The sequence below is a fragment of the Clupea harengus genome, chromosome 9, assembly GCF_900700415.2.
Source record: "Clupea harengus chromosome 9, Ch_v2.0.2, whole genome shotgun sequence".
Taxonomy (NCBI): Eukaryota; Metazoa; Chordata; class Actinopteri; order Clupeiformes; family Clupeidae; genus Clupea; species Clupea harengus.
In genome coordinates, this window is record NC_045160.1 from 23,186,050 (window position 1) to 23,258,138 (window position 72,089).

Consider the following 72,089-nt stretch of genomic DNA (forward strand, 5'->3'; position numbering starts at 1 on the left):
GTATTACATGTGTTTAGATTTGTTTGGTTTATGTAATTTTGTCTTACACTAGCATCTGTAGTGTTTACCTATCAACAAGTGGTCCATGGAAAGCATCACAGGATTGAGAGAACTAAGCAGCAATGGCAGCATATGTGACAGAGAGAAATAAAAAAATTAGTGGCAGAGGTTGTATTAGACAACAGATGCCTGTACTCATGACTGATTACAACACCAGAGTATTTAATTGAAAGATGCTAAGCTAATTATACACATTGTGCAATCCATTCATCACTTAGAAATGTGAATTTCACAAGTGAGTTAAATGGGTGCTGAGATAACAGCCTCTTGATTGGGTCTGGTGTAGAGTTGACAACTATCTGGATAATCTCTTCATCAGTGAGGGTCAACCTCACAGTTAAATGTTACACTCTTAAGTGGCTACTGATTGGAGGTATGTTGGCCCAAAGGTGCCAATCCAAGAGGCTCTCAACTGAACAATAACAAAAGCTACGATTATGATTTCAGTCACTGAACCTCAATTTCACATCAGTCTGTCATTATTGTTGAGATTATTTTTTAAAGGGACAATTTCCCTGGCCAGAGCAACAGTTAGCCCAGTGTACTATGCTTACTCCAGTGTCTGTAGCAGAAAGTGTGATGAAGTATAGTCACAGTGTCAGAGACAAAACCATGGGGGGGAAATAGACTAAATTAATTGTTTATCGAAAGAAAAATAACTGCCCGGATACCCGGAGAGGGCATCACCAGGTGGCCCCCAGCGGTGCCCCTCCGAGCCTGCTGTGTTCGTGACACTTTGACACCTCACCCACCTCACCCACAGCATGCCAGATAGTCAGTTCGGTGAGTAAACAACCAATTAGCCATCGGGTGAGCGAGGACAAACGAGGCCAAAAAATAAATACAAATTCTCAACTACGCTGAATACATGCATGGATGTGTCACACGCTAGGGGCTCCATGATGACAGATACTACAGTTTGAACAAACATAGGAGAACAAAAGAAAAATAAAATACTAAACGATTGCAAACATAGATGCGTTCTGGACCAGTAACCCAGTAATGACACACACACACACACACACACACACACACACACACACACACACACACACACACACACACACACAGTGAAAGAGTTAAGGAAGAGGTTACTCAGGTCCAGGCAGTGTGCTCAGCCCACTTTAAGTAAACATGGCACTATGACAAAGGTGACACTAGGCACTATGACTGGCTGGCTCTTACATAAAGAAACAACTTATCTAATGTACTCCAAGTCAATAACAGACTTGCTTCTCTGTCCCATTCCATTATAGGCATTCGGAGTATGAAATCACTTGCTTGGTGACCTTTCAAGGTGAGTTGCCAGCGTTTCTATGAATTTAAAGTGCCCACACAACAGTGGGTTGCTTTCTATATAGCACTTCAACATTTTACTTCTTCTGGCTGTGCTTTAACAGCTCATATCAATTGTAAACATTAACTTTTTCCCACACAGGCAGATTCATGATCACAATTTTATAATTTTGTACACATTTACATTTGTGTGGCATTATTACTGTAACATCAATTAAAGCTGCAGTTAGTAATATATTGTGCACTATAGCTTAACTGTCAACTACTGACAACTTCTGTGAAGATGGATGCTCTGTTAAAGACACATATCTGGCACTCTCTTGAGATTTTGCAATCTATGGCAGAAATCCACTGGTATTCCACAAAATAAACCAGTGAGGAAACCTTCAAAGAGATTAGCACCCTTGCCTACCAATTATGATAGTGGATCAGTTCCTTTAGAAGCCTAAGACAGTCAGGAAACCGCAAACATTCCCCAGCGTCCCTCCCTAAAACGACAGGAAGAAATTCCTACGTCCATCTCGTGAGGCTGTAATGATTTGCAAGAACAGATATGACGAGTGGATTTGACTTGATGGGAAGGAGTCTTCAAGACTCTACCCTTCAATGATAAAAACATCCCAACATGTTTTGTAAATACTCATGTTAATAAGTGTGTACATACAGAGTGATAAAGGGAAGTTAGGGAGGAAGGCCAGCCTCTTGAGGACTTAAGAAAGAGATGCAGCAACTCAATACCATACCACATCATATGTCTATCTTATGTCTATTTTTATGTGGATCACTGTGCATGTCATTTCTCTCAACGTAATTTCTTTGCAGTAAAGCACTTTGAGCTGCATTGTTTTGTATGAAAGGTGCTATACAAATAAAGTTTATTATTATTATTATATGAATCTATACTTCATCATGTTTCCAGAGGCAAGCAAGGCATCATCCTTTTCCCCACCTTAAAGGACTAATATGTAATAAATGTACTACATTAAATCATAAAATTACCATGATCTATCATCAAGGAAACATGCTGAATTGCTATACTGGCTTCTCTGACAACAATGCTACAGCCAGTATATTCTCCCTTGAAATGTATGTTCAGGAGCGGGATGTCTGTTTGTGTTTTGGCCTGTGTGATCCCGCCCACTAGAAGTTTTAGGCTACTAGTCAACGGATTTTCAATACTTAATATCACTGAACAACTTCTTACCTCGAGGTGAACCAGACCTGTTTAAGAAATGCCTTGCAAATGTAACAACATTTGCACATGTTATAATGTGTGTGTGTATGTGTGGGCGGTTATGATGGCTCATGGATTTTTACAGATTTCAACCAACCGACCTCTCAGATTTCAGTCATGTTAATTTGACAGGTATGCAGGACTCTTCTCGCTGTTGCTCTTCTGCTCTAATCTAGTGTAGGACTCTTCGTTGCTTGCCATTGTCAAATTTTAATGTAGAGCTTGTCTTGCGCTGGTTTGTGTAGGTTCAGTATCCTTGACCTGGCAACCTATGTGAGCTTCGAGTCGGGGGAGGAGAGGGAGGGGGGACACAATGCTCACCAATATTTAAAATTGCAGTGCCAATTTTAAATGATACATTTGCCCCTTTAAATGTTGCAACTATCGGTTGTCCATTTCACAGTCGTGGCTGAAAAGAATGGTGTTCACCTGACTGCTGGACAAGTGAGTATGCAATCATTCATAAATACCCCAAGTAGCCAAAAGCCATCTGTTATAGGAAACAATTTGAGTCATTTTAAAGGATATGGAGTGTCATTTTTGCCCCTTTAAATGTTGCAAGTATCGGTTGTCCATTTCACAGTCGTGGCTGAAAATAATGGTGTTGGCCTGACTGCTGGACAAGTGAGTATGCAATCACTCATAAATACCCCAAGTACCCAAAAGCCATTTGTTGTAGGAAGCAATTTGAGTCATTTTAAAGGATATGGAGTGTGTCATTTTTGCTCTTAAACTTAGTGGTATTGGTGTGAATTAAGGGCAACTGTCACGCTTTGTGTGACCCCGGTGACTTTACAGAATGTCCATAGTACGGTGCCGACATTGACTATATCACAAACACTTACAGCTACCACATTGTTTGTCAGCGAGAAGCCAATCATACTTGCCCATGTGTGTTTAAGCGCGTGTGAGTGTGTCTTTAAGAAAAGAGCGCTGCATTCGCTGCGTTCCAGGTGACCCGCAGTTGTACACTCATTTCTGCGAGTGTGTGTGCGTGCAGCGGAGGGTAGGCGCTGTTGGTGATGGAATACCATTGACTGCCCGTTTCTCCCCCGGGTGCCTAGAAACTTCAGTTGCACCGACCGAGCGTTCCACCGCGTGCAAAGCCGTCGAGACCGCAAAGCTTTCAGTGCACCTGCAAAAGCCCTCGTTTTATTGAATTACAAAGTTGCCATTGATGGCTTGGAGTGGTAAATATCGCTTTGACTGACAGGACTCAAGTCACATGAAGCATTTGGATGGAAAATTGGTCTCCATTCAGTACTCTCCATTCAAGGTATTGCGGGACTTTTTAATTACAGAATCTTTGTTTGTAATTTTAGAAATTTTCCGGATATTAATTCACCCGGATTAATCAGATATATCAATTATTCTAACACGTATCTGTATTTATATCATATAATAACCTTACAATGTCCTTTGTAAACGACTGCATAAACATAACATTTGTCAGGAATTCTAGACATTGCTATCTAAAGTGTGGCGTTACTCAAAGGAGTCTCATTGTGTCATTTAGGTGCAGAGAAGTCAGTCGCCTTGAAGTTTTTAGAAGGATGGACAAGTATTGATATTTCTTCAGACGTTACATTTCTAAAACGTGGCTGTGAATTAATACAATTTCTAACTTACATGACAAGTATCTAACGCCGTATTGTTGCATAATAATTATCCCACAAAAATGTTTATAAGGGGGTGGGTGTGTGGTTGTAAGAACATTAAGAAGCATAAATATTGTGATGATATCGATATGAATTTGAGAACAAGCCCCTTGTGAAATACCCTTCAACTGGATTCGTTCTTGGTTTGACACTGTAACAAGATGTATAGACTACTTAAGCAAAGACTCCTTTAAGTGTTGTTAAGCTACCTCTTTAGACTAATACGATTTGCGAAACAGAATCACGGAAATCCGATTTTGATTTTTTTTTCGAAAGCGTTTTAATTGTACAAGAAAGTGGAAAAAACAATTAGAGGTCGTGGTAAACGACTTAAGTGCACCATTACAGAACTTGCTCTATTTTTGTCATGTTTTGGCTAGATGTATGTTCTACTGAATGAGAGAAGCAGAATAATGATCAGTAGGTAAACGATTTTGATGTCTTACTCATTTTCTCGTGTGGGCTATACATGTTTCGGTGCAAAACGAAAATAGTTTTGTTTTCATTAGCGTGTGCCCTCTTTTGAAGTAGTTATATTATATGTAATGACTTTAAACACAAACCGAATCATGTAATTCATTTTTATTGAATACAATGACTGATGATTTTCATATTTAGTAAGAATCTTAATGTGTGGGCATTTAGCGTGTAAGGAAGAAGCGAGAGACAGACATCTCAATTTAGAAGCAAATCCGGTACTTTATACACCGCATAGTCCGCGAACTGCCGTCTAAGGGCTGTATCTCTTTCTCTCACTCAAACCCCCTGAACGACAGATACGGAAAGTCTTACTTTACATTGACACTTACACTGACGGTTGACAGAATCACTAACTAACACAATTAACTAATATGGACTTAAATCATTGTAACACACAAACAAAATGATACACGCTATCAGACACAACATGGATACACAAGGGTTTCCCAACCTAACCATTACAGCACAAACAACACAACAACACAACAACACAACATCCGGTGCATGCTCTGAGAATAGGCAACAGTTCCTCACCCAGAACATTTGGCAATGGCGAAAGCTTGTGGAACAGTGGAGGGCAGATAAACAGATTCTCCAGAGATGGCTCTGAGGTGTTGGGGAGACTGGGCCACTGGTCTACCAGGGCCCCCTAGGGTTGAGCATCAAGCTGGCAGTTCAGATACAGTCTTTAAGTATGACCCAGAGTTATCTGCCTCGGAGGGAGTCTTACTGGAGTGTCGGCCCCCTCACTGCCATTCCGCCGTCGTTTCCCTCTGGTTGAGGTGGCTCTGGCTGTGGCGAGTCAATCGCAGGCTATGTGACCAGGCTCGTCACAGAGGTTGCAGCGGTCGGTTGCCAGGGGTGGATGTAATTTGGATGGTGAAGGCCATCGCTGAGACCACTGTGACGGAGGCCAAACTTGACAGACCTCTTCTGTCTCCTCCTCCTCCTCCTCCTCCTCCTCATCGTAGCCCGTCACCCTGATGCGTGGTTGGGGAGCGGAAGCCTTCTGCTGGGCAGGCCATGTGGAGAGCACCATCTCAACCTGTTCAGCCTGGCTGAGGGACCTTGGGCATGGTGAGGTGAACATGCTGGCGCAGCAGTTCCTGCGTGAGCCCCTGCATGGAGGGCCAGCTCATCCTGGGCTGCTGTTATGGAACTGCAGGGAACCATGTTGGGCGTGCAGCTGCACATCTGCAGTGAGGGTGCCCAGGCTCCGTCCTTCTTGGAGATGGCGGCCGCAACCGCTCAAATCGATTCTCCCTGCGTCCTGGTCAGGGCCTGGAGGGCCAGGTCATGGAGCACCTGCAGCGCTTTTCCCTCCAGGGCCAGCACAAATGACAGTGTGCTTGGAAGGCCTGGCACAGCAGAAGCCTGAGGCTGCTAGTCATGGAGGTTTTCCGGACCACCCTGAAGCCTCCAGCGCTCCACAGCCTTGTCGCGGCCTAGAGACCAAAGGATCTGCCGCCATTGCCATAGTGTCTGAATTGAGTGCGATAGAGAGAAGGCTGAGAAACGTCGATGCTCGAATGGACGGTTATAGATTTGATCTATCTGCCTTGATTGATTCCTTCGCACTTCACAGCAGTTGTAAGTAGAGTGACACGTTCCAAACAGGCCTGCCACAACACTCTCGCCTCTGGAAATGTCCTTCCTGCAATTCCTCCGCGACCAAAAAGTATTTCACTGGCGCCGAGCTCATGATTTTGTTAAGCGTGAAATCAGTTTACGATGGGAGAGAGTGAGACACCTGCCTGAGTAACGCACGATGGCACAGAGACTAATCCTGTCTATCTGGAAGACACAGGCTTCAGGAGACCAGTGGTCATAATAAGAGTCCAGTGGTCATAATAGAAATGTTTGTCCTTAGCAGATAATCAGTAATTCAGGTGGCAAAAAAAAAGAATTCTCCTAGAGTCGTTTACATGGTTATATACCACAACAAAATGAAATCATCCATGATATAACACTAACCTGGTTTTGAAACCTCAGGCCTAATCTACTTTAACCCTGCATCAATTCACGGCACATTAGCCTATGTCACGCCACATTAGCCTGTCACGAGACAAATTTACCAGTGGAGCAGGAGGCTGAGAGGTTGTCCGGCAACCAGAGGGGCTTCTGGTTTGACACTAAGCCTACCCTCAGATCAATAGTTTCAGTGTGATGATCACAGAGATAATCTCTTTTGGTTCAGCAGCTGAAGTACTTCCACAGCTCTCACCTTGCCCTTTGCCCTTTGCCCTTTGCCCTGCTGCTGTCAGCTGTAAGGATTCCTCTGACCCATAACATCCTAGAGGTCAGAGCATGAAAGCGAAAGACACACTTTTAAGGACACTTACTGGTGAGGGGAAGTCAGCTTTGCTTTTATGGTATTGACTCTTTTTTGATGGCTTTGTTTAATGTTCAAATAGGAACTAAACAGCATGTAATACTAGGAAGGGGTATGGGTAGGGTTTGTGTATAAAGACACATGGTTATTAATTACTCCGGTATTGTTATTAATTCGCTCATGATTGTACTTAAGTAATGTAATTCCAAGAAAATTCCAAGAAAATTCCAAGAAAAGAGCACTGTGTTTCCTCTGACTGAGCCAGTGTTGCCACGACAAGAAGCCCAGGTGTTGTAACCAGTCTGAATAGTGGGAGAGTAATGATGCCATATAGGGAATGGTTTCGGTAGATCCACAGTAGCAGAGGAGAAAGCCACACACTTTGTTTGCTTGGATCAGAGGGTTTCTGAAATGGTCTAGATTAAAGGCGCAGTCCACGATTCTGGTGAAAGGTTGTTGATATTGGAGCTCTACAGCCAATCAAATTACATCCTTCCTTTCTGTGCTCCTGGAGCAACGTGTTGATTGGCTGGAATTGTTCATGGCTCAGTCCGAGCCACTATGTTTGTTTCCCATTTACGGAGGCAGGACTGTGTACAAGCACCGGAAATTTATTTAGTTTAGAATGGACGACTAGTGGACCGTGAGGAGCAATTAGCTGAATTAGAATCACAGACACCACCTTTAACCGGTGCCCTCCCAGTTTTGAAGTTAATGTTGTGTGATTTAAGACGTAATGGATGAGGGTGAATCCTGAGTTCATTTCTTCAGTGACTTCATTTGTAATCATTTGTCTCTCTCTGAACTGGCTTTGCCTCACGTTGGGAGAGGCCTGGATATTGTCATTACCGTGGAGGGTTGATGTGTGTGGAGACCGTGTTTGATTTTTAAACTCCCATCCCTGTGACCTTTGACCCAAGCTTGACCAGGTTTCCTAGCATAGGGTTTTTACCCCAACACAACTCCTAAGCTTTTGAAATTGAACAGGTGTTTTTTTGGCACATTTCGGGCACAGAGCACATTTGGAGAAATATCTAAAATTACAATCTGTATCTCTGCTTTTTGCTTAATTGGGGTTATGTGCATGAAACTTGCTCTGCTTCACTGTAAACATTGGTATATTTTTCCCACATACTAGCCACCACTGAAAATGTTGGGCTTTGTTGCAGATTCCAAATCCACTACTTTCTGGACACTGACAGAGTTTATTACCAGATATTACATTCCCATTGCTTAGGTTTATGACATGAGCTTGACCTGGTTACAAGCTGCAGGCTTAGACTAGAGGGACTAGAGGTATTTATAACTCTATAGTCAGAGATTTGATTCACAGCTTTGCACCATGTTTCAGAGTAAACACTCATGGTATTGAGTCATTCTCTTTCTCTCTCTCTCTCTCTCTGGCTCTCTCTGTCTCTCTCTGGCTCTCTCTCTCTTTCTCTCTCTCTCTCTCTCTCTGGCTCTCTCTCTATCTGTGTATGTGTGTGTGTTTAGGGAGTGCCTTGTATTGAGTCTATTTAAAGTCATGCACGAGATGAGTTTTATGGAAAGGGACAGGAAAGAGCTTAGACAACCGGTTTGCATTTGGGCTCCTTGTGTCTGTGCGCTCTTGTGTTTGTGTGCTCTTGTGTCTGTGCGCTGTTGTGTCTGTGTGCTGTTGTGTTTGTGTGCTGTTGTGTTTGTGTGCTGTTGTGTCTGTGCGCTCTTGTGTCTGTGCGCTGTTGTGTCTGTGTGCTCTTGTGTTTGTGTGCTGTTGTGTTTGTGTGCTGTTGTGTCTGTGCGCTCTTGTGTTTGTGTGCTGTTGTGTTTGTGTGCTGTTGTGTCTGTGCGCTCTTGTGTTTGTGTGCTGTTGTGTTTGTGTGCTCTTTTCTTGTGTTTCACTCATTCTCTGTGAGAGGGGGTTGTAGCTCCAACTGGTAAGTCTTGTGAGCTCTGGCACCTTGTACTCAGCACTGGTTGGTACCACTAGGTGGAGCTTCAGGGACTGGTACGTACTCAGGGGCGGACTGGGAGAAGAAAGTGGCCCGGGAGCTGTGGCGTAACTTTTTTTTCACGTTTGTAACCGCCGCCACGCCCCCTCCCCCTGCGCACATATTCTGATAACACTTCAAACTGTGAAATTGTCAAGGTGGATCACTAACCGCCACGCCCTCTCACCCCGCGCGCATATTCTGCCTATAACACTTGAAACTGTGAAATTGTCAAGGTGGATCACTAACCGCCACGCCCTCTCACCCCGCGCGCATATTCTGCCTATAACACTTGAAACTGTGAAATTGTCAAGGTGGATCACTAACCGCCACGCCCTCTCACCCCGCGCGCATATTCTGCCTTCAGACTATTTCGATTGACGTGAATATATTGAACCGGCCCAAACCCCGTCGGCCCACCAGGGATTTCCCCGGTATCCCCGATGGCCAGTCCGCCCCTGTACGTACTGGCCAGTGCCTCTGGCACCTTGCACTGACTGGGGGTTAGTATCACTAGGTAACCTGTCCCTAGCTCCCCCTAGTGGCACTGGCCGGAGGCACTGACTCATGTCCTTATGTGTGCTTTGGGCAAGGTGACAGAGGCACTGCCCATAATGAATCAATCCCTGGAGCTCGCCATGGTGCAAATTATATCTATGTGAAGTCTGTGATAGGTGATATTCTCTACAGGGGCGGGACGAACTAAAAAAATCTGGCCAAGATGGCGGCTACATCTAGAATAAAAACATATGATTCAAAAATAGGCAACAATTAGTGTCCACATCAACATTGATTGTTGTTTGTATGTAGATAGATAGATATATAGATACTTTATTAATCCTGAGGAAAATGTAGGTCATGTTGCAAGGACTTGAGTGTTTGAGCTAGCTAACAGGCTAACTGGTTATGTTATCTGACACCAACACTACTACTGTAACTACTACTACTGACTGGTAAGTAATCAGTCACTGGAGCTCCCTCTAGTGGGACTAGCCAGCATTAGCACTAGGTGTTAGAGGCCTCAAGACTGCTTCTGCAAGGCAGTGTTATGAGAGACCTTGAAAGCAGAAGTTTGCCTGAGGTTCTTTTGGCCCATAACCTAGAGCTGTGGATAACAATAATAACAAAATAACGCGCATGTTCTTATTAGATTTGCGCGCTCTACTCATAAAAGTTTTTTCACAAAAAAACTGATGAGCAATAAACACCAGAAGGTATCATGTGTGTATTCACAATTACGCACGCTTTTCCTCCATGCTTTCCCCATCAAAGCAATGAGATTCCATCCCTTATCTTCTATTTTCACTGTAAGTCACCATAACCCTCCTATTTCAGTGAAACCCTCCAAATAAAGCCACACACAGGATCACCTATATTTGGTCTGGCGGTGGGGAATGGGGCACCAATGATTGAAGAAAGGAGGCAAATGTTTTCCTACCAGTGGAGACCTCATCAGCATGGCATGCCAGGCTCCAGGCTGCCCTCATCCTGATGTTTAAACATCTAACAAATATAATCAGACTAGTGAACCACACACACACACACACACACAAACACACACACACAAGCAAGACAGCAGGAAGACAGTCAGTGGATGTGTCTGGGTGTCATGGTTACTTGGGTGACAGAGTTACAGGAACACTCCTGTGTGTCAAACAGCGTCTGTCCTGATTGGTTCTGCTGGTAGCAACAGGTTGGAGGTGTTTGTGTTCCTGTACCTCCACTGATAGGTCAAGGGTGCGAGCATCACTGTGGTCATAGGGTTTGATTCCATAGAGCATGCAAGTCAATTGCTTTACATAACAGCATCTGCAAAATGAAAAAGAATAGAGAGTAGCCTGTAAGAGCAATTGATGATGTAATGCAAAAGTTAGTTGAGGCCGTGTTTATTTTTAATATTTTATTTTTCTAAAGATAGATAAACTCTGAAGATACCCATGATCATGCTGGAGTCCAGTGCACACAAGAGTAAAATAAAGTAGGAAAAAAAGTATTCCTCTGGGGACGACGACACATACTTTACATTTTAACCCGGCAAGGAGAGGAGAACAGTGCGTAACCACTCCAGAATAACCTCCCCTAGAGACGCATACAGTATGCTTCATCAAAATTCACTGCTCCTTCATTATTCACTGAGCGTTGGCCAAAACAGAGGTTCAGAGAGAACCTCATTTTTCTTAAAGGATCGATTTGCATTCAGCCGTCTGTTGTGAACTGCCTTAAGCTGTGTGCAATGGGCAATATTACTGCAATATATCACTATTGGTGGGTCAGGAAAGGGAACAGGAAGTGTATGTACTGTATCTGCACTGATAGCAAACAATGGGGAAATGTTCATCTGTGTAAGGAATAGTCACATATTTTAAAGTATGCGGATAGTTTCCCCCTATCTGGATCCATGGGAAATAAAAAGCTAAACTACCACTTTGTTGTTACATTAACAGTGTATGCACAGATGTAACACAGTGGTCACATTCAGCCGTACCCCCGAATTTACCTTTATGTGTTTGGCTGAATTTGTAAGAGACATCTGATAGGCTGCAGAGAATGTCCTTTTGGAAAAAAATTACATTTGTGAATCAGGCTGCGTCAGGAAAGTTTCAAATACCCACAAATAAATGCAGAGACGCTCACAAATGGGGAGCGGTTTGTAAATGCATGTTCGTTAGTCTGTAATTAAATGTAACAGCATTTACATTAGTGAATCGCGTGACATTTCTATGCGAATCAGGAAACACATTTGCAAATCGTGTGACATTTAGTTGTGAATCACAAAGTACATACAAAGGCTCATAGCTCATTATCCACATAAAGGCTTTCCGAGCATTCAAATGTACATGATATTTCAAAGGGGCATAGTTCATTATCCACATACAGGCTTTCTGATCATTCTGTAAGAACGCCTTCTATTCATTGCATGCCAGACCAGACTTAAGATCCCAGATTAGTCAATGAAAACATATTCCCCTCCTTCCTCCATTCCCCTCCACTCTCCTTCCTCCATTCCCCTCCTCTCTCCTTCCTCCACTCTCCTTCCTCCATTCCCCTCCTCTCTCCTCCCTCCATTCCTCTCCTCTCTCCTTCCTCCATTCTCCTCCACTCTCCTTCCTCCAGTCATGATAGGGGATGGGCTCCTTTCATTCATTTTGGCAAAAAGGGAAGGCATGCTTGAATGCCGATGGGGTCTCCAGCAACAGATTATGGTGGTGAATATGAAATTAACAGGTGAATATGTTTTCACAGTGTTCATATTTAAAGTTACAAAAGGGCAGCCAACAGATTATGGTGGTGAATATTAAATTAACAGGTGAATATGTTTTCAGTTTTCACGGTGTTCATATTTAAGGCAGCTTAGTCAAGTTTCCTTACCTCTAAATGAGCAGCAGGGGTGGCGTGGTCTCGCTGTGATGGCTTCATTATCCCAGGCCACTTAGCAGTGGACTTGCAAGTCTCTTGCCTGTCAGTAGATATGAATATGAATGTGAATTTAATTTATCACACCTGGCTTATGTGCTAACTGCTAATTAGCCTGCTGGAGCCTACAGGCACAGGTTAATTAGGTAGGTAGCTTGCTAGTTTTGGAACAGAACTCCGTATTGCGGCTTTAATGATGTTTTCTTGGTGGATGATGATGTTGGCATAGCATAATGTCCATGACTGGTCACATAGGTGGTCTATGGGTCACCAGATGTACTACACCTGTACTATAATTCGCTTTGGAGGAAAGGTTTCGTTAATGAATATGTATGCTTGAATACTTTCAACCATACCAACCATACATGAAAGCTTTTGTTAATGAATATGTATAGTTGAATGCAAATGCTCCATATGGCACCTGTGAGAGCCTGTGCTCTGTTGAACCATCCCACTGCATGCATCATTCACAGTAAATGCGTTACACTGCACAAGATCTGCATTGAAACTGGGGCAGAGTGGTATGTGGAAGCATCTCCAAATTGAGTTTTGCATCTGCATGTGCGTACTTGCATGTGTATGGGTTTGTATTTATATTTCTGCTAGTGTGTGTGTGTGTGTGTGTGTGTGTGTGTGTGTGTGTGTGTGTGTGTGTGTGTGTGTGTGTGTGTGTGTGTGTGTGTGTGTGTGTGTGTGTGTGTGTGTAGGTGTGTTTGTGTGTGTGTATTTCAATAGCATGCATTGCTTTGGTGTGAGCCCTCAGAGCAGTAAAGCACCCTTTTGATGTCTGTGTATTTGTCTGAGGTTCACACACACACACATACACACACACCCACACACACACACACGCACACACACACACACACACACACACCCATACACAAGAACACCATATTCACACACACATACACACATGAAGCTTTCTTGTGGACACACACACACACACACACAAGTGGACTGAATTTCTTTAAAGGTCACATGTAGGATGCTACCACACCGGTAGTTTTGAAGTTCTTAAAATACCAAATTTGATTAGGTTGCCCTCTTGGTTCAAATTTTTACCAGAGTCACTGTTGCTTTTGATCTAGCCATTTTAATAATCAGACTCACGCACTCTCCATGTCTCAAAAGCACATCGTGCTTGATGATATAACTGCCACGAATCCTTGTTAAGGTGGTGGACCATTGCTCCCTTGTGATCTTTTTAGCTTGCACAATAATGCAGTGTGACACTGAACAACAATATATGCTTATTTTCTGTTTTTCTGCTGATAAACAAGCAAATATTCCTCTGGGTAACGTCCTTATTCATTAGTCATATTGTAGCCATTTTATATTCATATGTTTAAAAAATAGTGTTGCAAATGTCTGTATGGAGAACAGACAATTGATTGCAGGAACATTATGGGATGTTTCATGCAAGTTAGGAAGCACTGATACTCTGTGGCTGGCATGAAAGATCTAACATCATGACAACTGTCTGTCAACAACATCAAGCCTGACAGATAGCGTAAGTGAAGTGCGTTAAAACAGATTCAGATCCAGATCACATCAGCATGAGATTAAAGCATATATTGCACCACTATCCCCATTGTCCTTGAAATAGAGCCGTGACCTTGAGGTTGCTAGCACCCTACTCTGGCAAATTAGTCCATATGGAAAGCAGCTACTACAGGATCAATAACGTGCCCATGAGAGAAAGAAGAAAGTAGACTGAGTAGGTAGATAATGCTCATAAATAACTCAAGAGTAGTTCTGTAAATAGACTGCGGTTCTGCGTCTGCTTTGATTATAGCCAGCTTCAACACAAAGGCCTCTTTTGTCTGAATGAAGTACATTTGATGTTTGCTCGTGTTTTCGAAGGTTTCACAACTAGCCTGAAATGGACTGGACTAGCCATCAGTTACCCAGTGCTGTGACCAGTCAGTTGTGTGTCTGTCTAAATCAGGACAACAGTCGTGTGTCTGTCTAAACCAGGTCAACAAAGTTGATCTTCCGGTCTCACTCATACGTACTGGACATACGTGTTACACGTTTTTTTTTTAGGATAAAAGCATTTGGCTCTTGCTGAATAAGTCCATCTACATTTGTGTGGTCTTGCGTGTGGGAGGACGGCCTGTGAAATGAAACCTTCCCTCGAAGGCTGTTTCACATAATTGGTGGGAGATTTTGTACACACACTCCATTGCCAAGCATAAGATGTCAGGTGTGGAACCAATCATCCTCCAAACACCTCCTAAACTGCTCTCATAAATCCTCTTTGTATTGCTTTGAGGGATTATGCTTTGGAGTCCTTCAGCTGAATGTTCTCTACGTGGTCTGGACAGGGAGAAAAATGCCTCTCTGAAACACCTTGACTCCGGATGGATGGAAATATGGCTAATTACATCCCTTTTGGCTAAATACATCCCCAATGCCTCTTAAACCCCTGTCATAAATGCTCTTTTTATTACTTTCAGCGATTCATTTTGGTACACTGGAAGCTCAAATGTCTTTCATGATCTGACAACTAAAAATAGATGCTAAGAAAGAAAATGCTTCTCTGCTTCTAGTGCTCATACACTTCCGACTAAAGTTTCAATACGATCTGACTAATTTAATACATCAAGAGACAACCAAAGAGACCGGCATCCTTCTCGGCCAATTATCATCCATGAGCAGAGCAGACTGCTTTGAAGGGAGACGACTGTTAAAGTGGAAATATATTGAATTTATATCTCTTCTCAGGTAAAGGGTGATGTGTTCTCAAGCTTTTAGTATGGTGTTTAAATACGCCAGTCTCCAATGTCCAGCAGTCACTAATGGAGCACTTTAAAGAGAGGTCAGCGGTTTGAATTTCACCTCTCTCTCTCTCAGAGATATTGGCTGAGAAGGCATGGGTCAGGCTCTGGGCCAAGACTCCTGGTTTCAGACGCTATTCCTTTGGGTCTAATCGTCTTATTGGCCAAACATTTGAGCTCCCTTGCTCCTGTTAATGCAATGCAGCAGACCCTTAAAAGACCAGATCTTTAACTGGATGCCATGTCTGTTTCTTAATAATTAAGAGACCTTTGTCAGGTTTTTAATGGCACACACGACACACTGGAACACACACGTGCATATATGGAGGTGACACAGGACACACACACACACACACACACGCAGGTAGGCCTGAGGTCGCGGTGAATTTATTTTCTGCTTTTTCCCATCCTAGACCGTCCTTCCTCAAGGACCCCCCAGGAGCAGTGGGCAGCTTGTAGCGCCCGGGGACCAAGTGAAGTGAACTGTCCATGTTTGGTCAGGGATGGACATGTGTTCTGTTATTTTGCATGTTTTTTCTGTTGGGGTCCTTAGTGGAGGAAACCCTTTGTGAACACGGGGAGAACATGCAAACTCCACACAGAAAGGCCCGGGAGATAGCCCACCTGAGCACTGTGCACTCTGGGGAGGACCTGCCCCCCCAGAGCCAACAGCGCCCCATGTGGGAATCAAACCCATGACCTTCTTGCTGTGAGGCGGAAGTGTAAGCAGTGCAAGCAACTGAGCCACCGTGCCACTTTTTTTTTCTTTTTTTTTTTATTATTAAAAAAATATTTTTTTAATTCTACCAAACTTCCACAGCAAACTTAGTAAACGAATATTGATGTAAGTATAGACAGTCTGGGAGGTTGGCACCAAAGTGCATGTTTTCCTCCACAAATACACTCCGGTCTGAAAATAGATTTCTGCTTGATTTGTTGACGTTTCTGAACCCCCTGGGGGTTGTGTTGAAGTCGATAACGTGCCTGAAGGTTCCTGAAGAAAGAGCATGTGGCCTCAAAAGGAAACCTTCATCATCGTCATCATCATCATTCCTGGAAGGGTGCCTATATCTCCAGTTAAGGCTTCATGCCTGATACCATTTCTCACAGACATTCCCACCCACACACACACACACACGCAAAGTCTTTAAAGGTGTTTTCTGCCCCCCTTTGAAGTCAATTTCCACTGCTTCATAGGAGCATGCCGATTCTGTCTGTGCAGGCATCGTTTTCAACTCACTCCCTGCTGAGATCAGAGTTCAATGTCCTGTGCGTTCCAACCCCAAACAGCCAGCATCATGAACACTTTGCACACCGGCTTTGTTAAAGCGTCTCCAAGGTAGTAACCTTACTGAGTGATTGCAGCCTTTCTTTCTACAGAAGCCCAAGTGAAATAAAGTGTTAAGGTTTCAGCTCTGTTCTTTTGTTTTCACTGTTACGCTCTTTGCCCATCCCTAGGCAGACTGTGGGGGCAGTCAATCGTAATGTTTGTCTGTCAAAGTGATGGTTCCGAGCTGCTTGTCTACAGCCAGGAGACAGTCTCCAGGAAGTAAGCAAATAAAGCTAGGGGGGGGGGGGGGGGGCAATTACCGCGCATCATTTCACTGCATTAATAATACAGGATTAGTCCATGCACACAGTGAGGGTGTGGTGTTTGTATTTGCTTGTGGGGACGGATGAAACTCGGTGCCCGTCTACATGCTGCATAGCGACGTGAAGGAGAGTGAGACATGGAGAGGAAGAATAGCGACGTGAAGGAGAGTGAGACATGGAGAGGAAGAATAGCAACGTGAAGGAGAGTGAGACATGGAGAGGAAGAATAGCAACGTGAAGGAGAGTGAGACATGGAGAGCAAAGAATAGCGACGTGAAGGAGAGTGAGACATGGAGAGGAAGAATAGCGACGTGAAGGAGAGTGAGACATGGAGAGGAAGAATAGCGACGTGAAGGAGAGTGAGACATGGAGAGGAAGAATAGCGACGTGAAGGAGAGTGAGACATGGAGAGGAAGAATAGCGACGTGAAGGAGAGTGAGACATGGAGAGGAAGAATAGCGACGTGAAGGAGAGTGAGACATGGAGGGGAAGAATAGCGACGTGAAGGAGAGTGAGACATGGAGAGGAAGAATAGCGACGTGAAGGAGAGTGAGACATGGAGAGGAAGAATAGCGACGTGAAGGAGAGTGAGACATGGAGAGCAAAGAATATCGACGTGAAGGAGAGTGAGACATGGAGAGGAAGAATAGCGACGTGAAGGAGAGTGAGACATGGAGAGGAAGAATAGCGACGTGAAGGAGAGTGAGACATGGAGAGGAAGAATAGCGACGTGAAGGAGAGTGAGACATGGAGAGGAAGAATAGCGACGTGAAGGAGAGTGAGACATGGAGAGGAAGAATAGCAACGTGGAGGAAAGGAGGTCAGCCGAACAGAACGAAAGACAGGATAATGGAGAACACCTCCTCAGGTGTGGTCAATAAAGCTGATTATGCCCATTCACCAGCCAAAGGCTGTTGCCAGTGAGGGTGTAGAGGGGCGTAAACCTGGACAGAACATAATGGAACCACGCGATTGAAGAGTGCCGGACAGCGGAGAGATGCTGGACAGAACATAATGGAACCACATGACTGAATGGTATAGTGATGGTGATTGTATAGTAAGGTGGATTGCAGGGAGTCTTTGGAGACAATAATCTCTCTCTTCTCATCTGCCCAGCAACTTGAAATCAGATCAAGGATCAGTGTCTTTATACATAATTCAAATGCTCACATTCTGACCACAGTGAGTAAAAGAGAGCGTTCAAGGTCATGGCTAATCTTCCCTGCACTGAAATGGTCAGACTCAGTCAATTTAGACACGTCTTCACTACAAAATGCCTTTCTGAAATGGTCACACTGCATACATATGCATGCATCCTCACTTCATATAAAACACCCTTTGATTTGCAGCACACACGCAGAAGTAAAACAGTCATGCGGTTGTACCCTCGAGTCCCACAGTCAAGTACAGACGGAGCAGCTTAGAGAGAGTGTGTTCACAGACTTTACTCGTACGCAAGACCAGCTCTATCTTTAAGTCATTTAAGTCACTTTAAGACATTAAGTCTGCTTACATGTTGACCGAGGCTCAGACATCGACTGCGTTACATAACCTGTCTATTTTAGAGCTTTCCCTTGGCGTTCGGGGCAGAGATGGATCCTTCGTGGTGTGGTGTGGTGTGGTGGGGTGGGGTGTGGGGTGTGGGATGTCTAATGGTGCTGACAGTTGTGTCCACTGCACACATTAGAGAGAAAATATACACTACAATCATCCAAGAAGCTTTTACCAGGCTCAGGCTCAAAGCAAACAAATCCACAAGACACAAAGATAAACAATTGACACATGGTGCAGTACTGAGCTCCGCCAGTAGTGAATGTACTGCTTTGATGTGATCCGATGTGGATGGATACATTGCTGCACATATTTACACCAAACACGGGGTCATGGGTCAGATACTGCAGACACGGGGTCATGGGTCAGATACTGCAGATACGGGGTCATAGGTCAGATACTGGAGATACAGGGTCATAGGTAGGGTTGGGTACCGAGAACCGGTACCAATATGGAACCGGTTCCAATACAACCGGTACCTACCCGGACCGAAATGCAACGCAGATTTCGGTGCTTCATTTCGGTGCCTGAGCCAATTGAACACGGTCGCTAGGCAGATTCCGTGGGGCACATGTAAAACTGCCCCAGCTCCCAATGTAAACTTTGTCTTGTGTCGCTCACGCTCATTGGTGTTTTCATAGCAACAGTCTTATGACAGTGAAGAGCAGGCAAGCACAAACAGAACTAGCCATCAACCTTTTAACAGAGAAAATACCAAAAGGTAAACGGTCAAAAGTGTGGCTGTATTTCGCACAAAAAGATTCAAACATCGCGACGTGCAGCAAATGCAACAAAATAATTGCGTGGAAAGAGGGGAGAGAAGGCAAGAGTCAACGGCAGATCAGCAACCGAAGACTGAAAAATAAACGAGAGATGACAGATAAACTACCAACGGTAGTCTCTTAAAGGGGCAGTACACATTTTCTCGTACTCGGTGTGTTCAAGTAACAAGATTAACTATGAACAAGATAGAAAAGATAGGTATAAACAAATCATAAAATGGTGAAATTTCATGAAATAAATGCAAACAAAATAATACATTTTTGACTCCAAAGGCAAATATGCCCATATTTTTGCAAAAGAAGTTTGAAGCTGTTTTTTGTATTTATTTATATTTATTTAAGTATACTATAAACTGTTGTTTACAGTTAATATAATGTTCATAGTTTGAAGTTAAAAAGTTTGAAGCTGTAGTTGGAAGCCAAGTGTTTTGTATGGTTTTTATATTTATAATATACTTTAAACAGTTAATATATTGTTCAATTTGAAGAAAAAAAATTGCCTTGGCAATAAAAAAAGCCTTTCTTTAATGTTGTCAATCGTCGCTTTGCACTTTAAAATAAAAAAAGTATCGGTTCCGGCACCGTTTAGGCACCGGTATCGTTTTAAAAGTATCGGTTATGTACCGGTATCGGATAAAAACCAAACGATACCCATCCCTAGTCATAGGTCAGATACTGGAGATACGGGGTCATAGGTCAGATACTGCAGATACGGGGTCATAGGTCAGATACTGGAGACACGGGGTCATAGGTCAGATACTGGGTCTTATACTGCAGATATGGGGTCATAGGTCAGATATGGGGTCATGGGTCAGATACTGGAGATACGGGGTCATAGGTCAGATACGGGGTCATGGGTCAGATACTGGAGATACGGGGTCATGGGTCAGATACTGGAGATACGGGGTCATAGGTCAGATACTGCAGACACGGGGTCATAGGTCAGATACTGCAGACACGGGGTCATAGGTCAGATACTGCAGATACGGGGTCATAGGTCAGATACGGGGTCATAGGTCAGATACTGCAGACACTGGGTCATAGGTCAGATACTGGGTCAGATACTGCAGATTCGGGGTCATGGGTCAGATACTGGGTCAGATACTGCAGATACGGGCTCAGATACTACAGATACGGGGTCATAGGTCAGATACTGGAGATACGGGGTCATAGGTCAGATACTGGAGATACGGAGTCATAGGTCAGATACTGCAGATACGGGGTCATAGGTCAGATACTGGAGATACGGGGTCATGGGTCAGATACTGGAGATTCGGGGTCATAGGTCAGATACGCTGGCCTGACTGCCACACACCTCCCCCCAGCCACTGAACATTTGCACTAAAACTGTTCATTTGTTTATATCTATTTGTTTAATATTGTTGTCCATATCCATATTCACCGTATTTATATCTTATCATGTCTCCTACCTCATTTATAACTTCTACTGCCACTTTCACCTGTACTTCACCTGCACTTTACATATATCTATATCACATCTGCACTAATCACCATTATTGCTGCTTACTGTTCATATCACTTATATCCTATACGATACTGTATATATTCTATTTATCTATTTTTATATTACCACTTTGCACATACTCTGCACTCTTCTGATTTTGCACTTCTGGTTAGATGCTAACTACATTTTGTTGCCTCAGTACTTGTACTCTGTGCAATGACAATAAAGTTGAATCTAATCTAATCTAAATACTGCAGATACGGGCTCATGGGTCAGATACTGGAGATACGGGGTCTTAGGTTAGATACTGCAGAAACTCTTTCTCTCTGGCTGAAGGAGAGGAGATGTTACATTCAAGCCCACCACTCTACTCAAGTCCTTCCCTGAGGTGGACCAGGCCATCATTAGCCAATCAGAGAAACCCTAGGCAATGCAAATGCTAATGAACCCTCGCATACACACACACACACACACACACACACACACACACACACACACACACACCAAGTGTCATTAGGACTGTGTGAAGTGCAGCCAAGCGTTCATCAGGCTGAGTGTTTGATGTGTTAATTTGAAGTCTCGATGCAAAGAGGTATCGAGCAACGGCTTAAATTACGCAGGAATTTTCAAGGTAGTGGTGGGCTTGCTAACGCAGAGATGCGATCGACTGAATAAGGGTTATTACACTTTGCCATGAAAACAGATAGGTAAGGATTCAATTTCAACTCTAAATGGAGCCTGTTAATATGTGCATGTGTTTTTTTCCCGTGAATCAAAATTCTAAATGTATCTCTCCGTTGTCAAAGTTAATCAATTTGAGGACAGCAGCTCACTGGCCTTTTGACGTTTACACTCAGAAATATTTTAAAATACGTTTTTGTTCTCTGTTAAAGAACACTTTCATTTATTTTGCTTTCATTGTACGGTGATTGGTCTGCATAATTTATCAGTGGCCACCAAAGCCAATATCATTGCATCACCTCATTTCCATAATCAACCATTTGCTGAAGGCCTTTCTTTGATCAGAGACTTGATATCTGGAGTTTGTTGTTTTTTTGCGGTCAGCCTTTGAGTCAGGATTTCTTTTTGATTGGCTGCTGGATAACAGGATATCCTCTGGATTTCCTGTGTCCGTCTGGGAAGAGGGTTAAAAGAGTGAAGGAATCAATCAGATCATAATCACTTTATCCGCAAAGAGTACAACATACACAGGAATCGGACTTGGTGATAAAGTGCTGTGAAAAAATAGTATAAAGACATGGAGAAGAGTACTATATAAAAAGAGTTAATATATAAAAATATAAACTCACACACCCTCACACTCAGATTCACACACACATAAACACATACACAATCATATCTAAACCCCTGCAGCACTGTCTTCCAGTCTATGTGACACTGCGTGTTGTCATTGATCCTTTTGATTTGATGACTCGTAACGCTCAAATGGAACCCGTGTAGTAATACATCCAGCTCACGTCCCGCACTGCAAATCCACACAGCTATAAGGTTTCGAGTTTGCCTGGGGATCTACTGTAGATTTTCTGTTCTGGTCGGGACTTACGCTCAGGCCACTGTAGGGTTAAGGTGACAGTCCCATGGCTCTCAGCTCATGTCTTTATGAGGCAGGGATGGGATACACACATACCTACACAGAGAAGCTCTATGTCCACTCAGCATCCGTGCAGAAGCATTTAAAGCCACACCGCATTTTTTGTCCAGATGGTTGAGCACATCCCTTTAGAGGAAACCCATATGAATAATAAAACAAGAGCCTTGCCTGGCATGATTTATCAGAGCAGTTGGCCATACGTATTCGCTCTGTATTTGTATTTGGAAGATTCGACGATCAAGGAGGGTGTCTGTTTTTTTTGGCTGGGGTGAATGATTTCTAGATCCGTCAGCGATGTCCCCCGACTTAACCTGTGCCTGAGATTGGAGACTGGAGCTGGAGAACATTCCAACTGATCTAATTAAGCACGATAAGCTCATGTCTGGCTGGTTTAATTCAGCGCGATAAGGTGAAATCTGGCTGGTTTAATTCAGCACGATAAGCTCAAGTCTGGCTGGTTTAATTCAGCACGATAAGCTCAAGTCTGGCTGGTTTAATTCAGCACGATAAGCTCAAGTCTGGCTGGTTTAAATCAGCACGATAAGCTCAAGTCTATAATAGATTTACATTTAGTCATTTAGCAGACGCTTCTATCCAAAGCGACGTACAAAGGACACAACAATCAATACATGAAGGATAATCTAAGCCGTGACTCATGGTGAGTGGGCTCCAGCAACTGAGCGACAGGGCCAAAGCTGTATTAGCATGGCATAGTCAGTGTCGTATGCAACAGCTCCACATGCTCCTCTTCTTTGTTCTCACTTTGGAGAGGACACGGAAAGCAGCCGATTGTCTCACACTGCCATTGTGTTTCTGCTTCTTTTGAAAAGTGCATCATTAATGCTGGTGTATTGGAGTTTTCTCGTATCAGAATAGCACATACAGTTCAAAAACGACAGCAGACTCATCTAATGTCCTCCGCTCGCGCCTCAGCGCTGGCGCTTTAGTGTGCAGTGTGTTGATTGAAGTGATTGATGGGAACTTCTGTGTCTTCAATTGGCATTCCTGTAAGCGCTTTGCCTGTGAGAGACGATTTCTAGGAAGATGAATGTGTACATCCTGGGCTTCTCGTTGGTGTGTAGCCTCTTTTTGTGCCCAGCCTCATACATAGATGATAACATCTGGGTACACAGTGCTGCCTTAACATACAGCTCTCTTATGCATGTTTGACTGGTCGACATGTACAGATGAGACTCAGTTCTTAACCAGTCCTCTCCAGGTTTTTGGTGAAGTCATGTTGGACAGGATGAGATCTTCCCATCTGTAGTCTGGATCAATGATGCGTCACCCAAATAGTTATCGCCGGTGCAGGTGCTGCTCAGCGTTGGTGGAAATTGCAAGTCTCATTTTAATAGTAATTTTACTATTAGCATATTCCGTAGCCACAGGCGGGTCAGCAGCAATCAGTATCCACATGGCATTTTTGTACTGGGATGCTGAGAGGCATTGTAGGCTGAGGCTCTTTTGATTATTTAATTGCAATGCACAATGCCTCCCATTTTGCATTGAAAATGTCTGTTTCTCGGGCATAAGTGTGATCGTGTCATCGATTTGAAATTGGAAGCAGTCGGTGGTCTTGCCTGATGCCTGATGTCGGCGATGTGGAGTTGGATGGTGGGTGGATGTGTCAGGGACATTAAAAACAATTGAAAGGATCTGATATGTAATGGTGTATTCGTAGAATCGTAATTCAACAGTCGATGGCAACTTTCTCTCGTGAATACTGTGTGGATTTCATCTTTTTGCAGAGATGCCTAGTTTATCCAAAACCACCACCGTATACTACTAGCACTTCTGAGAGTAATAGCAACAATCATTACAATAAATCAACAGCAACAACAACAACAACAACAGTCATAATAATAATAATAATAATGATGATGATGATGATGATGATGATGATGGATGACAAAGAAGAGCATGTCGTTGTATCTATGACACATGAATCCTGACTAATGGTCAGCTAACCCTCCCTGAGCATATTGCTCCTGTTATGCGTCATGCTGCTTTGCACTGTGCCACACCGTACGATGATCAGTGTGCCACTCAGCTCATTGCTTGGGCTCTGGCGATCTCCTTCCTCCCCTGCTGCCGAGCCCAGCCTGCAGAGCCCAGCCTGCCGAGCCCAGCCTGCCGAGCCCAGCCTGCCGAGCCCAGCCTGCACGGTGGAACCCCTACAGATGGCCCAGGACGCGGTCCAGAGCGCACTGCAGAACCACCATCTGGTGTTCTTGAACTTGAACTTAGTCACTACAACTCGGCTCAAAAAGTACACAATGTTACTTTATAGTACAAACTTGTTACTTTTCCCTTCTTTGGGAGGGTCAGAGTCTTAGATGGGAGGCGGGGGGGTCAGAGTCTTAGATGGGGGGGGTCAAACCCCCCTGTCAGTCACTCCCAGTGCTACTTGTCTTCCATTGGCACTTATGCTGATAGTCGTCGCTTTCAAAAGCACTCCTGTCAGTTTGAGGGTAATTTAGTCATTTTGTATTGTTGTGCTCAGTCTCGATGGCTTCCCCGTAAATGACTGATTTGCACTGTATTGCCTGCATCGCTTGTTAGTCACTTTGCATAGAAATGTAATTGCATTGAATAAATGTAAACGCTTTGACAATAGTGAATGCAATGGATGTGGTCTGACGGTTCAATATAGGCACATTTCACTGGCTGATTGTAAATTCATGATTCTGAACATCGAGATGCTGAACTGAATGGTTCATTTGATTCAGACTCATTGCCGACACACTGTGCAGTATGTGTATGCTGTACGTAAATGGGAAGGTTGTGCCAACCACACCTGTCGGTTGTGCCACACAGCAGGAGGGGTCTTTGACGAACACGCCCCCAATTATCTCTGATTAGCTCTTTGTCGCTATAGACACACATTCAATGGACTCGCCAGAACCATTGTATATTAATAACTAGAGGCTGAGCCAACAACTCAATCATATCACTAGAAATTATAATAATCACAATAACTAATTATATCCCTTTTTTGTGATCTATTCCATTAGTGGTGGCCTTTTTCAGAGAGATCCTTTTTAAAACTGCTTAATGATGTGGTAATTATGTCAAGCTTTTAAAACTGATTTACATGACTTGAAAACAGATTTTAAAATATAAACTGGGAACTTGTGTTGTTTGATGGTATGCATATGCTCTGATGTGTTTTACTGTTTCTAAAAAAATCCCTAATGTTGTTTTGTACAGTTTTGATGTTGTCTATACCGTGTGTTCTGTGTTCTGTGCTGTTTCTGTGCTGTTTCTGCTGTTTTCATATTGCGCTTGATAATGCCTGATACTGTTTCTGATATTGTTGACAGGGAATTTAATACTATCTCTGACGCTGTATTTATAACTTATCTGATGCTGCCTCCCTACCATTTCTTTGCATTTCAGACAGAAATGCTATGCTATACTGATGCTGTAGTTTGCCTGATATCATGATATCTGTTTCAAATGATGCATTCAGAGTGTATTTGATGCCATTGATGAGTTTGTGATGCTGTGTTTCTCCTCAGCATGATGTGGCCGCTAGTGTGGGCTTCTGAGGGGAGGCCTCTGATTGGCCTGGTAGGGTGACGACCGACTCGAGATGACCAGCCCCACCCCCACCTCAGCACTCGTCTGAGTGATGAAGGTCACGGCTAACACCGTCCTCCTCTTCCTCACTCTGTCCGTACTGTGCAGAATCAAGGTGGGTGCAATCACCAATCACATCACTGACACTGAGGTCAAGAAGTCGTTTAGTAATCAGAAGGTTGCTAGTTCGATTCCCTGTCGAAGTGTCCTTGAGCAAGACACTGAATCCCTAATTGCTCCTGATGTGCAGTGTGCCATCAGTGTAACTGTAAAATGTGTATACATTGTAAGTCGCACATATGTAAGTCGCTTTGGATAAAAGCGTCTGCTAAATGTAAATGTAGAATCTTACATTGTTGATGAACGCATTGTTTAATTAGAATGTTCATATGAGTGCTACTGGTCGGTTTTCTTTTTTATGTTGGCTGTCTGAAAGAGTTTTTCCAAAGGTTATTTGGCTTGTTGGATCACTTCCCCCACTGTTTTGATCACTCACTGAACCACAAACACTGTAATCACCGTTCTTGTAATAGTGTGTGTGTGTGTGTGTGTGTGTGTGTGTGTGTGTGTGTGTGTGTGTGTGTGTGTGTGTGTTTGTGTGTGTGTGTGTGTGTGTGTGTGTGTGTGTGTGCGCGTCGGGGGTATTTTTGCCCTGGTGTAATTGTACTCCTCTGAGTTTATAGATGGTGATTAAACGGTGGCCTAATTTACTGCAGCACCCCGCCAGCCTGATCAGTGTCAGTGTGTTTAATTGCTCCACCGCTGGCTGTGTCCTAGTCTTCCCTCAGAGAGTAGATAACTCTGAAAGCTCTGCATCTGTGGGACACTAGATAGGAGCCAGATGAGATGGGGATCTGTGGCTCTTGTGGTCATGCCCTGTGGTCTGGTGTTTGGCGTCTGTGGGCTTGTGGACATGCTCTGTGGTCTGTGGTTTGCAGTCAGCATGTGGGAAGACTGTGAAGGATACGGTGCAAGAATGGAACCGATACAGGAACGAGTGCCTGCTCAAGATCAGCACAGATCCCAGACCCTCAGGTAATACACAAACGAACACACACACACACACACACACACACACACACACACACACACACACACATATATATATATATACACACCCTCATATGCATGTTAAAATGCCACAATTTATTTGAATTGTAGATGCAAAAAAACAATCAAAATGTAAACCCGCTTTCACGCTCTGTGAAAGTGTTAACTCTGGAGAGAGGAGGTGTTGGCTGGAACCTTTTCCTCATCTTAGGTGATCCAAAGTGATGCAATATGTCTGCCCTAAGCCTGCTCCCAGCCGTGCATATTTCTCCCATCCAGCTCACTAATCCCGCTTTGTTGCCTTATCCCCCCGGGCCCCAGGGTCTTAGTAACACATTAATGAAAATTAATCTCACCACATGAAAGAATGTGACCCTTGTGGAGCGACGCTCTTTGGCCAGGCATCGGTGGAAGGGAAAACTATTGTCTTTACTATTTCCATCTGTGAAAAAAACAATGATATAATTACGTTGTGCAATATATCGTTTTAGAGTTATATCTAGTATCTCATGAATACAAATGAAGTAATTTCTCTCACCATGGATATGGACACCCTCATTTTGCATATCGCATCTATTACACATTTATTTCTCACTTCCTTCCCTTCCCTTTTCTCTCTTTTTCTTCCCCATGTGTCTTCACTCTCTTCTCCCTCTCCCCCCTCTATCCTCTCGTGTGTTTCCATGCTCTGCCAGGTCTGGTGTGTGGTCGCATGTTCGACATGTACGCCTGCTGGACAGATGGCCTGCCCAACACCACCGTCAAAGAGCCCTGTCCCTGGTACCTCCCCTGGCACGACCTAGGTACATCTGTTCGTGGGTAGTGATGGCCAGGAAGCTCACACTGTCACACTAATAAAATGTGTATCTTATCAGTATTATGTAGGTGTGAGCAAGAAAATAATGACGTAGTATGTTAGGCTTCTGAAGGCTACAATAGTAACCATACGTGATCATATATGTTGAGTGTAAAATGAAAATAAGCTCAGCGACTCCACAGAGATACGGGAACATTATGTTGAATGACTTCTTTGCTTTTGATTCTTTGATTATTATTTATCTATATTCTATCCACTGATTTTTTTTATTTCTGCATTTCACTGAAATTATTCCTTGAATCTTCTTCTCTCTCAGTCCGGAATGGCTTTGTGTTGAGGGAGTGTGGTCCAGACGGCCAGTGGGTTACCAATAACACCAGTCGTACCTGGAGGGACCACTCCCAGTGCAATGATGACGGAGGCCAACAGAGGGCGCAGGTACAGAACAGCACTCTGCTTGCATAAAAGAAAAGTGGGTTCTTTCAGGTGGTGCAAAATAGTTTGAAACACACACACACACACACACACACACACACACACACACAATGACCTCACACAAATTGGAGAAGGACAATCCTTGGGATCTGAGAGAATAATTTAAATAAAGATTTGTTTCTTATCAAAGCCAATCTTCTTCAAAGCCATTTTTACTTCTGAAATGTATTTTAAAAAGGGGGCATATCCCAGTTCACTGAATTGGTATGAATGAATGAGAATCCGTGGCTCTTCCTGGTGCATTCTACCTTCTCCAAGAGACAAACCAGCAGATTTACCTCGAAGAGAAACCTGGACAGGAACCTCAGTCAATGTCAGTGGATGGAAGACAGTGATGTGGTATACGTCCTGAAACATCCCAGACACCTTGATTAGTGTCTGTCGTTTCTAATGTCAGATAGTGTCTCATTAGCACAGTAGTTTTGATTGAATCGAGGTTTATAGTAATTTCTTTGTGTTACTTATCTTGTGGCTTTTGATGCATTTTGACACTATAGTTAGGGTGGCAAGATGCAAACAGACCAAATCTGGGATGAGTAGCAAGTTTGTGTGGGACATGTTACCAACGCTATAAAGTGATCCATTACAGACCCATCAAAAGCAGCTGTCCTTAATCAATGGCCATGATGTCGCCTGGTAAATTTGACCTTTTCTGCAAAGTTTGTGTAAGTTTGGTTTTTGTGACGTAGCAGAGGAGTTAATTGACCCCACGTCTGCACAGTTCGATTGACGGCTGTCACAGTCTCTCTATGACCGCCTTCAATGCTCTCTTCTAAGCCATTGGATGAAAGCCAGACTTTTCAAAAATCTTGTCTATGTTTCATTTGTTTGAGCCAGGTTGCTGTTTTTGACATAGTGCTATTAAATAGATAGGAAACTATACGTAACAACGGCATAAGCGGCTCATGTGCCGGGCGGATAAAAGAACACATCCATGTGTTTTTATGTCTGACAATTCAAAACCAACTGACCAATGAAAAGGCAGGACATTATCTCAATATGTGGGATGCGGGACAGAGAGTCAAAAGCTGTGCAGCTGGTCACCCTAGCTATAGTCAATGCTGCACTGTTTATTTCCACCCAGGAGAGGACAAACAATCACTGCCATGCTATATGTTGTCGCTCATGATGTGTCACGTCTGTGCTGAACCGAGCTCCGGCCACGCACCCTTTTTTTTACTTTGGACTCACACACCTCCGCTACAGCTCATTCACACTCCCAGCTGCACTTCAGTCACAATCCCCCCCCACACCCCCCCCACACCCCCGTCGGTTCTCGCATCACGCTCACTTCACTCCTGGACAATCCGTCAGGACGGCTCGAGCTCCGGATCCCCGACCATCCTCTGATCTCTCCAGCACAGAGTCTACAAGTGGGGGGTACACAAGAAAGCATGCCTTGAAGTGTGCAAGGGGAGACATTGTACACTGTTTGAACAACAAAGGGATGTTTGTTCTATTATCAGTCAAATGTATACTATAATGGCATTTCGTCAAGGAAATAGTGGTTCAGTTTCTTACAACCACACAGTCCTCTGGCTATCCCTTTATAGTCAGTCTCCTCCCCCTGTGTTCCGTGCTTTGACTTTGTAAACATTCATGGGTTTGGATCCTCTTAAGCGTCAAGCACTTCAGCAGCATGCCGTACAGTGAATTTGACACTCCAATTTCACATCAATTTCAGCTGTTTCCTGTCCACACGATTTAACATCGTCTTTTTCCTTTGTCTGGAGACAGACTAGCGGCTTATTTGTGACAAAATTGTTGTCTCTTTCACTCACTAAGCCAGGGAGCAGAGATGCACACTGCCATGCCAATATGTAGCACAGTTACCACAAGTGCAAGAGAAAAGAACGTGTCTTTGAAGCCTGTATATAAAATAAGTAAAGCGTAACAAATCACTGGTGACCGGCAATAATGTCAAAATGTGGCACACACCTCTGATGTTTTAAAGGCAGAGGCAGCTGGTGATTCTTTCCAATAACAAATATTGTCCTGGTGTGAAATGTGTGAAATAAGTGTCTCTAAGTGGACTCCCTCTATCTTTGGAATGAATCGGACAAGCTTCACATTCAGGTGACTAGTTTGTGTAGCTTCTCCGGTTGAGGAAGTGCTCTATCTAAGAGTACAGATTACGTCTCAGGATTGTTTTGGATGACAGGAAAACCACAGTCTGTCATTTTGTCCTTGAGGAAGAAGCTTCCATTCAGAGCTTTCCTACTGGGTCAATATCCTATCCTCGAGAATGATTTTGGAAAACGTTTCATATTAAATGTCTTTAAAGCAACAACATGCAGGAATTCAACACTTTTTGTGGTGTGTTTTTAGGCAAATCATTTTGGTACATCTTCAAAGTCATGGGAAGGACAGACAAACACACCTGACCTTCCTACTGGCCAACCAGGCTATGCACAGTATAGGGGTGTGGTCTAGGTCAGAACCCCTCACAAGACCCCACCCAACTATATCACCGTTTCTGCATGCCTTTTAATTAGTTAGCGTGCTAGTTTTAGTTTTACTGTTGAAACATTTCTGAGAGGTAATTTGGTCCTGTCATATTTAGTGACTTATAAGCAAGCAGTAGTGCTTGAAAGTCAATGTGACTTACTGGAAGCCCGTATTCTTTTCAAGAACTCTAGCAGCTGCATTTTGTACTCATCTTGAAACAAAAAAGTCTTAAAGTGAAAGAAACTGTTAAAAACCTTGGTGTCTTAATTGATTGCAATCTCAGTTTTAACAACCATGTTAAAGAAGCTACTAAGTCAGATTTTTACCATCTCAAAAAACAGCCAAACTTAGAGGCTTTATGTCAAAACATGACTTAGAAAAACTCATTCAGGCCAAGCTGAAGCTGTTTGATAGTCTTTTTAGCTAGGCCTGTGAAAAGACGATTGCAGTAGTCAACCCTGCTGGAGATAAAGGTAGCAATCCAGCAGCACTCTGTTATTGGTGGGAGTTAAAGAGACAAGTGAGTACCATCGAGGCCCTCTTGTATGTGGGAATGTGTGTGTGTGTGTGTGTGTGTGTGTGTGTGGGTGGGTGGGTGATATGCGGTTGTGAAGGATTTCGTGAATATAGAAGGAGTCATTACTAACTGCATTTTCAGCTTTGCCGTATAGCTCATGATCATCTGTAAGTGTGTGTGTGTGTTTTAGTCTCATTTTTCATACTGTTCCATTTCCCATCTGCCATTCATCACCCACTCTCACTCTCTCTGTCTCAATCGTTAAGTCTTTCCACCATCTCTTCATCTCCACCCTCTTCCTCATTATCTCTCTGCATATCCACCCTCTTCCTCTATCTCTCTTCATCTCTCGACACCTTCCTCTCAGTCCCGTCTCCCCCTTTTGTATCACTAACTGCCTGACTCTCTCCTCTCTCTCTCTTCTGCTCCCTTTCTTTCCATCCTCTCTCTTCTGCTCCCTTTCTCTCTCCTCTCTCTCTTGTGTTCTCTTTCTCTCCATTCTCTCTTACTTCTGTTCATTTTACTCTCTCCATGATTCTCTCTCCCTTTCTCTCGCATCCTTGCTGTCTCCCTCTCTCCCTCCCTCCAATCTTTCTTTTTCTCTCTCCCTCTTTTTCTCTCTCTACCTCTCTCTTTTTCTCTCTCTACCTCTCTCTTACTCTCTCTCTTTCTCTCTCTACCTCTCTTTTTCTCACTCTCTACCTCTCTCTCTACCTCTCTCTCTACCTCTCTCTTTCTCTCTCTCTCCGTCTCTCTCTTCCCCTCCACATGCTGAGGCACCTCCCTGTGAGCAGAGGCAGTGGTGTGAGTGTGGGTGTAATGGACTCTGTGGAGAAGTCACACACACACACACACACACACACACACACACACACACACACACACACACACCTCGCTCACAATGCCAGAGATAGATGGCCTCCATTTGATCTGAGGTTGGATGTCAAGCTGTTGAGTAATGCAAAGGACAAATGGCACATATCCAGGCCCTTAACAGAGAGTGCAGAGGTGTGAAATACATATAACTACATGATAATCAGCATCAATTTGCAGTCTCCAAAACCCCTGGATCTCTGACGGCTGGAGTGTTGCACTCCTACAGGGATACCCATGCTGAGGGGTGGAAGGGTACGGACCAGACAAAGTGTGATCCTCTGTGCCTCCACACAGGCGGGGGTTGAGCTGAGGGCTGATAACCCGTAAAACATTATGCATAGTGACACAAACCAGAAGCCGAGCAAATCGACCAAATCTAGGGGACGGTGTGACCGGGTGGGACGGGGGCACTAGAAGATCACCATGGGGGTCGGAACCTGGATTTTACAGACATGGTACAGAAGCGGCAACATTGGGCAGGCAGCAAGAGAAATTACCAACACAGGCACTGACATCGTAGGGTCTCGGCGAAACACACACCGGACAGGGCAAGGAAAAAGACCAACTCGCAGAAGGAGAAACCATAATGACCACAATCACAGAGAAGGGGCAGGTGTCAAAAGCCATGGCAACAGCCTTGATGGATTGGACTCCAATCAGTGAGTCAGTGATCATTGAAGCCATTCCCAATAGCACCTGATTGAGCACATCTACACCACCACAGAAGAAGAAGAAGAGGAAGTAAAGAATGAGTCGCACGTGCGACTGGTACAATATGCTATTAATTGCTGGGTTGCAGTTGAAAGACACTCCCACAGCAATCAAGGCACTTTGTCAAGGCAGAAACTGGGAGGACCTTCAGCCGGGTGCAATCAGTGAGCATGCTACTTCCATAGGGCTGTTGCTGAAGCGTCAGCCCTCGTGCTCAGCCCTTTTCGTGTGAAGACCTTTTTGGGTAAAGACGTGCAAGTCTACCTGTACAAGACCTTTTTGGGTAAAGACGTGCAAGTCTACCTGTACAAGACCTTTTTGGGTAAAGACGTGCAAGTCTACCTGTACAAGTCCACCGAAACAAGGTTCACAAACAAGGTAAACTTTTTTTTTTTTCTCATTTTGACTCTGCCATAGCCATGTGTCACATTAGCATCTCTGTTGTCACTGGTTGTCAAAAAAGATCACAGCGCAGCAGGCGGCAGCGCAACCTGGGTAATCTCCGCTCACTTCAACAAACCTCTTCGGCTGTAACCTCTTTCTCTGTTGGCCTGTGGAACTGTCAGTCTGCAGTCAGGAAAGCTGATTTCATCTCAGGTTATGCCAACCACCTCTCCCTAGGGCTCTTAGCTCTCACGGAGACATGGATCACACCTGAAAACAATGCTACCCCGGCAGCACTCTCCACCAACTATGCCTTCTCCCATACTCCCCGGCCATCTGGTCGTGGAGGTGGGACGGGGCTGCTGATTTCAGACAACTGGAAATTCACTCCACTGCTGCCTTCAAACAGGTATGCCTCCTTTGAATATCATGCAATTATGGTAACTGCTCCTGTTAAAACTTATGTGATTGTTATCTACCGTCCACCAGGACAACAGGGTGATTTCGTCCATGAGCTGGACACCCTGCTGTCATCCATCCCTGAGCAGGAGTGTCCAACACTCATCCTTGGCGACATGAACATCCACCTAGACAATCCCAACTCAGCTGACTTTCGAACCCTGGTTCACTCGTTCGACCTACAACAGGTCCCCACTCCTCCAACTCACAAAGCAGGAAAAGAGCTTGACCTCATCCTTGCTCGGAACTGCACCACGGACAACCTAACGGTAACCCCTCTGCATCGCTCGGACCACTTCTTCATTCGCTTCGATGTTCGGCTCATTGAGCAACCCTCTGTCCCCCCTCCGATGGTCTCGTTCCGGCGCAACCTCCGCAACCTCTCTCCCACCCACTTTTCCTCTCTGGTTTCTTCTGCTCTTCCACCTTTATCCACTTTCTCCTCACTAGGTGTCGATGATGCCACAGAATCACTCTGCTCCACTCTGAGCTCATGCTTGGACACTTTGTGTCCACTTTCCACCAGACCTGCTCGTTCTACCCAGTCTCATTCGTGGCTGAGTGATACCCTCCGAACGCAGCGCTCCAATCTCAGAGCGGCTGAGAGAAAGTGGCACAAATCTGCAGCACTGGACGATCTTGCAAGCTACCAGACACTGCTGGCCTCCTTCTCATCCAGCATCACTGCTGCTAAGAAGACTTTTTTTCAACGACAAGATCAACGGTGCAACTGACGCTCGGAGACTATTCTCCACCTTCAAAACTCTGCTCTACCCTCCTCCTCCTCCCCCAGCTACTAACCTCACTGCTGATAACTTTGCTTCCTTTTTCACAGAGAAAGTGGCAGCCATCGGGAAACAGTTCGACCAACTGTCTCCCCCCCCTAAGGGCGCAACCGTCAATGGCTCATCATTTCCTTCTCTCACCCCTCTCAGCAAGAGTGAGGTCTCCAAAATCCTAACAGGTAGCCGTCCAACTACTTGCCCGCTGGACCCCATCCCATCCAATATCCTTCAAGCCATATCGCCTGCCGTCTTACCGGCAATAACACAGGTGATTAATGCTTCATTTAATTCTGGAACATTCCCTTCTTCATTTAAAGTGGCTCGGGTAACACCGCTGCTGAAGAAGCCGTCTCTCGATCCCACTCAGGTGGAAAACTATCGACCGGTCTCACTTCTCACGCTCCTATCAAAAACCATTGAGAGGGCAGCTTCCAAACAGGTCACAGAGTTCCTATCAAGGAACAATCTCCTCGATCCAAACCAGTCTGGATTCAAAAGTGGTCACTCCACCGAAACAGCCCTGTTGTCTGTGACAGAGGCCTTGAAAACAGCTAGAGCAGCAGCTCAATCCTCAGCTCTCGTCCTGCTTGATTTATCAGCTGCGTTTGATACAGTCAACCACCGCATCCTTCTGTCCATACTGTCAAGTATGGGCATTTCTGGCAAGGTGCACTCCTGGTTTGAATCGTACCTCACTGGGCGCTCGTTCAAGGTGTCATGGCAAGGTCAGCTGTCTGTACCTCACCACCTTACCACAGGGGTGCCCCAAGGCTCGGTGATGGGACCACTTCTCTTTGCCATTTACACCACTTCGCTGGGCCCTATCATCCGCTCGCATGGTTTTTCCTATCATTGCTATGCCGATGATACTCAACTGTTTCTGTCTTTCCCTCCTGAGGACACCACTGTCTCGGCGCGGATCTCGGACTGTCTTGCTGATATATCCACATGGATGAAAAACCACCACCTTCAGCTGAACCTGGCCAAAACGGAACTGATGGTCTTTCCAGCCAAGCAGGCCATCCACCACAACATCAGCATCAATATTGACTCCTTGTCTCTTGTTCCATCCAAAACAGCAAGAAACCTCGGGGTCATTATTGATGACCAACTGACTTTCACGGACCACATTGCCTCTGTCTCTAGGTCCTGCCGCTTTGCGCTATTCAACATCCGCAAAATCAGGCCGTACCTAACCCAGTATGCCACCCAGCTGCTGGTGCAAACCTTGGTGAATTCCCGCCTTGATTACTGCAACGCCCTCCTAACGGGCCTGCCGGCTTGCGTGGTGAAACCACTACAAATGATCCAGAACGCGGCGGCGCGTCTGGTGTTCAACCAACCGAAGAGGGCACACGTCACCCCGCTTCTTATTGACCTCCACTGGCTGCCTGTAGCTGCTCGCATTAAGTTCAAGTCACTTATGCTTGCCTACAGAGTGCTTGATGGTTCTGCTCCCACCTACCTAAATGCTCTTGTAAGGGCAAATGTTACACCCAGGATGCTGCGCTCTTCTAGTGAGCGTCGTTTGGCACTGCCGTCTGTGCAAGTACGGCAGTCCAGACTATTCTCATTTGTAGTTCCACGTTGGTGGAATGAACTACCCAGCACTACCAGAGCAGGGGCGTCCCTCTCTACCTTTAAGAAGCTTTTGAAGACCCAACTCTTCAGAGAGCACTTCCCGTCCTAACTGGCACTTCGACTAGTGCGTAACTTGCAATTACAGCAGTTACATTTCTGCACTTCTTTCTTTCTTTTTTATTTCATTTTGTTATATTTCTTATGTAAAGTAGTATTTATTTATTGTTACACCAGGTTCTATTGCTCGTAGCTTGAATATTCTCTCCCTTGTACGTCGCTTTGGACAAAAGCGTCTGCTAAATGACTAAATGTAAATGTAAATGTAAATGTAATATGCAGTAGGAACACACACAGCATGCTAAAGTAGGCGGAGACAGATTATGACAGGGTGATGGGCATGCACGGGCTGGGCAAGAATAACGAAATTTAACACATTTTATTTAACGGAAAATAACGGGGAAGTACTGTGCGAAGTGTACAACATGAATGAACTAGGCATAACAGGAACACTATCCCCATGTAAGAACATACACAATGCAACATGGGTATTTCCGTACTAAGTAGTAAATTATTCAGGATTCAGGATTCAGTGTAAGATACTGGAGTATACAGGTCTGCAGACATGGGAAGTGAGCACTATCTAGGATGCATAACGGTCAAGCTGAGACTGAGAAAGCAGCCAAAGGACAAGAAAAGTATTAGGGTGAAGTACAGAGACACAGAGAGGTGCAGGAGAGATAGGGAGAGGGAGGGGGAGAGAGAAGCGAGAGAACAGAGAGGAGAGAGAAGAGAGAATATGATCAAGCCCAGCTGAAAAATGAAGACATCTTGAAGACATCACCCTGAGAAACATGAAGTATGCTAGATGCTTTGGATTTGGATATCTTTACTTACTCACTTTTTCAACATCTTCATTTCAATCCCATTGATGGATAATTCCCTCACATTGTGTTATATATCTTTTGCTCTTTTTAATCTTCTTTCACATGTTGCAGCTTTAACAAGTGTACTCAAACAAACAAGTAATATATTTCCCACACATGCTGTAAGGACTGTGAAATTCTCTGTTATCATGACAGTGTTGTACATGCATACAGTACATGCCGTACATGCATGTCAGGCTGTCTTTGCAAGCAGTAGGATTATTTCTGCATCAGCGGCCTCATTAGCCTCAGGTGGTTGTTGTTGTTGTTGTTGTTGTTGTTGTTGTTGTTGTTGTTGTTGTTCTCACTAACAGCCTGGCTCTGTCCCTGTGTGAGTGACGCACAGTAGTGGCTTACAATAGGGAAAATAACCCACAAGGTCAAGGAGGGAGGACATGTTTGGAACATGCAGAAGAGGATGTGTATCTGCAAATGACAACAGCAACGATAACGATGCTCACTCTAGTCTAACTAGCCCAACATGTAGGACCGAGCATTTGAATGATGTCAAAGTAAAAGTCCGTCAACAGAAGGAGGCATTTTTAAGATTTTTGAAAATGTATCTGCGGGCCGCACTGAGTGAGGAGGCGGTGCGCATGCTTGATGTAGGTAGTCTGCTACAAACAGTTACAACCACATTACCTGACATTACCATTATGATTTGGATTAGTGATTTGTTCCTTCTCAGATATTTTATACTATATATATTAGAAGGAATATATATTATATTGGGCTTAGTTTAAATGTTTTTGATAGTTTACCAAACCTGTCATATATTTGCTAATTACTGATGTTAGTGGGTTATTGGTTTAGTGTGAGTCTACAGAATACTAGTAACTGCTGTGTTAAGCAAATACGCAACAGATTTGTGTTAAACTGTCGACCACATCTTAACCAAGCCCAATACTGGTATTTTGTTGGCTGTGTAGAACAGGCTGTCTAAATGATGCCTTGACAGTAGATAATTTATTTATACTATATATATACAGTATATATATATTTATTTTTATATATATATTTATATATGTGTACATATTTATTATATACTCTATTATTATTATTATTATTATTATATATTATATTGGGCTTACTTTAATTGTATTTGATGGTTTACTGTTGGCTGTGTCGTCTAAATGATGTGTCTTCCACCCTCTGCTGTGTCCCCCCAGGAGAACCAGATAATTATCCTGGCCTACTTCAGAGTGATGTACACAGTGGGCTACTCGCTCTCGCTGGTCAGCCTCTCCCTCGCCCTCGTCATCCTCCTCATCTTCAGGTGAGCCCCTTCATCGACCGGCCTCCAGTGGGTCCCCCATCACTGTCTTTATGACAGGATTGGACACCTCCAGTGTGTCTCTCATCACTGTCTTTATGACAGGATTGGACACCTCCAGTGTGTCCCCATCACTGTCTTTATGACAGGATTGGACACCTCCAGTGTGTCCCCCATCACTGTCTTTATGACAGGATTGGACACCTCAGGTGTGGTGTGTCCCCCATCACTGTCTTTATGACAGAATTGGACACCTCCAGTGTGTCCCCCCATCACTGTCTTTATGACAGGATTGGACACCTCCAGTGTCTTTATGACAGGATTGGACACCTCCAGTCTGTCCCCCGTCACTGTCTTTATGACAGGATTGGACACCTCCAGTGTCTTTATGACAGGATTGGACAGGCTCCAGCTGAGAGTATAGTTTGGATCCTGGCTAGAAACCTCCAGGTCAAACCCCCTTAAATGTGAATGTATGAACTGCCTATAGACTCTAGTGACTTCCCAGGCATCCAGTAAGAGTGGAGCTAATGGATTTTCCACAGCGCTGCAAACCTGGAGAGCTGAATGCATGTGTGATGATCAGTGCCCCTCTGTGGGTGGGCCTGCCGGGCTTCCTGCTGGAGTTAATAACTTCCCATCGGTTTGGGTGTGACAGTCACACTGTCTGTATCCACAGCGGAGACACACTGTCTGTATCCACAGCGGAGACACACTGTCGCCTGAGAGGAGTCCGTCACTCTCAAGATGCAAAATAGAAAAGACAGTAATAAAAAGAAGCGACCAAGTAAGACTGATGAAGGAAAGATTGGAGAGGAAAGAATTGCGAGGGACGCAGAGTGGAACGGGAATCATTTAGCCGTGAAATGACTGAAACTGCACGGGGAGGGGGGGGGGGGGGAGAGAGAGACTTTTGTGAGGCTTGTGCTTCATCAAAGTGAGAAATGGGGAACTGTCAGCCAGATTAAGCACAGCCTCATCTAGCCAGGGCACACTCTCAGTCGGTCCTATTAGCCGTTCCCTCAATCCACTAAGACTCCGACAAAGAAGTCAAGTGAACACTTGACATTACCATTCTCTTTGATGTGACTAATATCCCTAGGTAACACATTGAAATTCAAATGAAATTCATAAACAAGAACGCAAGAACAATAACTTTTTTTTGTCTTGCCAGATGTCTTTGTTGACCACGAATCATGTGCTTTTACCCCAAAGTGCCTTGCAGTAAAGTATGACCATGTGCTGAAATACTGGCTTGTACTGATTACTGTTACACAACCACAGATATATGTGGGGATGAACTCCTCTAATGGATATATACCCTAATGCAGCCCTTTAAGGCATCTACTTATGCAGCCAGTCTCAAGACAATGATGAGTTTCCAGGAGGCGGTTCCGGTACCATATGTATGCATACCATCCAAGCTGTACAGTACGGTTTCTGTGTCATTAAACTGCCCCAGTGGGAACTAAAAATAGGAATAAAGGTCTCTGAGGTATGAGGTTTCCCGCGACACATGGGCATTATGATCGCGGTGGGGGTTAAGAACAGTATGATGCACAGCAGGAAGTGGTGGTTCCCCCATCCATTATTTTCTATGCTCTGGGACTCCTGGCAGCCAATCAGAATTTAGTACTTTCCATGATCAAAAACAAGCTACGCAAAGATAAAGGGGAAGATAGACAAGTGGCCTAAGACACATAGTGGCCTGCTATGCATATGCCTGCATATGCTATGATGTTCTTCACTCCAGGTGCTTCAAGGCTGAATACAGTTGTAGTTCTTCAGTATATATTGGTAACCCTTGATACAGCTCGTCAAGTAGGCAGCAAGATCATCTGTCCTCTTTGGCTGATGTCAATGAAATAGAGTCAAGTTTTCCATGCTTTTATTTTCAAAATGAAATGTGTACAAATTGCTTTGGATAACAGCTTCAGCTAAATGAATACGTGTAAATGGAAGACTTGAGGGCTGATGTCTCGGATCAAATAGAATCCCAAGTATTTTGTTGTTAATAAAAGGGAAAGGATTTGAGACTTGCAATAATGACATGCAGAATATCATAGGCATAACAGCTGGCAGTTTCTCTGCCTTCTGTGCATAGTGGTACTTTGAGGTGTTTTTTTATGCATGTGCTCTCAATTTAGGAGGGCCTGGAGATATATAGTATATATATATATATAATAAATATATAAATATAATTATAAATAAAAGTGGAAACAGGGAAACAAAGTGTGTTAAGTCGACAGTAGTTGGGGACCACTGTTTATTTATCATGACCTCAGAGTAACAGCATCATTATAAACCCAGAGGCGTTCTCATTTCTTGACAACAAAACCTACGTACTGCTCCTTTAACTGGAGAATGAATGAATCAGTCCCTCCCAAATGGGTCTCCTCCCTGTATGGTGAGATGAGAGATGTGAGTGCCTGTACGGTGAGATGTGTGCGGTGAGATGAGAGCGCCTGTGCGGTGAGATGAGAGATGAGAGCGCCTGTGTTCTTCTCTGTGTTCCAGGAGACTGCGCTGCACACGGAACCTCATCCACACCAACCTGTTTGCCTCCTTCATCTTGAGAGCCGTGTCCATCCTCACACGAGACGCACTGCTCACCAGAGACACGCCCGAGTTCAGGGACAACAGGGACGTGTCCAACGTGCTGAGTGACAAGGTGAGGACACACTCAAACACACACACACACACACACACACACACACACTCAGGGCATACATGCACACACACTCATATGGACACACATATACCCATAATGAGTTCAAGGACAACAAGGACATGTTCAGCATGCTGAGCAACAAGGTGAGGACACTCTCTCACACACACACACAAACACACACACATAGATTTGGACAACAGAGGTGTCCAAAATGCTCAGTGACAAGGACACACACACACAGTGCAAAGACATTAATATGGATACACACACAAACACAGAGTACAGGGACAAGAGCAATATATGCAATGTGCTCAGGAACAATGTGAGGTGACACACACACACACACACATGGCATACACACTAAAATGGACACACACACAAACACACAGACACATAGCCAATATTTGTCAAAAGTGTAACGCACCCTAAAAGGGAGGTTGAGGCTCGGACGCAAAGATCAGAGAAGTGCAACAGAAACCACAACACCGTTATTAATACGAAAATAGATTTATTGCCAAGCTACCCAAGGGAATTAACAATAGATATAAAACATTAAAATGCGCTTCCTAAAAGTACGGCCAGCACTCAAAGTTAAAATGTCTGTCTGGGGTGTCCAGGTAGGTCCGTATGGTTTCAGCGCCGTGCTCGTCAGTCTCGTTCTCCCGGGACACGGCCAAGCCAGCCGCTCTTCTGGTTCTCTGCTTCTCATGCACACACACGACACAGCTTGGACAGGGTCAATGGCCGGCAGTCCTCAAGCAACTCTCATCTGGTCCAACCTTGATACATGGACACAGCGTCAGACAATACTCAATTACAATTACATGAAACCCAGAGAAAGTAGAGAGCCCACACCAAAGAATATCGCGATCACCAACCTTGATACAATGGACACAGCGTCAGACAATACTGCCATTAGCTTGTGGACACGAGTAGGAATATTGTGATGGGAAACACCTAGGGAGGGGAGTGGCATAATTCTAGGCACCTTTGCTTAATTAGTGATCATGCTACACACGTGCGGTAGAAAAGGTTCGTGCTCAGTGCTCATTTAAAGTGTGCCAATCACCACTACAATCATGTGAAACACTACACACCACTCAGAACACACCGTGAATCACTGCAAACAACCCTCAGGCCCAAAACACCATGTTACATCAAGCACCAGGCAATCCCTCCATAAAGCCCTTCCTGTGTCCCACATCAATATACTTGATCCTAGTAGTATTCAGTACGAGCCACTCTACTGTACGACCACGGACAGACCTTTGAAAAACCTAATAATCCTGATCCTCCCAAACCAGCATGATGCTTGTTTTACCAATATCTCACCACGGTCTCACCAATATCTCACCACGGTCGGCAGTCTGCCAGCTGCACTCTCCCAGCTCTCAGGGGTACAAACCGCTCTATTCACTAACTCAGTCTCTGCGTGGGACTCAGGCAGGCTAACCGTGTAGCTTCTATAGCTCACAAACCAGCGCCCGTTCATACAGAATAGCATTTTGTCATGACTGTACTCTGTTGAGGTTAGCACATGGTGCAGAGAGAGGAAGCAGGGTGAAACCTTACCACACATGCCCTCACAGGGAGTGTGTGAACGGTCTAACGTTAACGTGGGTGCTGAAAAGCAACACTTGCTATGTGAAGAATATCAATGTTTTTTTTATTTATTTATTTTATTGTTTCATGACGTTTTGATGTGAAGTGAACGTGAAGAAATACTCTACACCGCGTTCCGCATTATTATGCAAATTACACTTTGCTCAGATTTTCCTAAATAGTAATACACAGTCAGTCAGTATCATTTTCAAGTCATCAACTGTTAGAGTATAATTCAAATTTTATTGAACAAACCTCCTAATGATAAGTATTTTTTTTTCAAAAATAAAAAACTCAAAATGCAGTGTTCCAAATTATTATGCAGAATTTCAGAGTTTCAAGATATTTTATAGGTTGTAAAGAACAAAAAATGTCATTTGTTGAATTTGCAGCATTAGGAGGCCATATTTACTGAAATCAAAAAAAGTTTGAATCAAAAACATCTTAACAGGTCAAGTTACATGTTAACATAGGACCCCTTCTTTGATATCAACTTCACAATTCTTGCATGCATTGAACTTGTGAGTTCTTTGATAGTTTCTGCTTTAATGTCTTTGCAGGATGCCATGATAGCCTCCCAGAGCACCTGCTTGGATGTGAACTGCCTTCCCCCCACATAGATCTTTTGCTTGATGATGCTCCAAAGGTTCTCAATAGGGTTAAGGTCAGGGGAAGATGGGGGCCACACCATGAGTTTCTCTCCTTTTATGCCCATAGCAGCCAATGCCCCAGAGGTATTCTTTGCAGCATGACATGGTGCATTGTCATGCATGAATATGATTTTACTACGGAAGGCACGGTTCTTCTTTTTGTACCACAGAAGAAAGTGGTCAGTAAGAAACTCGACATTATTTGCAGAGGTCATTTTCACACCGTCAGGGACCCTGAAGGGGCCTACCAGCTCTCTCCCCATGATTCCGGCCCAAAACATGACTCCGCCACCTCCTTGTTGACGTCTCAGCCTTGTTGGGACATGGTGGCCATTCACCAACCATCCACTACTCCATCCATCCATCAGGACCATCAAGGGTTGCACGGCACTCATCCATAAACAAAACAGTTTGAAAGTTAGTCTTCATGTAGTCCTGAGCCCACTGCAACCTTTTTTGCTTGTGAGCTTGGTTTAGGGGTGGCCGAATAACAGGTTTAAGGACACTTGCCAACCTCTTGAGCATCCTACATCTTGTTCGCGAGACTCCAGAGGCACCAGCGGCTTCAAACACCTGTTTGCTGCTATTCAATGGCATTTTAGTGGCTGCTCTCTTAACCCTACGCATTTGTTTGGCAGAAATCTTCCTTATTTTGCCTTTGTCTGAACGAACCCGCTTGTGCTGTGAATCGGTGACAAATTTCTTCACCGTCCGATGATCACGCGCAATTCTTTTGGAAATATCCAATGTTGTGATACCTTGACCAAGGTATTGCACTATTTGCCGCTTTTCAGCAGCAGAGAGATCCTTTTTCTTCCCCATTTTGCCTGAAACATGTAGCTTGCTTAATAATGTGGAACATCCTTCTTAAGTAGTTTTCCTTTGATTGGGCTCACCTGGCAAACTAATTATCACAGGTGTCTGGGATTGATTTCAATCATCCAAATAGCCCTGAGACACAATACCATCCATGAGTTTAATTGAAAAACCAAAAAATTAATGTTTATGACCCTTAAATACAATTTGCCTAATAATGTGGAACGCGGTGTACATGAAATGAACGAATGTCAAACATGCCAATCAGGGCGGGGACCAGGGCAAGGGCACACTCAAAAGAGCCTGGCACTAGCAGACACATACTGTTTCCATTAGCACGGGAAGTGTGTGAATGGTCTAACATGGGTGCTGAAAAGCAAGACTTGTCACACATTCTCTCTCTCTCTCACACTCCCTCTCTCTATCTCTCACACATGCCAATCCGAGGCAAAGGGCAAACAGTGCGCTAGCAGACACATTCCATTAGCAACGGTGCATTTGAAGTCAAATCACATTCAGTGCGTTCTGGTTTCAAGGCTTGTACAGCAAATTACAGTGCCCAACACATTCAGATCATGCACCCCACACCAATCCATTTGGCTGGCACGCGCCATGTCAAGGTCAAATCGCATGACGCCATTTCTCGGGACCTGTATGTTTAAAAAAACAACTGATCTCTGTCCTGAGATTTCACTCTTGACCCCTTGACCCTTGACCCCTCAGGCTCTGTCGGGGTGCCGCGTGGCCCAGGTGCTGATGCAGTACTGTGTGGGGGCCAACTACTACTGGCTGCTGGTGGAGGGCCTCTACCTGCACAACCTGCTGGTGCTCATGGTCTTCTCAGAGAACAGCTACTACTGTGGGTACCTCGTCATTGGCTGGGGTGAGTGCATGCACACACACACACACACACACACACACACACACACACACACACACACACACACACACACATACGTGCATGCACGCACACACACACATGCATGCACACAAACACATGCATGCACACACACACACAAACACACATGCATGCACACACAAACACTCACACACACATGCGTGCATGCATGCTCACACAAACACTCACACACACATGCGTGCATGCATGCACACACAACAGACAAACACAAGAACACTCACACACACACAGATAAACTCATAAACACATCTGAACATGCACAGGTAAACACATGAACACATCTGAACATGCACAGATAAACACATGAACACATCTGAACATGCACAGATAAACACATGAACTCATCTGAACATGCACAGGTAAACACATGAACACATCTGAACATGCACAGATAAACACATGAACACATCTGAACATGCACAGATAAACACATGAACACATCTGAACACACACAGATAAACACATGAACACATCTGAACACACACAGATAAACTCATGAACACATCTGAACATGCACAGGTAAACACATGAACACATCTGAACATGCACAGATAAACACATGAACACATCTGAACATGCACAGATAAACACATGAACACATCTGAACATGCACAGGTAAACACATGAACACATCTGAACATGCACAGATAAACACATGAACACATATGAACACACACAGATAAACACATGAACACATCTGAACATGCACAGGTAAACACATGAACACATCTGAACATGCACAGGTAAACACATGAACACATCTGAACACGCACAGATAAACACATAAACACATATGAACATGCACAGGTAAACACATGAACACATATTGTATGAACATGCACAGATAAACACATGAACACACCTGAACATGCACAGATAAACACATGAACACATCTGAACATGCACAGGTAAACACATGAACACATCTGAACATGCACAGATAAACACATGAACACATCTGAACATGCACAGATAAACACATGAACACATCTGAACATGCACAGGTAAACACATGAACACATCTGAACATGCACAGATAAACACATGAACACATCTGAACATGCACAGATAAACACATGAACACATCTGAACATGCACAGGTAAACACATGAACACATCTGAACATGCACAGATAAACACATGAACACATCTGAACATGCACAGGTAAACACATAAACACATATGAACATGCACAGATAAACACATGAACACATATTGTATGAACATGCACAGATAAACACATGAACACATATGAACACACACAGATAAACACATAAACACATATGAACACACACAGATAAACTCATGAACACATCTGAACATGCACAGATAAACACATGAACACATATTGTATGAACACACACAGGTAAACACATGAACACATCTGAACATGCACAGGTAAACACATGAACACATCTGAACACGCACAGATAAACACATAAACACATATGAACACACACAGGTAAACACATGAACACATCTGAACATGCACAGGTAAACACATGAACACATCTGAACATGCACAGATAAACACATGAACGCAGGCAAAATGAAGATAGTAAAAATTATCACATGCAGAACATCAGCTGGAATGTAGGCTGTAAATAATCCACTCTGTTAGTGGTTTCTTCATTTGCTTACAAAATGAGTGTCTATGAAGTGGGTTACAATGTGAGGCACATTGTAAGCAGATGGTTTGGCTTCGGTTTATCTCTGATAAACAACCAGATATGTAAACGTAACACAATCGTTATTAATGGTGTGGTTTAAATGGTTCGGGGAAATCTTTGCTAACCAGCCAGATGCCTCAAACACAGACTGTTGTTAATGGCATGGTTTAAACAAACAACAAAAAAATCACTCTAAAATTTGGGGAAATCTTTGATAATTCTTTGAAATGACCGTTAATAAAATGTTTCTTTTAAACAGTTTGGGGAAATCTCTGATAATTCTTTGAAATGACCGTTATTAAAATGTTTTTTTTAAACAGTTTGGGGAAATCTCTGATAATTCTTCGAAATGACCGTTATTAAAAGGTTTCTTTTAAACAGTTTGGGGAAATCTCTGATAATTCTTCGAAATGACCGTTATTAAAAGGTTTCTTTTAAACAGTTTGGGGAAATCTCTGATAACCCTTCAGATCCATCAGTCGCAGCTGGCAAAGCGAATAACGCCACAACAGGCGAACGCTCTACCATTCATTTCAGTGGGAAATAAGAGGGAGGGAAAATGACATTAAGAAAAGAATGACATGAACACATCTGAACATGCACAGGTAGACACATGAACACATCTGAACACGCACAGATAAACACATAAACACATATGAACACACACAGGTAAACACATGAACACATCTGAACATGCACAGGTAAACACATGAACACATCTGAACATGCACAGATAAACACATGAACGCAGGCAAAATGAAGATAGTAAAAATTATCACATGCAGAACATCAGCTGGAATGTAGGCTGTAAATAATCCACTCTGTTAGTGGTTTCTTCATTTGCTTACAAAATGAGTGTCTATGAAGTGGGTTACAATGTGAGGCACATTGTAAGCAGATGGTTTGGCTTCGGTTTATCTCTGATAAACAACCAGATATGTAAACGTAACACAATCGTTATTAATGGTGTGGTTTAAATGGTTCGGGGAAATCTTTGCTAACCAGCCAGATGCCTCAAACACAGACTGTTGTTAATGGCATGGTTTAAACAAACAACAAAAAAATCACTCTAAAATTTGGGGAAATCTTTGATAATTCTTTGAAATGACCGTTAATAAAATGTTTCTTTTAAACAGTTTGGGGAAATCTCTGATAATTCTTTGAAATGACCGTTATTAAAATGTTTTTTTTAAACAGTTTGGGGAAATCTCTGATAATTCTTCGAAATGACCGTTATTAAAAGGTTTCTTTTAAACAGTTTGGGGAAATCTCTGATAATTCTTCGAAATGACCGTTATTAAAAGGTTTCTTTTAAACAGTTTGGGGAAATCTCTGATAACCCTTCAGATCCATCAGTCGCAGCTGGCAAAGCGAATAACGCCACAACAGGCGAACGCTCTACCATTCATTTCAGTGGGAAATAAGAGGGAGGGAAAATGACATTAAGAAAAGAATGACAGGGGGCATTGCGACCATTTTTAAAAGAGCACTGCATGAGATCGGGACAGACGTGTCAGGGTTGGAGTTGGGTCGATATCTTCACAAGTGCTAGGAGCAGAAGAGGCACTAAAAAAACAGGCTGAATAAAGAAGAAAATAAAGAATAAAAAAAAAGAAGAAAATAAAACTGGTGCTTACGCAACCACACAGCAAACAAATAAAATGGAATGAAAGTCATTCAGCAATGGAAAGGCCGTCAATGCCATTTTTACCTCAAGCAGAGAGCTTTCATTTATCTCGAGCTCTCATTGACTGAATGAATGAGTTTCATGGACAATACTTACTTTTGCTCTTCTGCAAGAGAATAACCTGCGGTTTAGAAGGGGGGAAAAGCGGGGCGCAGGATATTCATTCTGAGGTACTGAATCAATAATTTGGTAAATCCTTTATCTTGACCTGACACCTTGACAGTGCATGTCATATGCACACAGTTTCACAATGGTGGTGTACAAAAGGTGGTGTATAGTCGCCTCATTTTGGAAATGTAGTCTATACAGAGGATGTTCGAGTACACATGGACACAAACACCTACACTCACAAACACAACACCCACCCAATGCACACACACACACACACACACACACACGCACACACACACGCACACACGCACACACACACACAGACATACACACACGCACACACGCACACACACACACACACACACACACAAGAGCGTATGGACGATATTTAAACAGTGAACCCTGACCCAGTCATTATGGCTAATGCATCTAATGCTGCTAATTGAGCCTAGCCATATGACACAACACGGCTCTTCAACAAATATAACATCTTCAACTGTTCCATCGAGAAAGAGTACCTGTGCTAATGTACCTCAACTAGTACAGTGAAGTGTTTACAACACCTCCAAGGTCAAGGGTCAGACACTCAGGGAGCACGCATACCGATATAAATGTACAAATGTTAATGAAAAAATATACATCGAAAATGAATAACTGAATCAATACAGTACACATTACAGAGTTTCTGCAGTAGTGGTGGAAGCTGTTAGCGATTAGCAATCTTTTCCCAACATTAGCATGGAATAACCTCTCTGGCAGCGTGCTGATAACAATGATTCATTTCCTCTCTTCTGCTACTACGCAGGGACTCCTGTGTTATTCGTGGTGCCCTGGATTGTTATGAGATACTTATATGAAAACACCAGGTGAGCCTTCCACTGTTTAAATTGGACGTAGTATATGTCTGAGCCTGATTCGATTGGGCGTAATGTGATTACACACGCTGTTATGTTTCCGTGTCATGTTGTCCGTGTAACTAACCCACGTTCAACTTCATAATTTGGGCCAGGTGCTGGGAAATCAATGAAAACATGTCGTACTGGTGGATCATTCGGACGCCTATCCTTCTGGCTATTTTGGTGAGTGAGTGAGACGGAGTCTGGAGGATTAGAGAAGAGAGTGTGTTCTTTGTGTGACAAGTCTGCACATACATGTATGTTAAGGTCTGCATAGAAATGTGTCTGTGTGTGTGTGTGTCTGTGAGTGTGTGTGTGCATGGAGTGAACGTGTGAGTTATTAGAGAAGAGAGTGTGTTCTTTGTGTGATAAGTCTGCATTTCTTTTTCGGTTCAGAGTAGTAAGTATGTGTGTGCACGTACATGTATATTTAAGTCTGTATAGTAATGTGGGTGTGTGTGTGCTTGCATGTGTGCATGTGTGTCTGTGTGAGTGCATGGAGTGAAAGTGTGAGTATAGATTTAGATCTTCTTGTAATATTCTGCTGTGTGTGTGCACGCGTGTATATGAGCATTCATGAGAGTGTGTGTTTATGTGTGTATGTGTGTATTCATGGATTGACCTTTGAATGTACAAATGTAAAAATGAATATACAAACAGCACCAGGGACTTTGCCACAGCTGTCATGGATTGAAAAGTCACAGAAATGACTGAAAAAGTGTGTATGTTTGTGTGTGTGTGTGTGTGTGTGTGTGTGTGTGTGTGTGTGTGTGTGTGTGTGTGTGTGTGTGTGTCGGCCTGTCTGTGTGTATTGTTTCAGCCTTCTCTCTGAGTGAGTGTGACAGCAGCCTAAACAGGACATATCCTGTGACTAAGAGTGAGGGTGTGTGTGTGTGGTATGTGTGCGTTTGTGAGTGTGTGTGCGTACATGTGTGTGTTTGAGTGCAAACATGAGTCTGTTTGTCTGTGTGCAGGTGTGTTATTGTGTTCAGTGGGTGCATGCATTTATATGTGCGTGTGTGTGTGTGTGTGTGTGTTTGTGTGCGTGCGTGCGTGTGTGAGTTGTCTGCGTAACTCTCCCTCATCGATCACTCAGACAAAAGTGAAGGCATGACTCATGCTAATGTGTGTGTGTGTCTGTGTGTGTGTGTGTGTGTGTGTGTGTGTGTGTGTGTGTGTGTGTGTGTGTGTGTGTGTGTGTGTGTGTGTGTGTGTGTGTGTGTGTGTGTGTGTGTGCGTGTGTGTGTATGTGCGTGTGTGTGTGTGCGTGCGTGTGTGTGTGTGTGTGTGTGTGTGTGTGAGAGAGAGAGATGGGCTTGTGCTCTTAACCATGGCTTCTGTTGAACCATTAAACTAGTGCCTCCAGGGGATATAAAGCTTAGTATCTATCAGACTCAGACAATGTGGACTTTATCCTGCCGGCCCATCATGCGTCTGATGAGTCAACTCTCAAACGTCAACGTCTCCTCCTTTCTCTTCTCTCATCTCTCCCTTCCCCTCTACTTTTTGTGCTTTCTTTCTTTTCTCTATCTCTCTCTTCCCCTCTACTTTTTGTGCTTTCTTTCTTTTCTCTATCTCTCTCTCTCTGACACAGGTCAACTTCTTCATATTCATAAGGATCATCCTAATTCTGTGCTTTTCCCCTGTTTTTTCTATCTCTCTCTCTGACAGGTCAACTTCTTCATATTCATAAGGATCATCCTAATTCTCATCTCCAAATTGAAAGCCCACCAAATGAGGTACACCGATTACAAGTTCAGGTAAGAGGACCTCTGCTTCTTTATGTTCACACACACACACACACACACACACACACACACAGGTAAGAGGAACTCTGCGCTCTCTCAGTCTCTGTTTCTTTGACTTCTTTGCCACATCTATGAACTAGCTGTCAGGAAAATCCAGTTCCAGAATTACAATTAGACAAATCCAGACACAGTTAATCTACCAGAGCCTGACCAGCATATCTCTGCCTTACAGGAGAGTCTCCTCTTCTGCATTTAGAACTCCTGTTCATCACTCAGGGCTACGATGATTAATGCATTTCCTCAAATGTTAACGGCTTTCACCCACGTCTTTTGGAACTCCCACGGAAAGTCTTATTTTTGTGCAAATGTTCAAATGTTCATTTCAAGCCAAATATGAAGTCAATGATAGCAGTGTATAAAATATAGAAATATAAAATAGCGGGTGAAATGGGAGGCTTTTATGTTCCCGTGGAGTTGCAGAGAGCTTTTATTTTTATCCTCTGACTCCTAATCCCATGGGCCTCCAGGGTAGGAGGTATTTGAGGAAGTCATCCCCATCAACTGTGCCTAATCTTTAGATGCAAACGTGGCCCTGAGTGTGTCCCTACCACACAAGGCTCCAAGTGGGTCCCGACCACAGGAGGCCCTGAGTGGGTTCCTACCACAGGAGGCCCTCTGATAAGAGGCAGATGGCAGGAAAGAAGCGCTGGTAGATAGAGAAGCAAGTCAGAAAAAGAAAGACATCAAAAAGGAAATGCTGAAAGAGACGGAAAGAAAAAAAGGACAAAAACAGAGCGCAGTGGAAAGAAGGATAGAGCTTCCCTAGGTTGCAATGGTCATTGATATTCACTGGCGCCAGTAGATGTTTTATCAGAGGAAATTATACAGATTTGTCATGAATTGGTAGCAAGTGACCAGAATGAGCAATGCTGGAAATCTATTCTCCACTATTCAAATGAAGTATTGATGTTAAATAGCTAGATTTATATAAGTGTCTGTCATTTGGAAAGAACGATAACACAGAGGAAATGTGCGTAAATCCCTTAATGACATTTGTCGTACAGGCCTATTTTCAACATTCAGTCTCGAAGGGCTTACATATGTACCTTTATCATTTTCATAGACTCCTGTGAAAGCATTTCATTCATAACATTCTAATACAGTCGTGCAGGGTAATCAATATTCAATCATAACATCATCTCGTTTCTCTCTTCTGGGAGTGTACTGACTATATTTTTTTATTTATATAAAACAATTTAATTCTTTTTGTTATATTTTCATTTTTGGTAAGAATTGAGTGAATTGAGCTGGATTATTATTATGTGTATTTCACTGCAGCACTGCTTCATGGGTCTGTGTATTGGTTGTATTGTATTGGTGCAGAGGTTTACTGCAGGGTGTCTGCACCTGTACTGCAGGGAGTCTGCACCTGTAACCCGCATTGTGTAGTAGACAAGCACAGCCCCGCACCCGATTCAAACTCGCCACCGGGGGCACTGCACGCTAAAACCCATGGGCACAGTACCGTTTGTCTGCTTTAAGTCCACTATAAATCTTGCCAGTTTAGGTTGGCTACCATAAGGTCTTTATCCAGATGTATTTTAGGTTGGCTACTGTAAGTCCTCTATAAATCATGACTCATGACTTTGTTTCTACCGACAGTATATATATATGTATGTGGGAGGTAGGCTGAGGTTGGTGGTGAAGAGAGAAAACACACGACGCAGGAGATGGTGGCTTTCTTACAAAAATAGCTATATTTATTAACCAGGGTAATTAGAAACCCCAAAACATATATACAAAATGAACAAACAGCGAGAAAACTAGGCACAAATCTGTAGCCACGCATCTAGCTTACAGCTTTGTCTATGTGCCGGTCTCTTTGCTCTCCAGCCTGTCCAAATCTCTCTCCTCACTAAACAATGAGGCACCCTTTTAATAAGGCAGCCCATGGAAGGGATGCTGTACGTTTATTCTGAGTCTGACTGATGCCTCTCGGTCCTGTAGGTTGGCCAAGTCCACTCTAAATCTGGTTTTGAGGTTGTCTTTCCTCATATTCACTGTAAGTTATCTCCTGCGAGTCTTCTCTGAGTAAGGCTATGGGGATGTCTTTAGCTAGGTGCGTGTTCTTCAGAAGGGATGCTGTGCGTGTTATTCTGAGTGTGTGTGATGCCTCTCGGTCCTGTAGGTTGGCCAAGTCCACTCTGACCCTCATCCCACTGCTGGGCATCCATGAGGTGGTGTTCGCCATCATGGCAGAGGAGCAGACCGAGGGAACACTCAGGAACATCAACCTGTTCTTCGAGCTCTTCTTCAACTCCTTTCAGGTAGAAGGATTAAGGCCAAAATGAATTAGCCTGTGTGTAGATGTGTGTGCTTGTGTGTGTGTGTGTGTGCACGTGCATGTGTGATTGTCTTTGTGTGTACGTGGATGCAATTTCCTCACAAACCATGACAGAAGTGTAAAATAAGAATGCCTTCTTTCTATGTTTCTCTCCTTAAAGGGTTTTCTTGTGGCCATCCTGTACTGCTTTGTAAACAAAGAGGTAAGTGAACCATGCAATGAACGACGACAGCGAAAAGCATCTGTCATATATATGTTCACACAAAAGGTCGAACACACATACACATTCATAGAAACACTTAAGAGACACACACACACAGACCCCCCCCCCCCCCCCCCCCCCCCCCCCACTTACACAAGTGCACACACAACACCCACACATGCACAGGAACACTCACACAAACACACACACATCCACACACAGAGAAAGAGAGATTGCTGCTGTCTTACTCTTTCCAGTGTGACAGAAATTGACCATCCCAGGTCCTCCTCTAGTCTTCCTCTGTTCACCCTGTCACCGCTGCTGCTGCTACTCCCTGCATCTCCCCGCAAGGTCATGCCAATGTCAGACAGAACCACAGGGATGGGAATGGATCTGAATCGGAATGTGCCTCAGAGGGACAGCACTGGCCTGCAGCTGCAATAATCCACTGCTGTTATTAGCTCTAGCTCTCTGGCTCCTGCAGCTCTCCTGCTGCAGATAAGACTGAGGGTTTCACAGAAATGACACACATGTTCTCATCGGAAATGCAAACCCTGAGAAAGTGTGCTGAAGTCTTCATATGTAATCTCCATTGATGACAAATGGAGATGAGTGTGGTCATGGTCTGTTTTCTAGAGGTTGATGTCTTGATGTTGTTGTTGGGGTCTGCGGGAAAGTAACAACTCAAAACTTTTCTCCACACAGTGCTTGTCTTATCGAAAGTTATCAAAGCTTTTGTTTTAAACTGGTCATGGTTTATGTTAGGAATAATCTCCGGAACTTAATTAATTATGGCATGGTGGCTTTTTGTCTCAGAGAAGGGTGGCTATGGAACATTAAAAGACGTATAACATTTCACATATCCATGACAGAAATACTTATAAAAATCACATATCCAATTCTGATAGAAGATTCTACAAAACGCATCTCATGTTTTCGACTCCTCCCCTTTTCTTTGCAGGTCCAATCAGAGATCAAGAAGAAGTGGCAGCGATGGCGGCTCGGCATCAGCGTGCTGGACGACCTGCGCAACACGTCCAGCCACACCCCTCAAGGCGGCGCCATCACCGGGCACCTCTGCCACCACAACCCCCGCTGCCAGCCAGAGTGCGCCCAGGGCTCCGGCACCGACCCCCAGCCCCTCGCCAACCAACCCTCCCAGCTCAACAACCACCACCACCACCCGGGTGCCAAGAAAGGGAAGGCTTACTGCTACATCTCTGCCCGCAAGCAGGCGATGAACGGCCTGGATGGGCACGTGACGGACGATGGAGGAGGAGGAGGAGGGGGAGGAGGAGGAGGAGGAGGGGGGGGAGGGGGAGGAGGGGACGGGGCGGTGAGGTACTCGGAGAGTTACTGCTGACCTCATACCTGGCCTTACCCCACACCACACCTGGACAGCAGGTGACCCTGGAACAGATTTATGCCAACTTTTACCACAGGAGTTTATGTGAAAATGAATGAGAGAGCTACACACACACACACACACACACACACACACACACACACACACACACACACACACACACACACACAGACACAGAACCACAGACATCATATCTGTGAGCTCAGTTCATCATTGGGATAGGTGATTTTGTCCAGGAGTGATGAACATGAAGGAGCATCAGATCTCAAGGCCAGAACCGCACCGGAACTGGGCCAGATCTGATCCGAGGTCAGCTACCATCAGGGTGGAGTTATGATGTTGATCTGATCCGAGGTCAGCTACCATCAGGGTGGAGTTATGATGTTGATCTGATCCGAGGTCAGCTACCATCAGGGTGGAGTTATGATGTTGATCTGATCCGAGGTCAGCTACCATCTGGGTGGAGTTGATCTTCATCATGGATTCTCAAAGACATGAAGGAACAGCTGCAACAGCTGTCCTTTGACCTCCATTTACAAGGAGACTTCAGTCTGATACCCAGGAGGGTGACGATAATAGTGAGTGACGTGATAATATCACAAGAGGAGTTTTGTATTAAAAAAAAGAACAGCGAATGGGGCTTTTGTGGGAAGAGGAGCTGATCTCAGGAGGGATGACATCTGGTCAGTGGGAAGATAAGCTATGCACTCTAGGATTCTGGGTTGCCAGATAAGTGGTCACAAGTGCAATTCATCCCATGTGACCTTGGACAGATTTGGTTGCATCCAAACATAGAAGAGGAGGAAAGATGAAGAGTGTATATCTGGCAACGCCTCAGATTTCCTGCCCCGGTTTGGATGGCTGTTGTTGAATTTCTACCTCTCTGTTTTTTTGTGGACTACAGTAAATGGACAATGCTGTGCCAACCTGAAGCAGGTGTCAGATACTGTACATCCAAGTGGTGTGCTTACATGATGATGATTTTGATGGAGTTGATGTAGATTTTTTACTATTTGTTTGAGTACAGACGAAAAGACAATGAGGAATGTTGTGTCCGGGCCTTTGCAAAAAAGGCCCTTCACAACAAATGTACACACACTCACACACACACACTTACAGCCCAGAATGTACAGGTACCGTATATAGAAATGTAAACAACTAATTGCACCTCTTTGATCTTAGCATTTGACCGTGCCCTCTTCGGAGTGCTGTGTAGGCCTTGGCTCTGAGCGATGGCTTTCATCTACAGAGCTACGTGAATTTGCTAAAGTGATAGCATTATTCATAATGGCATCATTAACATGGTATTGCTTCACTAAAAGCATAGATATCAAAAGTGAGAGCCACTATTCACAAAGGCAGTTTTAAGAGGGTCCATTCCGGTAAAAATTGTCCCTGGAGATTCCTGATTAAATTTGCCATCGCTGTTTTATCTAAAAGCACTCACTCACATCAGGTCTGTAATATATCAAATGAGAGAGTGCATCAGCTATTTCTAGCATTGTTTAAAGATCCCCCCCCCCCCCTCGCCGGTGAAAATCAAGTTTTTAACCTTGTTAACATGTCTATATGGTGTTTTTTATATGATACACAACATATCATGAGCAAAATAAGCTGTCAGTGCCACCTTGGAACTATAGTGCACCAATGTCAGGTTTTAGACAGCCTGGGTGTCATATGTCACAGAGTACACATCTGGATGTTTATTATTTTATTATTTGAATCTGCTAAATCAGAGCTGGCGATCAGAACCAAAGTTTATATAACATCAGCAACACACTATTAGCCGTTTGATAACGTAGTCAAGCCAGGCAGATAGATAGAGGCTGTGCTAATATATATGTGTGAATACTAAATGAGGCAGGTGTAGAGATACATGCAAGCCATGAAGGGATTTCTTTTTTTATATATTTAGGAACAGAGGTGAATTTTTAGGGGTTTAATCAATGTCAGGACAGGGACTTTAATAGGGTCTGTGAAAAGAGCAGTCATCCAGTGATACATGTCCAGGGGGATTTCCCAGTCGCCTCTGCTGCAGAATATCGTGAATGGAACGCTTCCTCGCCTGAAAGCTTTGGCAATCCTGGGATCTACTTCGTTCAACATCAGTTTATTCAATGAAGGATAAAATAGTCACCCTTGATTTGGGCCAAGGTGACTTTCTTCAGTAAATTGAGCTTTGTCCATATAGAGTGCGGCAGTGTTTGAAAGTGTCTGAAATAGCTGGCATTCTGAATGACCTCTGATTGAGACACTATGATAAGAGCCTGTATCTTTGATTGAGACACTATGAGAAGAGCCTGTATCTTTGATTGGGAAATGCAACAGTCAGGGTGTGAGGGGGATGAGGGTGTGAATGTAAAATTGCTCTGAGGAAAAAATGGCTTGGATCACGGAGTGCAATTTCATATTGATCTTTAATTGAATGGGTTTTTTTTGTTTTGTTGTTGTCGTTGTTGTTGTTATTTGGTCTGACCACTGGCATTTCCATTTGAGCTGCTAATTTCTACAGTGCCATTTTTGTTCTATTGTAAGAGTTTGACAGCAGATGATAACAGCTGCGTTTGTGACAAAGAAGCTCAAAGAGCCTCCAAAGATTGCTTATGTGCTGCAGCCTGCCGGGCTTCTCTGAGGTAGGACTCAAACATCCCACAGTGACCTTCAGAGATCCCACAGTGACCTTCAGAGAGTAAACCTCAAAGAGGGACCCCGCTCCTTCTGTCAGTGTGTGTGGAGCGCAGGCTGTGCATAGTCAATGTCAAATCAGTTTAAGGTTAAATGTAACATGCCTACATGTGTGATAGCCTTTAATATTAATTGTATATCATATATGAGTTGTCTCTGTTAATCTCTTCCTTTGAGCATTTTGATTTGAGTTTGAGTTTTGAGTTTTTTGTGCTGCGGGGGCTTCTCTGTTATTTATTTGACGTTCAGTGTGTGTAGGACAGCATTACTTTTCTGGCAGTAAATACAATGAGAGGTAAGAGGGACTATGACTAAAACTGTTAGCAGCTTCTTCGGTTCCAGTCAAGCTCAGTCAAGAAAGAACAAAATACACAGATGGTCTTTTTTTCCTACATGATGGCTGCCCTTGTCCAATCCACTGTAATCAGTTAATCAAAATGGGAGATGAGGAATCATTGATTCATTCTCAGAAAGTCCAATCGATCTCGCGGAGAGTTAATCCACCATCCATTAATCCACCATCTAGGCCTAGGCTACCTGCAGTAAATGAAATTCAGAACTACTCACTCCCTCCAGTTTTTCGCGATTCGCAAATTTAAAGCAAAATCCATAAAATGATTGCCGCTTCTTCTGGCCTCCTGATGGTGGTATAGTGTTATGCACAGTCTGTCTAAACCACTGGAGTCAGGTGTGTGATGGAGTTAGTTTGCTTGGCATTAGACATTCGCTTAACGTTCATAACATAGTTTTATCTATAAATGTCATCTCATTAAAAGTTAAATGAACTACTTACACACGCTATTCTTTCTTCAAATATTTATTATAGAGAAGTCTTTCTTTCTATCTTAATAGTGTTCGAACTTGATATTAAACTTAAGGCATATTGTTGTGTCCAACTGATAATTATTTCGTATTGCAGAGATGACATTTCAAAATAAAAGCCCGTTCCTAAATGCATGAGCCCACTGAAGGGTAAATTGAGTGAGTAGAATGTCAACGAAGTAAGGCAAGGAATGGTCAACACATTTTGAATAACTAGGTTTTGTATTCAGTTTCATTTATTAATAGTACAGGATTACTCATGATTACTGTTCTAAATGTTCACAAGAACTTGAGAGTTCAAAGGGTCAAACCTTTGACATTTTATTTTAACTTAATTTCAATTCTTGTATGAATGAAATGGCCATATCATTTTGTATGTGAAAGTTCTCAGAAATGTGTGAAATCAGATGGCACATCTCAAATTAGTGTTCTTATGTATCCATTGCATGAAATGAAGACATAAGAAAACACAAAAACAAAATATATTAAAATATTATTTCAAAACATATATATAAAAAAAGAAAATACTCAAATAGATAATCTGTATGATGTCAGGGATTTTCATCTCTCATTCATTTTTTTTCTATATGTGGCATTGAAGTGGGGTTTAAAGACACAAAAAGTGCACAGTTCCACAGACATTTTTTGATGAACCATTTTGATTGCAAAATAAAAAAAGATAAAAAGCGAATTCCTGGAGGGACTGGCCACTTAGAAGAAGCCTGGGGGATTGTATGAAGGCAGGGATAGCATCACGGAAAAGTCCACTAATCCAAATGAGCACAAACAACAAAACCACAGGGGGCTCTCAATCCCATCTCAGTTCAACTGTCTCTATCTCAAATTTAACATCACAAGTCATAACTTGTGCTTAACCCGTTCATTTTTAAATGTATACATAAATAAGTATAAATCCTCTATTGGTCTTGAAGTTTCAATCTATTCACAACACTGGCAGTGTTAAATTAAAGAGATTCTACATTAGTTTCCTCTCACAACAGAGTGCAAATCTGATGCTTAAACAACATACTTTAGATCAGTGGTTCCCAAACTTTTTACAGTCCCGTACCCCTTCAGACATTTAATCTCCAGCTGCGTACCCCCCCCCCCCCCCGTTGAAAAAAAAAAAGTTTTCCTTTTCACCTATTACTTTAATTCCGTCTTAATCCGTTTCGGCTCATTTTGTTCACCCAGAGGTAGATTGATGGTTTAAAATGAGTGAATAAGATGTGCCACAACTGACCCAAACCTTCTAAGGTTGTTGTTTGCCGGCCATCAACGGAACAGAAGACTAAAAAAACATTATTTGCAGGCGATTGGGAAGATGAGCGAATTCATTTGACAGGCTACGGAGGTCTGTGTTGAATAGGGGGGCGTGGCCGGAGCGGAGTTCAGCACAGACGTGACATTTTCTCAGTGGTTTTGTTTTCTAATTAATGCTTGTTCATCGTTGCGATCGTTGTTGTGTTTATAAGAAAGAAATACAGCCTTGCAGGACAAAATACAGGGGAATTTGGGCGATTTTAATGCACAAAATGATGTTTCCGTCTGAAAGTTGCAATTCTGTTTCAAACGGTACATTCTGCGAATTCCGTCCGTTTTCTGTTATCGCGGAAATTTTCTCCCCGCGTACCCCCCGTAACCACTTCGCGTACCCCTGGGGGTACGCGTACCCCAGTTTGGGAACCGATGCTTTAGATGAATTGCTTTTCTCACAAATCCACTTACATACAAGACCCCTGATACCCCTTAAAAAAATAGAACAGAAGAATGCTAATAATTGCGAATAGGCTTAAATATGGAATAGACTGGCATCTTTAGAACATAAAAAGACATTAATCAGAGTGCACAGAATTATGTTTGGCCTCCTGTTCTATGGCAGATCTGCAACAAAATGTAGCAGTTGGGAAAAAGAACGTGATATTGAAAACGAGTTCTTCTAGCTGGACTTTTCCATTGGCACACAGCACACACACTGTGTCTAGTGTACACAAAGAGCACTGCAGTGTGTACTCAGTGTCTGTGCTGTGCTCATCAAGCATCCAGCTTCTCTCTAAAGTCCACTCTGATCTCCATTTTCCAGGAGCCTAACGAATCTTCGTCTCCCTGAAATAGGAAGATAAATTATTTGAATCCGAAGACTGGATCTCTACTTGAAAGCCTGAAAAAAAGAAAAAATAACTGCAGTAATTTCCTTAGTAATAGGAATAGGCCAGCAATTCAGTGGCATATTAACTGAATCTTGTGTCCACAGAGCTCTGGATGGCAATTATTTTGCTTTCTACTGGGTTATTATACCTTGCTAAAAGACTTACACAAGATTCAGCGCAGGGAACACACTGAAGTCCTCCATGAGACATTTCACTTCATGGTGTGTTGTTGGCAACAGGCATTAGTGTGGTTATGTTCTGTATAATTTAAATAGGAAGTGTGCACAGTTGCTCTTCTATATCTGTCTCCCCTGTAGTTGTAGTACATCGTGTAGCTCTGGGCTGGGAAAGTGTTTTTGTTGCATCTTAAAACCTGTTTAGAATTGTCACAATTGTATTGTTGCACATTATTTTAAACTTTTGATTGTTATTAAATTATTTTAGTACGTTAATTCGTTTCTTGTGTCTGATTACTTCATGTTTTCAAATAATTATAACTGAAGGGACCTGGGTTTAAAATCGGGAATGGCAGCTACCTCATTAAGTTAGGATACACAGTTGTTATGACAGTTGTTGTTATGACAAGTCTTAACATGTAGTCCATGACTTTGGAGGCTGAATGTAAAAGAGACTATTTCAGTCAGTAGATCTATGCAGTAGCTAACTTCATATACAAATGATATTGCCGAAAGAGTTAATTAGTGGAAAATTGTTGGTTAACCCCAGTAAGACTGCCATACTACAATGTGAAAGGGGGTTAGGGTTTTAGGCCTTGGGTGCTGTAATCATTTTCATCATCATGTAATCATTTATGCAGGTTTTTATCACTTTTAAGGTATGTTATAAAGTAGTGTTTATATGGTCATGTGAAGGAGAGACACGACATGTTGTTGTTGCTGCTGGTGTTTGCAAGGCGAGTCTTTTGGGGGAAAACCCTGTTAAAGCCTCTTTGAAGGTGCATACATGTGAATAAATAAAAGTGAACTGAATGTGTAGCAGGTCTTTGGCCCGGGGGCCAGGTCACGGGGGTATCTGGGGGCAGAACTGAAGTCAAATGAGGCTGCTTAAGGCGGGCAGGTGGGAGGGGGTGGTGGGGGGGTCGGTGCCCTCTGACCTGTGCTTGGTGCAGTGAGGCGAAGGCGAGGAGGAAGAGCTCTATGCAAGCCACATCTCAACACTTCCCTGGGTCAAAGGTCAGTGTTCATAAGCCGTTCCCTCCTGGTTATGAAATATTTCCCAATGCCTTGAATAGAGCCCTCTTTCCGGTGACGAGGAGTTTCTTTTCTGTGTAAGTACAGCATACATCCTCATACCTCCATACAAATAGTGGTGTTTCTTTTTATCATTCACTCTCATGCTTCTATTCATGAAGCAGGCACACAAGCACCGACTACAAAGGGAAGCAAGGGAACGGTGTACTTACCTGTTCAACTGGAACCCATCACCTCATCAATTTCAATCTAAATGTGTTCTGGGAAGAGTGAAGAAGAAAACCCATTATAGATATCCACCTCGACAAACCCACACCCACCCCCCCTCCCCTGCTAGGTCATCCAGCCACTACATTTATTTCTGCTGTGTTTCGTGTTTCACAAAATAAATTTACTTTTTAACACGACTGTTGTGAGTCACCCTATGAACAGAACTCATTGCAAAGCCTCCTTTCGTTTCGCTGATACATTGTCACGTAGTGTGCGGCAGATCGATGTGTGGGTGCTTTATCGTTAATGTGAATCTAAGAGGCTTGGTGTGCCTGTTCCACCTTCATGAACTTGACGTGGAACGGCTTGTGTTTCTTAAACTAAAAAAGAAATCGGTTTGCACTCTGTCACAACAAGGCATTTTCATTATAGCGTGGCACACTGAGAACATCTGGGAAATTGAAATCATCAGTCGGGTTTTTTTTCCCCCTATGCCCCCATGTCTTGAAAAGGATTGCCCAGATAGCAGACTGGCTTGGGTGCTGGTTTAGCACTGATCTGTCACAGGTGTGGCATATTGTCAGGGAATTATTTCACCCTTTGTATAAGGACTGTATTTAAACCTCAGTTATTAAGACACACACAACCAAGAATAACATCAAGTAACAGACATTTACTCTGGCCCAGAGGAGAGTAGTGGTTTCAGAACGCTGTCCCCACATACACTGCCCCTTGAGTAACTTGCCTGACCATTTATTAAGAAAATCTCACAGAACAAAGACAATGACACACCCATGGCTCTGTCTTCCCATGCCTGGTTCCAAAACACAAGAATGTTTACCTAAGACCCCCAAAAACCCTGACTATTGGTTTTAGAACAATAAATCAGTCTTAACCTAAACATTTCATGACAGTCTGAATTCCAAGCTTCTCTTCCCACAGTTTCAAACTTCCTTTCACAGAACAATGGAAAGAGCTTAGTCCTCCATTTAACTAACTAACTAATATCAAACTAAAACACATCATGATAATAATTAAAAAGAAACATTTCTTTCACATTTCCCTCCTGTTTATCATGAAAACAATACTAGTCTAAACATCATTAAACTAAAGCATCATCATCTTGATGGTTCCAAACAACAGTTCACTCCACACAGAAGTACATACAAGACTAGACATGAGAACTTTGAAACATGTAGAAATACACATCATAAAAATACAAAAAGTATACAAATTGCTACAATAGAGAACAGACTTTCCAACATCACTTACCACCATGCACCAGATGTAAACCAAACAACACTTTGTCTTGTAATAAAGCATCACATAACAACCTTCATTTGCTGTAAGGCTTCAGTCACAGAAACACTATGAATATAATCCAATATCCAAATACAACAGATATCAGTCACAAAACTCCCCCACCAGCAGCAGTGAACAAAATCCTAACCTATCTAAGCGTTTCCATTCTTAACATGACTTTTCCTACTCCTAGGGCCTAAATCAGAAACAAAATAACCTTGGAGCTGGTGGTCCAAATCTTTTAATCACCAGTCACGTCAATCCCCCCCACACGCTGTCATGCTTCTCAACAGCAAATCTCTTCTTACGAGGTACTCTGCCTGCGAGATAGCACTGACAACACAAAAATGGTCCATGACCTGGGCGGGGGCGCTTACGCCACCCCAGTGTGGAAGAAGATGACTGTACCATATACTACCACACAACCACAATACCTCTCTCACCTTAGGGGTACCCTTGTCAGAGTGGCAATGCCCTGCATTCCAACCTCAACATAAGGACCTGTTCCTATGGACAGGGTACGACGTTGGCTGAGGAAGCAGTGTTTGATGACAGTATAGCAGTATCGATGACAATTTCATTACACTGTTTCCGTCTCAGAGAGCCTACTCTCGTTGTTCCTCTAATAGAAAAACACATTAGGAATATGGAATGGACTGCCACTTAAGGTGACAGCTAGGTTGTGGCATGTTTTTTAGTTCTGCTAGCGGGTGGGTACTGTCACACAGATCCTGCACCTGGGTATCGTCTGTATCATAAAATGGCTTACTGTAGCCCCAGTTGTCTGGGGCACACTTCTCTCCAACACAGATCATTGCTTGGAATGAGAGTAGCCTTGATTTAAATCTAGGGTGAAAGTAGGATGTTGGCATTAAGGTACATACATAGCAATTAGTCTTATCAAGTCTGTTCGCTTGCAAAGATGCATATCTATACCATGAATTAGTAAAATACAGATGAGTAACGTTCCCCATGGCTTCATGTTCCCCATATGAAATCCACCTCTTATGGATTCTCTCAATTACACTTGTAGAGGACCATAGACCCAACATTACCCCTGAAGTAATCATTAATAGTTACAGTTTAAACATTGTTTTACCCAAGTTATATAATGTATACAGAAAAACAATAAACACAAATAAACAAGAAAAACAATAAACACAGATACACCTCTACTATGTTGACCAGAATCTCTAACCCTCAGGGCGCTCCCTGGAGGTTAGGTGACGTTAAGACGGAAAAGAGCTATATTTCTCAACCCCCTCAAGTAGGCACGAAACCCTACTCAACGCTAGTGGTGCATCCTAAAAAAAATGAACGAAGTTTACAGTGTGACAGATGAATCCAGGTGGAGCGTTCTGCAATTTTAACGGCAGTGGGGGTAGACAGTAGCACTTGATATGTTTCCTCCCCCCTGTCGTCAGACCAGCTCTTTCATTTGATGATTTTGATGAACACCCAGTCACCTTCACCTTCACCTGGCCTTGTATCTGTGGAGACACAAAAAAAACTCGAACAGTATTTGGTTCTTTACATTTCCTAGTTTGTAGTATAATTTGTGACACACCAAAAGTTGGTCTTATTGTTTTGCACAGTGCTTTTGCTACTGTGAAATTTAATTGAGTTATGCCGAATACATATCTCACATTTCATACAAAAAAATTTTTTTAATAGGTTTTTAATCCATATGTTGTATAGTGCTCATGTACTATGCTAACCATTCCCCCAGTTGATACATAAGTATCACCATGACTCTTAATCGCTGCCCATTTATATCAAATCACACTAATATGTGTAAGTTGACAATTCTTCTCATCTCCTCTCCTTTTAAAATACAGCGTGTGTGTGTGTGTGAGTATGCACAGAGGCCAGAGCCCTCTGTTCCCCCTGACAGCCCCCACCCGTGTGCTTCTCTGTCCGTCTGAACAGCCAACCACACAGGCTTGTTTAAAAAGTCGAAGTTGCCGTAAGCGATTTTACGTCTTAAAAAACAATCTACAATAATTCCGGGCTATCTTAGTCACTCAGTACTTTGGCACATACAATAGCTCACAACACATCACAATCTCGTATTTCCATTTTTCTCTTGTTATGCCCTCTGACGGCGCACTACTAAGGTAACGAGAGAAAGTTTTAATCTGATCTTTTTCGTTTTATGTGCGTCGCGCTCTCAGCAATTTTAAATGCTCTCTTCACAGATGTTACACAAAATACCTTCAAGTAAACTATGCCAACAACTGGTCACTTGCTTATTTTAGTTTTAAATATCAATTTAAAACGTTAGGTTCCGATCAATAATCTTGCTCCAATGACTGAATGCCCACATCAACGCAACTAAGTTCGTCATTTCATCTATCAGGTTCACACCCTGAATAAAAATATACGGACATTTGCGATTTACCCCACAGGACTTGACCTATCATCAAACCGTCAAATCTTCGTTTAGTCTCGCCTCGGAGCACCAAACAATCTCTTAATGAAACAAATGAACTCGTTTTTGCAAATACAATTCTTGCAACACTGGAATTATTTCCATTCATTACTATAATATCTATATATTTATAGCACTCTGAGATTCTTCTGAATCCCACTCCTTTATTCTTCATTATAGATGCTACACTGCATTTCGTTGTCTCAGTACTTGTACTCTGTGCAATGACTATACAGTTGAATCTAATCTAATCTTAACTCCGGGCCTCTACCCCTGCGGCTATTCATGCAATTCGATTATTTGGATAGAGATTTTTTAGTTGATCAGACCAAAATTCCTCATCCTCAAATCGATCTGCACTTGTATTATTTTATTTAAGCAGTATCGCCATCATTATCATATAATGATACAATGATAATTAGATGATACACAATGATGATCACAATTCCAATGTGTCCCTTCCCCACCTGTGCTGTTAAATCAGCCACAGTCACTGGTGGCTATTTCAATGAGACACATGGATTGCGCGCGTGCGCAGTGTCTGTCTATGCCAGTATCCCAATTTCTCATTCACAAATGCTCAACTCTATTTATGTCTTTACATAATTTCTAGTAACTCCCCCTTCACGCACTTAAGACTAAAAAGTGCGTGCAAATGAACAAAGCAGATAAAATGTATAGAGTTTGTACGTGGCCACCGTAAAAAGCTCTATAGTTTATCAAGCCTGCAGTTTTACCCCTCTTTCTCTTTATGTCTACTTTTATTACTGCTGGATTCTGGCTAGTCTTGAATTTTCGCTATTGGGACATTCTCTAGCCCAGTGTCCTCTTTCTCCGCAAGAATAACACTTATCCTTACTTTTTCCTTCGTTATTTCCTTCTTTATTCATTAATTATGGTGAGTTTTTTTGAATTAAGCAAAATACTTCTCTTGAGTCTATGAAAAATATCCGGAGGCCGAGCTTCTAGATTGATAAATCAATCCGGACCTCCCCGGGAGTTTGTGCTCTCAGATAGTTTCCAAAGTTTTAATTTTGCTTAATTTCTTACTCCAGGCACTCTCTCATTCACTCAGGTGTACACCTATTCACACTCCCCAATCCCAGATTAGGGTAGAAATATTTCTGTGAGGTCCCAGACCTCAAGAGATCCCAGATCTCTGTATAGCTATTTGTCTGAATATTAAGTAACCCCCGGCTACTCACTTATTATTCTTGTTGTGCGTCTCATCTGGATCTGGATCTCGAGAAGGCAGATGTTCCCGGGGGCAGAAGTCCTTCAGCCGGCCCAACGACGAATTCAACGCGAAGGGACTTTACCTATCCAACTATTGGGCAGGGCGATGCATCGACGTACGGCTTCCGTGTTTCTGCTCCCGGTCGATCTTGTCCTTTCTTGAGATTCCGATCGATGGACCAAACTGTCAGGGAATTATTTCACCCTTTGTATAAGGACTGTATTTAAACCTCAGTTATTAAGACACACACAACCAAGAATAACATCAAGTAACAGACATTTACTCTGGCCCAGAGGAGAGTAGTGGTTTCAGAACGCTGTCCCCACATACACTGCCCCTTGAGTAACTTGCCTGACCATTTATTAAGAAAATCTCACAGAACAAAGACAATGACACACCCATGGCTCTGTCTTCCCATGCCTGGTTCCAAAACACAAGAATGTTTACCTAAGACCCCCAAAAACCCTGACTATTGGTTTTAGAACAATAAATCAGTCTTAACCTAAACATTTCATGACAGTCTGAATTCCAAGCTTCTCTTCCCACAGTTTCAAACTTCCTTTCACAGAACAATGGAAAGAGCTTAGTCCTCCATTTAACTAACTAACTAATATCAAACTAAAACACATCATGATAATAATTAAAAAGAAACATTTCTTTCACACATATTTGCGCTGGAACAGGGCCATGTACTTTCCCTACGTCTACCAGGTTGGCCTCAGGCAAGTGGGTCCCCCCTTTCGACTTGGGTTCTGCTCAAGGTTTCTTCCAGTTAAGACGTATTTTTCTTTACCACTGCAGCCCGACTGTTTGGTCTAGGGGCTTTAAGAGTGTGCGCTCTTTGGAGAACACTGAAACAATGTTCGTTGTTAATGGTGCTTGGAACTAGCCTGACGTTGTCATACTCATAATTCTAGTCAGAATATGAGTCTGATACCGCTCCAATGGGCTGTGATTATGGGGCGTGTTTCAACCGAACCAGGAAAAAAAATGCCTCTTCGCTCAATTGGATATATCTAGAACCAATCAGAGCAAAGTAGAATGACCATAACGTAGACCATGGGGCCAGCTGATGCATTAAACTTTTACCGGATCCCGTAGGAAGGACGGCAAAAACATCTTTTCGATCGACAAATGCCTTGATCGCGTTTCTCTGTTCCTCTTTCAAAATGAATGTGCTGTCAATGTCTTCTAAAACAGACTCGAATCACCACATTTCAGCTCTCCAACGGCAGCCATGTTTGTTGAAAACGAATTCACCCCAAAAGCTCTTTGGTGACGTGATTGATTACGTTACGGTTGATCATCTGTCCATCATCGTATAAAGCCCACCTTGACAATTTGATTGGTACGGCAATGTCTGTCCGCAGATAATTTCTCCTCAATGGAGTAATGCCAGACCGAACTTCCCAACCAAAAAATGTGTGGGCGGGGCTAAGTTCGGTCTGGTATCCAGGCTAGCTTGGAACAGAAGCGATAGTTAAATAAAGCTTGAGCACACTGATCCAGAAACGAAACAGAATGACTGGCTTACAGAAACCTGTTTAGAGTTGAGATGATTCCACTTTTTAGGCATTTTTGTGTATATTTGACACTTTCGTTTTGATGTTTTATTTCTGTTTTGTCTTATGTTCTCCTTTGCCCCTAAAGGGAAACATTGGGGTTTTTCACCCTGGGCCCTTTTTTCAGATATTTTTGGGTCCAGACTTTTACTGAAGACAATGACGGTTTTCTGTTCTGTTTCTGCAGTTTAAGTTTCTGATTCTGTAGAAAATGACTGCAGAAACAGTTATTGAGGTTTCTTTACAGGTATATTTCTGTAGGGAGCCTATCCAGACTTAATTAATTACATTATACTTTGAAAAAATGGTTTACTATAGCTTTTTAACTCAACACTGGACAGATTTAGTTTCTGTCCCTGGTAAACATTTCGACCCAAAACGATGGGAAAATAGGGCCCAGGTTACAAAAACCCAAAGTTTCCCTTTAAACCTTCTGGGTCATAATTATACTCTACTAAATAACCTTGATTTGCAATCAGTGTCAAAAGGGGTGTCATACGGTGTGTAGGTGTAATTGCCCAAGGTGTAGGCTGCTATTATTTCTTTTGCACTAATGATGTCTTAGTCTCCTGCCATGAAAATAAACCAGATGAAAACGAAATGCGACTGAGGACAGTATGGCCACTTATTTTTAACGAGCCTGTATGTTGTCTGGGTTATCGTTAACACGTTGTTCTACCAGTTGAGCCACGAGCCACAGGAACACGAGTGCATGTGTGACGCGTGTTGTGAGACGGAGAGGCCGACACTAGACTTCAACAGACAGGGACTCAGGAGGCAGATGCAGCACACAGGCACCATTGGCAGCACATCTCTCTGAGCCTCGGCAGGCCTCCGCTATGCCCTTTTTAGACCAGTGGTGCTTGATCAAGGTTTCACCACTGGGTTTAGTCCTGGTCGAACGCTGGTATGACAAATATTACAAATGGAAACCTTTTGTTAGGTCATGACTGTTTGCCTGGCGTGTGTTTACCGTTTGAGTGCCAGAAGGATTTTATTTAACATGTGACGTGAGTTACCAATTTACTAAACCACGCAGGCCATCACTCTGTAACAATTCTGGGATGGTTTCGTTTCTGTGAATTTGACAGAAAATCACTGCCTCCATCTCCTGAGAGTGTATGAACAGCTTCCGGGAAGAAAATTGAAATGAATAAATGTGGCAAACACATTTAGGCTTAAATCTTTTAAGAGCTTTTCAAAATGGAGTGAGAGAGAGCACCTTGGGCTTCTGGGTCTTTCATTACGGGCAGCAAAGGCTTTCGGAGGGCAGTATTAACCCTCCTATTATGTTTGGGGTCAATTATGTTTGGACCCCATTCAATGTTTAACGTCTCTAAATAAAAGATTGACATAATTTGTTTTGCTTCATATTTAATGACTTTTCCTTATTTAATGGGGACAACTGGGTAAACACAAAATTAACATCATGATATGTTTTCAATGTCCTGTACACATGCTTTACGCATAGGTGTTGTTTGGGGTCAATTTGACCCCAGGCTGTTTTAATTGTATAAAATATATAAGAAATATCAACTTTTTTCATCACATTGTTATTATTCTTGATAACAGAAATAGTTTTTTATTCCAAATGTTATAGATAACAACAATATGTACTTAGAAAAAATATGAAGTCATAAAAACACCAGAAGGATATCTCTTTTCAATTTCGGTCAATCAGTGAGATTTTATGGTGATCTGCATATTTCTCCATAGTCGCGTAACATGTATTCTGGATGTATAATGGGGATGGGTGGGGGTATTGTTTTATTTTTAATGGCTATTTAGGTAGTCAACAAACAAACCTAAAGTACCTGACACATAGACTTGGGTAAAAAAAAAAAATTATAATCATTTTTTGGAGGTTTAAATTGCTGGGATCAAATTGACCCCAAGGATAATAGATGTGAGTAAAATTTGAACATAATAGGAGTGTTAATGGTTTACAATTCCTTTTAGGGGATGTTATGCAAGGCAGTTACCAGGTTCTTGCGTGGGGAAAACACACTTCTTCACGGAAATAGAAATATTACTTGATTAGTTTTTCTTTGTCATTACATTTTGGTCACATTCTCATTTCGTGATCAGATACAGATTAAGCCATTAAAAAGATCATATGAGGTTTCCATTTTTTTCTGTGTTTGTTTTTTTGTTTTGTTTGTGATGTGATGTGTAAAGAGGAGTATGCGTGCTATTAGTTATGGCATGCATAAGCATGCCATGCATATGCACAAGCATCACTGATCCACTCTGATACAGAAGTCCATGCACCACACTGTTGAAAATGAACATTTTGTAGAATGTCATGTAAGTCATGTAACTCACCATGACAACTAGTGACCTGCATCAGGACCAAACAGTTGTCACAGCCACTGAGCTCATCTCTATGCTTGACGGCGTCTTGTCCTTTCGCCGGCTTACTGCCCAGCCAGACAGTGATGACTGAGCCATACTTCTAATTCTGCCTAAAAGGCAGGAGCTTTGAGGCAGGATCCATTCAGATCCAGACACTCCTCTATCTCAGAGTCAGGCGCTCAGGGTCTTCAGCGACTCACTGTTAGCATGACAATGAGTGTGTGTGTGACTCTGCCAAACCACATTCCTGAGGTGGTGTGTTCTGTCTAGCCAGCAAACGGGTTTGATTTGGAGTTACTGAATTATAATAAGGTGTTTCTAAACAGATTCAAAATGACATTTGACCTATGGATTATTTTCGAAGCCTGTAAAAACTGTGAGGTCATCTGTGAGCAAAATCTAAAAGATTCTCCGCAAACACAAAGAGCAGCAACACAAGAAAGAAATGACACCTGAAGACACAGCTATTCAAGCAATGTGTATTTTTACAGCCGTTAGGCACCTGGCTCCGAGACGGCATATCAAAAACCCAATTCCACTCGTTTCTAAGATGAAGACTCCTCACTTTCCGTGGACGTCTCGGAGGCATTAGCCCACTTCACCAGTGTCTCAGTGACCTTCACGTCCTTTTCCTGCTCCTCGTCCGTCTCAAGGAGCACGGCGGACGCCCTGGCACTTGGCACGTGCGGGATAGGCACCGTTAGCACATAGCGGTGCTCCTGCAGCTCTTCCGTTTCCGGCGGGCAGTCCTTGTCCCACAAGGGCATGGTTACCGTGGCGATGTACCAGGTGGCTATTGACTGCTTCTGCTGATCCACATCCTGAGTCTGCCAGGCAGCCTGGTGGAGGAGACAGAGGAGAAACAGCACTGTGGTGAGATACAGTGAGACTGGAAAATGACTCCGATTTACAGTGACATTTTCTGGCGTGACCTTTAGGTCATACGTGCTGTCAGCACATAATTCATTGGGGGATGCTCTCTATTGTGCAACACAGACAAAAAAAAAAGAGAGAAATGAATGGGAAATACAGGATGAGTTATTTGTGAAGAGTTATTTTATGCAGCCTTTTTTGTGGTGAGCAAAAGGTGTTTGGTACCCCTCTGTTTGTATGTACATGCAGGGAGATGTATGTGTTATGTCTGTGTGTCTCTGTGTGTGTGCAAGTGCGTGAGCAAATGTTTATACTTATGTTTGTTTGTGTGTGCACTAAAGACCTGACCTGACTGCTGGATGAGTGTGTGTGTGTGTGTGTGTGTGTGTGTGTGTGTGTGTGTGTGTGTGTTTGCGTGTGTGTGTGTGTGTATGTGTGTGT

At 43.2% G+C, this 72,089-nt stretch overlaps 2 protein-coding genes across 2 annotated transcripts in view; one reads left to right on the forward strand and one right to left on the reverse strand.

Annotated features, from left to right (window-relative positions):
* Positions 1-3,553: 3,553 nt before the first annotated feature.
* On the forward strand, positions 3,554-54,729 carry gipr (gastric inhibitory polypeptide receptor; the record flags this gene model as incomplete). The annotated part of the gene is made up of 14 exons (XM_042708634.1): positions 3,554-3,866; positions 25,749-25,924; positions 26,748-26,844; positions 27,555-27,662; positions 27,993-28,135; positions 38,025-38,131; positions 40,646-40,799; positions 44,591-44,750; positions 49,060-49,120; positions 49,264-49,333; positions 50,822-50,910; positions 53,087-53,225; positions 53,403-53,444; positions 54,406-54,729. Coding segments are annotated over exons 2-14 (1,557 nt in total), but the record flags the coding sequence as incomplete, so codon positions are not given.
* Positions 54,730-71,240: 16,511 nt separating this feature from the next.
* The window catches only part of LOC105909680 (adenylate cyclase 10), a 35,569-nt gene continuing 34,720 nt past the window's right edge, over positions 71,241-72,089 (reverse strand). The window contains exon 32 of the mRNA XM_042708635.1: positions 71,241-71,614. Within this exon, the coding sequence (XP_042564569.1) occupies positions 71,321-71,614 (294 nt within the window). The 3' untranslated portion in view covers positions 71,241-71,320. The remainder of the gene's footprint in view (positions 71,615-72,089) is intronic.